This window comes from Salmo salar, chromosome 19, assembly GCF_965601325.2.
Source record: "Salmo salar chromosome 19, fSalSal1, whole genome shotgun sequence".
In the NCBI taxonomy this organism is placed as follows: Eukaryota; Metazoa; Chordata; class Actinopteri; order Salmoniformes; family Salmonidae; genus Salmo; species Salmo salar.
The window spans coordinates 75,772,788-75,844,252 of record NC_138309.1 but is presented as its reverse complement, the minus strand read 5'-3'; the positions used below and the strand labels follow the sequence as shown (position 1 = coordinate 75,844,252).

The window sequence follows — 71,465 nt, the reverse complement described above, 5'->3', positions numbered from 1 at the left end:
CAATCACCGAAACTGCAGACATAAGGGGAAAGGCAGGCGTGACAATCGGGGTGGGAAGGGAGAGAAGAACAATATGCGCCCACAGCCCGATTCAGAGGAGGAAGAAGATGAGGCGTGACTAGATCTAGAGATAAGGCAGAACGTTGTTTGAGTTGGGGTTATATTTTTGCCTACTGGTAAGAATAGGAGAGTTGGTTGTGTGCGCTGGGCTATGTTGGGCTGTAAGGGTGTGAATAAGGAAAAGTTAAGTTTCTGATAATTGTGCTTGGTGAATTTGAGCAGGAAGTTTAATGTATTCTAACATCTGTTTCCATTACGTGGAACAATGTCCGGTCATTACTGAGTGGAGGGGGAGCCTGGACATTTAGAATCTTGAATACAAGACATGCGTCAGTGTATTGCAAAATATTTTTTTTCCAACTCAGGAGCTCATGCTTTCTGAGAATGTAACAGTGATTATAGCTGTTGGGCTTCCTATCAAGCACTTTGAGAGCCTGTCTGCAGACAGACTGAATAGGTTTTAATGTTGTAAAGCAAGCTTGGGGCAAACTAGTCATGTAGTATGTTAAGTGGGGGAGTATCATAGATTTGAAGTACAGTTTGATACCTCTGTAGTCAAACAATTTCATATGTTTTGGAAATTAGCTAGGTTGAATTTGGTTCTTTGAGTTACCTTTTTCATTTGCTTTTTAAAAAGAGAGGTTGGAATCAAGTATGATGCCGTGGTACTTAAATTGGATACCACCTGGAGCTCTTCCCCTGATACATAGACATCTGTCTCAGGGGCATCAGTTGTTTTCTTTGTAGTGATTTCTTGTGTAGCTTGTTGTTTACTATTTGCATGCATTTATCACTGTATCATCTGCATACATTGGAACTTCAGACTCTGTACAGACAGAAGGAAGATCATTAATGTACTAGCTGAAAAGTATTGACCTTTGGGGCATGCAAACATTGTAGCTATGAGTGGAAAAAGAACTTTGGGGTTTCTGAATCGGTGTAGTATAATGAATGCTGACCAAGTGTTTGTGTTTTTTCTCTGGAAAAATGAGTGTTTCATTGTCTCTCTTTGGAATGTTTCCTGGGGCTATAATCTTGGAGAGAGTGAATGAGATAGAGGCCGTGAACTACCAGGTTGAAAGGGCCTGGCAATGTTTTGTTTGTTTTTAACCTAGGGTTTGCAAATACCCACACACAACAAATAGTGGATAACTATTTGTTGATATTTTTAATATACTATGTTTGGATTGGTGTGTTTTATTTCCGTTGGGTTTGAGGAGATTTCCATTTTTCTTAGTGCTACGATATCTTAAAGGGGCACGCACACACCTGGAATTTTAGAAGTTTTATTGTCTGAGTTTTAATTAAACACGTGAATTCTTTTGATAAAGGAATGTTCTGCGAACCTGGGATACAACATGTAGAAAATGTTTGACGGTTTTTCTTTAAATTTGTCTAATATAGTAAGAAACACTTCTTTGAAGGGGTGGTATGACTTATGACCCATATCATGACTTTCCTTTGTGGTTTGATCAGCCTCATTGGAAAGCCATTTGGATAATGAATTTAAGGTCATTTGTAATACTGATTATAAGGTAATTTGTGTAATTGATAATTATGATATAGTTTAAAGTTCTTAGACATATTTGTAATTTAAACCAATGAGAAGAAAGAAAAGGCATAGCCTTAAGGAAGCCTACCTTTAGTCAAAGGCTATCTTCCTATGACCATAAGGGTACAATACATTTTCTTTGTGGAGTGTTTCAGAGTAGTGATTTTGATCAGATTATGTTATTTGAAACTTTGTTTTATCTTTTGACCATTAGTAGTATTTTTATACATTACCTAGCTAAGTTTTATTTTCCCTTAGGTAGTTAGCTGTTGTTCTATATAGATTATATATTTGTGTAAAATTTAACACAAGGCGGTAAAATTGATATTATAGTATTATCTTTTTTTTATTGAATAAGGTTATAAAGTTACCAAGAATAAGTTTAATAATGGTAGACTTATGTTAAGCATTTAGGACATATTCTCAGCCAACAGGACAGGGATATATGACATCTGTGGTGATCCAGGATCATTGATAGTATCGAGATAAACTTAACCTGTTAGGGCTAGGGGGCAGTATTTACACGGCCGGATAAAAAACATACCCGATTTAATCTGGTTATTACTACTGCCCAGAAACTAGAATATGCATGTAATTATTGGCTTTGTGTCACGAGCGGAATGAACAGTTTAAGGAGTGAGTCAAACGCAGGAGACTGAGGTCCGTTGGAACAATCTTAATTTAATAAATCCACGGGTAAGTTTCACATACGGCTGGGAGCATAACAGTCAGAAAAATGGACAAAAAGAAGCTCCGTTCAAAAGGCAGACGGGCGCAGCCCGGCAACCCTAATGCCTAGATAATAAAAGTAACACCACACGTAACAACGAACAATCCCGCACAAAATCCTAGCTAAACACAGACAGACTAAATAACCCCCCCACTAATGACAAAACACAAAACAGGTGCAAAAAAAACCAGACATAACTAATAGACACTGAAACACAGATCGGTGGCAGCTAGTAGGCCGGCGACGACGACCGCCGAGCGCCGCTCGACCGAGGAGAGGCGCCCCCTTCTGTGGATGTTGTGACACTTTGGATAGAAAACACCCTAAAGTTTTTAAAACTGTTTGAATGGTGTCTGTGAGCATAACAGAACTCATATGGCAGGCAAAAACCTGAGAAGATTCTGTACAGGAAGTGCCCTCTCTGACCATTCCTTGGGCTTCTTGACTCTTTTTATTGAAAACTTAGGATCTTTGCTGTAACGTGACACTTCCTACGGCTCCCATAGGCTCTCAGAACCCGGGAAAAAGCTGAATGATGCCGAGGCAGCCCCTGGCTGAAAAACATTAGCGCCTTTGGTAAGTGGTCTATCAGAGGACAATGAGACTGAGGCGCGTGCACGAGGCGACCCCATGTTTTTATTTTCTCTCTCTTTGTACTAAAACACAGATTCCCGGTCGGAATATTATCGCTTTTTTATGAGAAAAATGGCATAAAAATTGATTTTAAACAGCGGTTGACATGCTTCGAAGTATGGTAATAGAATATTTAGAATTTTTTTGTCACGAAACGCATCGGGCGCGTCACCCTTCTTTACACTTCGGATAGTGTCTTGAACGCACGAACAAAACAGAGTATATTTGAACATAACTATGGATTATTTTGAACCAAACCAACATTTGTTATTGAAGTAGAAGTCCTGGGAGTGCATTCTGACAAAGAACAGCAAAGGTAATAACATTTTTCTTATAGTAAATCTGACTTTGGTGAGGGCTAAACTTGGTGGGTGTCTAAATAGCTAGCCCTGTGATGCCGGGCTATCTACTTAGAATATTGCAAAATGTGCTTTCACCGAAAAGCTATTTTAAAATCGGACATAGCGAGTGCATAGAGGAGTTCTGTATCTATAATTCTTAAAATAATTGTTATGTTTTTTGTGAACGTTTATCGTGAGTAATTTAGTAAATTCACCGGAAGTTTGCGGGGGTATGCTAGTTCTGAACGTCACATGCTAATGTAAAAAGCTGGTTTTTGATATAAATATGAACTTGATTGAACAAAACATGCATGTATTGTATAACATAATGTCCTAGGGGTGTCATCTGATGAAGAACATCAAAGGTTAGTGCTGCATTTAGCTGTGGCTTGGGTTTATGTGACATTATATGCTAGCTTGAAAAATGGGTGTCTGATTATTTCTGGCTGTGTACTCTGCTGACATAATCTAATGTTTTGATTTCGTTGTAAAGCCTTTTTGAAATCGGACAGTGTGGTTAGACTAACAAGAGTCTTGTCTTTAAAATGGTGTAAAATAGTCATATGTTTGAGAAATTGAAGTAATAGCATTTCTAAGGTATTTGAATAACGCGCCACAGGATTCCACTGGCTGTTACGTAGGTGGGACGATTTCGTCCCACCTTCCCTAGAGAGGTTAATCAACTATGTAATAATCTCAGAGATTACTACCATAGACCTGTTGATTTTTCTAAAATCCATGAGTGCAAACAGGGTGACAGTGAGACATTTAGTCAATATTTGGAAACATAAACCATATTTGATACTGACTGTTATGAGAAAGAGCAACAGACAGATAGAAGGAAGGGCAGACGGAGAAGTCCTCCCCTGCACTATGCTGAGACCTTGATGGTTTGAGAATAGTAGGAAGAGAGGAGGAGAGCAAGATAGAGAGCAGAAGGTTAGATTCTCATAATAAGCCAGGAGGAGGAGAAGATAGAAGGGACACAGAATGGTTAGATAACAGTTACTGAGTGGAGACCAGCATAGTTAAATTATAGACAGGTTAGAAGCTGTACCCTCCATGTTTTGGTCCCAGGGACCCGTTGAAGTGGACTTAGTTAAAGGGGTTATTTTAGTATAAGGAGTACCGAAGTCAAATTATAGATTTTATTAAAAGTAATATTTAATGAAGTCCGAGGTTATAAAAGGGATTACTCCCATGTTATATATACTCGGCTACTAGAAGGAGTGATTTAGAGTGGGGGCCAGTACGGGTAGTTGAGGATTCTGCCACAGAGGTATGGTAACTACCTCTGGGAAACCTATTACACATGCTCAGTTGATTTTTAATCTATGAGATGCTGTACTTTGGCCAGAAAAGTTAGCTATTTGTAAGTGTGAGGCTTATAATAAAGGAACAGATAGTATCAGCCTACCTAAGTCATTGTTTAGATATGCAGCAATATTGATACATGGGCAGAGCCATGTGTCAACAGGGAGGATGATAGGCAGGTGGTAGAGCAGGTTAGGAAACACAGCAGGTTAGGAAAGACTTAGTGGCCTATAGGATAACTACTTTTAAAAAAAATGGGTAGAATATCCATTCCAACAATTGGAAATGGACTTCATTGAACTATTCCAAAGTGAGGGAAAGAAGGGGTGTTTAACAATAATAGATAAGTAAATTAAATGGGTAGAAGTGTTCCCAACTTACTTGGTGGACACGATTAGGGTAGCTAAAATATTAGGTCCAGATATTATCCCTAGAGTTGGTTTACTAGGATCTATTTCTTTAAACAATGGATTACATTTCAGCTAATCAGGTAGACCATATAGAAATGCCAGAGTTAGGGAGACCAGAACAGGTAGACATAGAAGTTGAGGATATACTAGCAGAACACATAAGAAGACATGTTTGTTAACCAAACCCGTATGTCCAAGATTTTGTGTCCAACAGGTGAATTACAGGAGAAGGTGATTCACTCAATCCAACCAGGAGACTGGGTGTGGATCCAGTCCCTGAGGAGAAAGGACTGGACGCAGCCCCGTTGGGAAGGCCCATACCAGGTTCTGTTAAACCATCGCCTTTGCCATTAGAATAGCTGAGAGAGTCACTTGGGTCCATGTTACCCACTGCAAAAAGGTATGTACACATACAAGCACTGCTGATCACCCACAGAGTTAGGAGAAGAACCGAGTACCAACAGGGTCCGGGGGTTACCTCCTTAATGAAGATTCCCTATCCCGACCGTTCCTCACTGTGGATGCTCCTAGAAGTGTGAGTATGGGGTGGTACCTAGCAGACCGACTAAGGGCAGGAGAGGGTTGGCGGTTTTTGGGAATATTAGGGACTCTGAGCTGCATCATAGTCTTGGTAATCTTTCTGATACATCCTGATCCACCATCTTCCGGTACTAATTATATGACGCCATTATCATTGATAAGAAGTAAAAGACAAACAATATAAAATACTGACCATCGAGGATGAGTGACTTACAGCATAGGAGTCAAAGAAGGTCAAGATGTAGGATTTAAGGTAAACATTAAACATTTCCCTTGGAAAGCAAATAACTTTACAGGGTTTGGGTTGGCCAGATTGGAGTACTCGGCCAACCCACCTCGGTTCACTTTAACTCCTGATGAGTACCAGTGTTATAGATACAAGAAGGGCACCAAGAACTTGGGTGATTTTAATGGCTGTAAGGCAATTGTTAATGTGACTGACTTAGGTTTGGAAGCACAGGAGAAAATTCTTAACCTCACATTACCTATAACTGATGTATGGTATGCTTGTACCAGCAAAGGACGCATACGATAGACACTACCAAAAAGGTAGTTAGGAACTTGTGCGCCGGTGTTATTGGTCCAACCAGCTCGAGTTAGTCATCAGAGGCCAGTTATAGGATGTTAAAGTAGGCACAGGAGGAGTTTTGACCAGGATGGGAGTAGCTTTGTCTAGATGGATGCTATTGGCATCCCCAGGGAAGTTCCAGATGAATTCAAAGCTATGAATCAAATAGGTGAAGGCTTTACCGCTACGTTCTTTTGGTGGTTGACAATAAATAAAAATGTGGATTGGATTAATTACATTACTATAATCAACAGCGATTCATGAATGAAACCGGGGATGCAGTAAAGGGGTTCTCTGACCAATTATCCGCCACCTCCCTCATGACCTGGCAAAATAGGCTGGCTCTCGATATGTTATTGGCAGAAAAGGACGGGGTATGTAGAATGATAGGGGTTCATTGTTGTACATTTATTCCCAATAACACAGCTCCAGATGGATCAGTGACCAAGGCTCTGGCCGGTTTAACCACATTAGCTCATGAGTTAGCATAGAACTCTGGGGTGGACACGTCCCTGACTGGGTGGTTCGATAGTATGTTTGGAAAATGGAAAAATGTTGTTTTTACCGTATTGTGGGCTGCTTTCACCTGTATGAGTGTGTTGGTGTTGTGTGGATGCTGTGTTATCCCATGTGTGAGAGGTTTAATCACCAGGACTCTAGAGAGATCGATTACACAACAAATGATGAGGTATGGACCGGTTTCAAGCGCCGACCAGTGGGATGACAACTTCATGCCTCCAGGCCTAGTAGATGGCTAAGTTTCTTTCAACCACGAGGAGCCCATCTTGGATGAGACTATCTTCAATGTTTAGACAGACTGTTCATTTAATGAAGATTATTATGAAAATCCTAAAAAGAAGAGTTGTAATTGGATATAGGCCTAGAACAGTCAGTGAGGAGTATCTGATATAAATACATGTATTGGTTTTGTTAGCTTTTGTGTAACATTTATGATTCCATATGACGTTTGAAGTATCAGTGTGTAATATTTAGTCATGGGGTGGATTGATAAGGGAATTTATATGTTTAACTTAAGGTTTAAAAAACAATCCACCCTGAAACGTAATTATTAGATTATGTAACTTGTATTATGAATAATTAGAGTGATAAACTTACGTCCAATAAGGTTTGGTCGAGACCAGTAAGGGAGAGAAATGTGTGTGTGTGACTAAGAAAAATACAGAGGACAATTAACCTGTTGGGTCTAGGGGGCAGCATTTGCACGTCTGGATAAAAAAAATGTACCCGATTTAATCTGGTTACTAATCCTACCCAGTAACTAGAATATGCATATACTTATTATATATGGATAGAAAACACTCTAAAGTTTCCAAAACTGTTTGAATGGTGTCTGTGAGTATAACAGAACTCATTTGGCAGGCAAAACCCTGAGACATTTTCTGACAGGAAGTGGATACCTGATGTGTTGTATTGACTTTAAACCTATCCCATTGAAAAACACAGGGGTTTAGGAATATTTTGGCACTTCCTATTGCTTCCACTAGATGTCACCAGCCTTTACAAAGTGTTTTGAGTCTTCTGGAGGGAGATCTGACCGAACAAGAGCCATGGAACGGTGATGTCCCATTAGACACCTGGCGCGCTACTTCATGTTGGGTACCCTCGTTCCAATACGTTATAAAAGGCTATGCATTCGTCCACCTTGAATATTATTCATGTTCTGGTTAAAAAAGGCCCTAATGATTTATGCTATACAACGTTTGACATGTTTGAACGAACGGAAATATATTTTTTCCCCTCGTTCATGACGAGAAGTCCGGCTGGCTTACATCATGTGCTAACGAGACGGAGATTTTTGGACATAAATGATGAGCTTTTTTGAACAAAACTACATTCGTTATGGACCTGTGATACCTGGAAGTGACATCTGATGAAGAGAATCAAAGGTAATGGATTATTTACATAGTATTTTCGATTTTAGATCTCCCCAACATGACGTCTAGTCTGTATCGCAACGCGTATTTTTCTGGGCACAGTGCTCAGATTATTGCAAAGTGTGATTTCCCAGTAAGGTTATTTTTAAATCTGGCAAGTTGATTGCGTTCAAAAGATGTAAATCTATAATTCTTTAAATGACAATATAATATTTTACCAATGTTTTCTAATTTTAATTATTTAATTTGTGACGCTGACTTGACTGCCGGTTATTGGAGGGAAACGATTTCCTCAACATCAATGCCATAGTAAAACGCTGTTTTTGTATATAAATATGAACTTGATAGAACTAAAAATGCATGCATTGTCTAACATAATGTCCTAGGAGTGTCATCTGATGGAGATTGTAAAAGGTTAGTGTATCATTTTAGCTGGTTTTATGGTTTTGGTGACCCTGTCTTTGACTTGACAAAACATTACACACAACTCTTGTAAATGTACTGTCCTAACATACTCTAAATTTATGCTTTCGCCGTAAAACCTTTTTGAAATCGTAAAACGTGGTTAGATTAAGGAGATGTTTATCTTTCAAATGGTGTAACATAGTTGTATTTTTGAAAAATTTGAATTTTGACATTTATTTGGATTCAAATTTGCCGCTCTTGAAATGCACCTGCTGTTGATGGAGTGCACCACAGGTGGCACGCTAGCGTCCCACCTAGCCCCAAGAGGTTAAACTATTCATGACCTGACCTGGTTGGAACTTTAAGAAACTTACGACAGGAAAGGGAGCCCCGTCAAGGTTTCTCTAATCTCAGGAGGATAGAACTGCCAGCTTGGTAGTGATAAATGAGGACTGTGGGGAAAGATACATCCCACCTACTGTTTGTGTGTGTGCGTGGAAAAAGGTGGGGGTGAGAGTTATAGGTGGGGGTGAGAGTTATAAAATGACATGTCCTTGCATTCTTGTCTTCAGAACGTTCTTTGAATAAACTGTATTTACATTTTGCATAAGCTGAGTCTTCACCTAATTATTATTAAACCCAGGGTCTTACAAACCTCGGGGATTGGTCAAAGCTTAAATAATTGTTAGTTATCATCATTGGGATTGAAAATTCTCGTGAAGTGAAATTAATACTTTAGCATGTTCTATGTTTTTGCACCTCCTGAATGAATAATGCAAGGCTCTGTCACATAGACCGGATGAGAATACTAAAGGTTCTGTTTATTACTCACTGGCTCCTATTACAAACTCATTTTGAAGGCCAAGAAAACACTGTTTTCATGGAAGAATCTATGTAATTGCTCAGGAACTGCTGGTGTGACATTGTGCCTTAACAGTGTGTCAAAGCCACTAAACACGAGGCCTCACAAGACTCATCTGAAGGTCCCAGGTACCAGTTGAAAAAATGAATGGAAGTATATATGGAGACTGTTTTAATGCCAGAAATATGGGGTAAAATAAATAGATAAATTCCTGATCTTATCTCTCAGATATAGGAAAAACAATTAAGAACAATATGTTTAAAAAATACACTGCTCAAAAAAATAAAGGGAACACTTAAACAACACAATGTAACTCCAAGTCAATCACACTTCTGTGAAATCAAACTGTCCACTTAGGAAGCAACACTAATTGACAATTAATTTCACATGCTGTTGTGCAAATGGAATAGACAACAGGTGGAAATTATAGGCAATTAGCAAGACACCCCCAATAAAGGAGTGGTTCTGCAGGTGGGGGCCACAGACCACTTCTCAGTTCCTATGCTTCCTGGCAGATGTTTTGGTCACTTTTGAATGCTGGCGGTGCTTTCACTCTAGTGGTAGCATGAGATGCAGTCTACAACTCACACAAGTGGCTCAGGTAGTGCAGCTCATCCAGGATGGCACATCAATGCGAGCTGTGGCAAGAAGGTTTGCTGTGTCTGTCAGTGTAGTGTCCAGAGCATGGAAGTGCTACCAGGAGACAGGCCAGTACATCAGGAGACGTGGAGGAGGCCGTAGGAGGGCAACAACCCAGCAGCAGGACCGCTACCTCCGCCTTTGTGCAAGGAGGAGCATGAGGAGCTGGAGGAGCACTGCCAGAGCCCTGCAAAATGACCTCCAGCAGGCCACAAATGTGCATGTGTCTGCTCAAACGGTCAGAAACAGACTCCATGAGGGTGGTATGAGGGCCCGACGTCCACAGGTGGGGGTTGTGCTTACAGCCCAACACCGTGCAGGACGTTTGACATTTGCCAGAGAACACCAAGATTGGCAAATTCGCCACTGGCGCCCTGTGCTCTTCACAGATGAAAGCAGGTTCACACTGAGCACGTGACAGACGTGACAGAGTCTGGAGACGCCGTGGAGAACGTTCTGCTGCCTGCAACATCCTCCAGCATGACCGGTTTGGCGGTGGGTCAGTCATGGTGTGGGGTGGCATTTCTTTGGGGGGCCGCACAGCCCTCCATGTGCTCGCCAGAGGTAGCCTGACTGCCATTAGGTACCGAGATGAGATCCTCAGACCCCTTGTGAGACCATATGCTTGTGCGGTTGGCCCTGGGTTCCTCCTAATGCAAGACAATGCTAGACCTCATGTGGCTGGAGTGTGTCAGCAGTTCCTGCAAGAAGAAGGCATTGATGCTATGGACTGGCCTGACCGTTCCCCAGACCTGAATCCAATTGAGCACATCTGGGACATCATGTCTCGCTCCATCCACCAATGCCACGTTGCACCACAGACTGTCCAGGAGTTGGCGGATGCTTTAGTCCAGGTCTGGGAGGAGATCCCTCGGGAGACCATCCACCACCTCATCAGGAGCATGCCCAGGCATTGTAGGGAGGTCATACGGGCACGTGGAGGCCACACACACTACTGAGCCTCATTTTGACTTGTTTTAAGGACATTACATCAAAGTTGGATCAGCCTGTAGTGTGGTTTTCCACTTTAATTTTGAGTGTGACTCCAAATCCAGACCTCCATGGGTTGATAAATTGGATTTCCATTGATTATTTTTGTGTGATTTTGTTGTCAGTACATTCAACTATGTAAAGAAAAAAGTATTTCATAAGATTATTTCTTTCATTCAGATCTAGGATGTGTTGTTTAAGTGTTCCCTTTATTTTTTTGAGCAGTATAGTTTGATTGCATATTTTCTTTACATATTTTATTAATTTATTTGCCAAGTAGCATACATATTATTTATTCGATGAAATCTAAAAATGTATTGTGAGAGCCTATAACATAACTTACCTCCAAAATGCATAGTTTTGGAGCGAAATGCAATAAAAAAAAGTCAAGATAGCAGAGAGTAGGCTCTTTCGACAATGAGACCCACGTTGAGGAAGGTGTTTTTTTTATTGCACTGTTGGGCTGGGAACAACCCCGGTGAAAGCGCAGGTCTGTGTGGGTCCAGAGATGGTTGAAGTCCCGAAAGCATGCAGGGGAGTTCCACCATCTCATCTAAGAGCTTCGACTATTTTGAGAGGAATTTCGACGTTTATTTAATCTGGACCGAAGCGAGTTGGATCACCTGCTCCAGATAGTTGGAGCCAGGATCGCCCGGATGGGTACCAACTGACGGGAGTCCATTAGCTCAGTTGAACGCCTGGCGATTTGTCTCCGGTAAGCTAAATTCTAGTGAATTATTAAAGCCTTTGATTCCGTAATTGATTGATTTTAGATATATTTTATGTGCAACCTAGCTAGCAAAAGGGCTCTCTAGTTAATAGCCCCTATGTGACATATGCACTTTTACAGAATGTTCATTAGGACTATAACTTTTCCCAAAGTTGGTTTAAAATCCCATTTTAATGAAGCAATGTTACCAAATGAAAAGAACGTCGGGGTGCCTTCTGCTCTGATGAAGGTGGGCAAGTCTTCTCCAGGACCCATTGTTGTTCAAGACAGTCAGTCATTCATTAAATTCTTATTGTAATCACTTACACTCTTAGAAAAAAAGTTTCCAAAAGTGTTTTCCTGCTCCTGCTTTCCCCATAGATAGCCCTTTTTGGTTCCAGGTAGAACCCTTTGGGGAAAAGGTTATACTTGGAACCATAAAGGGTACTACTACCTAGAACCAAAAATGGTTCTTCAAAGGGTTCTCCTATGGGGACAGCTGGAGAACCCTTTTACGTTCTAGATAGAAAAAAGTGCTAAGAGTAGAGTTAGGCTGGGCTACAGTTTATTGATAGTCATAGACGGAGTTGTTTTTTTAAACATTTTATTTCACCTTTATTTAACCAGGTAGGCTAGTTGAGAACAAGTTCTCATTTGCAACTGTGACCTGGCCAAGATAAAGCATAGCAGTTCGACACATACAACAACATAGAGTTACACATGGAATAAACAAAACATACAGTCAATAATACAGTAGAACAAAAGAAAACAAAAAGTCTATATAGAGTGAGTGCAAATGAGGTAAGTTAAGGCAATAAATAGGCCATGGTGGTGAAGTAATTACATATAGCAATTAAACACTGGAATGGTAGATGTGCAGAAGATGAATGTGCAAGTAGAGATACTGGGGTGCAAAGGAGCAAGATAAATAAATAAATACAGTATGGGGATGAGGTAGGTAGATAGATGGGCTGTTTACAGATGGGCTATGTACAGGTGCAGTGATCTGTGAGCTGCTCTGACAGCTGGTGCTTAACCTCTCTGGGCCAGTGGGACGTTTGCGTCCCACCCTAGTCAACAGCCAGTGGAATCGCGTGGCGCGAAATACAAATACCTCAAAAATGCTATAACTTCAATTTCTCAAACATATGACTATTTTACACCATTTGAAAGATAAGACTCTCGTTAATCCAACCACGTTGTCCGATTTCAAAAAGGTTTTACAGCGAAAGCAAAACATTAGATTATGTCAGGAGACTACCCTGCCAAAAATAATCACACAGCCATTTTCAAAGCAAGCATATATGTCACAAAAACCAAAACCACAGCTAAATGCAGCACTAACCTTTGATGATCTTCATCAGATGACACTCCTAGGACATTATGTTATACAATACATGCATGTTTTGTTCAATCAAGTTCATATTTATATCAAAAACCAGCTTTTTACATTAGCATGTGATGTTCAGAACTAGCATACCCACCGAAAACTTCCGGTGAATTTACTAAATTACTCATGATAAACGTTGACAAAATACATAACAATTATTTTAAGAATTATAGATACAGAACTCCTTTATGCAAACGCTATGTCAGATTTTAAAATAGCTTTTCGGCAAAAGCACATTTTGCAATATTCTGAGTTCATAGCTCGGCCATCACAGGCTAGCTAATTTGACACCCACCAAGTTTGGGGCAACCTAAACTCAGAATTACTATTAGAAAAATTGGATTACCTTTGCTGTTCTTCGTCAGAATGCACTCCCAGGACTTCTACTTCAACAACAAATGTTGTTTTGGTTCCAACTAATCCATAGTTATATCCAAATACCTCCGTTTTGTTCGTGCGTTCAGGTCACGATCCGAAGGGTAACGCGCGAGCGCATTTCGTGACAAAAAAATCCGAAATATTCCATTACCGTACTTAGAAGCATGTCAAACGCTGTTTAAAATAAATTTTGATGCAATTTTTCTCGTAAAATAGCGCTAATATTCCAACCGGACAACGTTGTATTCATTCAAAGACTGAAAGAAAAAATGGAGAAGTCTCGTGAACGCGCATCTCAGTCTCACTGTCCCCAGGCAGGCCACTTACAAACTCTGCTTCTGTACTTTGCCCAGAGACAGGAGACACGTCATTCCGCTTTCTGAACGCTTTAGAGAGCCAATGGAAGCCTTAGAAAGTGTCACGTAACAGCACAGATGCTGTAATGTCGATAGAGATGCAACAGAAGGACAACAAATTGTCAGACAGGGCACTTCCTGCATGGAATCTTCTCAGGTTTTGGCCTGCCATATGAGTTCTGTTATACTCACAGACACCATTCAAACAGTTTTAGAAACTTTAGAGTGTTTTCTATCCAAATCTACTAATTATATGCATATTCTCGTTTCTGGGCAAGAGTAGTAACCAGTTTAAATCGGGTACGTTTTTAATCCGGCCGTGAAAATACTGCCCCCTAGCCCCAACAGGTTAAAGCTAGTGAGGGAGATATGAGTCTCCAGCTTCAGAGATTTTTGCAGTTCGTTCCAGTCATTGGCAGCAGAGAACTGGAAGGAAAGACGACCAAAGGAGGAATTGGCTTTGGGGGTGACCAGTGAGATATACATGCTGGAGCGCGTGCTACGAGTGGGTGCTGCTATAGTGACCAGTGAGCTGAGATAAGGCGGGGCTTTACCTAGCAGAGACTTGTAGATAACCTGTAGCCAGTGGGTTTGGCGACGAGTATGAAGCGAGGGCCAATCAACGAGAGCGTACAGGTCGCAATGGTGGGTAGTGTATGGGGCTTTGGTGACAAAACAGATAGCACTGTGATAGACTGCATCCAGTTTGTTGAGTAGAGTGTGTTGGAGGCTATTTTATAGATGACATCACCGAAGTCGAGGATCGGTAGGATGGTCAGTTTTACGAGGGTATGTTTGGCAGAATGAGTGAAGGATGCTTTGTTGCGATATAGGAAGCCGATTCTAGATTTAATTTTGGATTGGAGATGCTTAATGTGAGTCTGGAAGGAGAGTTTACAGCCTAACCAGACACCCAGGTATTTGTAGTTGTCCATGTATTCTAAGTTAGAGCCGTCCAGAGTAGTGATGCTGGACGGGCAAGCAGGTGCGGGCAGTGATCGATTGAATAGCAGGCATTTAGTTTTACTTGCGTTTTGAAGCTTGTCTGGGGGTTAGTTAACACAGTGTCCAAAGAGGGGCCAGAAGTATACAGAATGGTGTCATCTGCATAGAGGTGGATCAGAGAATCACCAGCAGCAAGAGCAACATCATTGATCTATACAGAGAAGAGAGTCGTCCCGAGAATTGAACCCTGTGGCACACCCATAGAGACTGCCAGAGGTCCGGACAACAGGCCCTCCGATTTGACACACTGAACTCTATCAGAGAAGTAGTTGGTAAACCAGGCGAGGTGTGGTGATTGATAGAGTCGAAAGCCTTGGCCAGGTCGATGAATACGGCTGCACAGTAATGTCTCTTATCGATGGCGGTTATGATGTCGTTTAGGACCTTGAGCGTGGCTGAGGTGCACCCATGACCAGCTCTGAAACCAGATTGCATAGCGGAGAAGGTACGGTGGGATTCGAAATGGTCGGTAATCTGTTTGTTAACTTGGCTTTCAAAGACCTTAGAAAGACAGGGTAGGATAGATATTGGTCAGTAGCAGTTTGGGTCTAGAGTGTCACCCCCTTTAAAGAGGGGGATGACCGCGGCAGCTTTCCAATCTTTGGGAATCTCAGACGATACGAAAGAGAGGTTGAACAGGCTAGCAATAGGGGTTTCAACAATTTCGGCAGATCATTTTAGAAAGAGAGGGTCCAGATTGTCTAGCCCGGCTGATTTGTATGGGTCCAGATTTTGCAGCTCTTTCAGAACATCAGCTATCTGGATTTGGGTGAAGGAGAAATGGTGGGGGCTTTGGCGGGTTGCTGTGGAGGCTGCCGGGCAGTTGACTGGGGTAGGGGTAGCCAGGTGAAAACCATGACCAGCCGTAGAGAAATGCTTATTGAAATTCTCAATTATAGTGGATTTATCGGTGGTAACGGTGTTTCCTAGCCTCAGAGCAGTGGGCAGCTGGGAGGAGGTGCTCTTATTCTCCATGGATTTTACAGTGTCCCAGAACTTTTTTGAGTTAGTACTACAGGATGCAAATTTCTGTTTGAAAAAGCTAGCCTTAGCTTTTCTAACTGCCTGTGTATATTTGTTCCTAACTTCCCTGAAAAGTTGCATATCACGGGGGCTATTCGATGCTAATGCAGAACGCCACAGGATATTGTTGTGCTGGTCAAGGGCATACAGGTCTGGAGTGAACCAAGGACTACATCTATTCCTAGTTCTACATATTTTGAGTGGGGCATGCTTATTTAAGATGGTGAGGAAGGCACATCATCTACTGACGGGATGAGGACAATGTCATTCCAGGATACCCCGGCCAGGTCGATTAGAAAGGCCTGCTCGCAGAAGTGTTTTAGGGAGCGTTTGACAGTGATGAGGGGTGGTCGTTTGGTCGCTGAGATCTTGATTGAAAACAGCAGAGGTGTATTTGGAGGGCGAGTTAGTTAGGATGACATCTATGAGGGTGCCCGTGTTTACGGATTTGGGGTTGTACCTGGTAGGTTCATTGATAATTTATGTGAGATTGAGGGCATCAAGCTTAGATTGTAGGATGGCCGGGGTGTTAAGCATGTCCCAGTTTAGGTCACCTAGTAGCACGAGCTCAGAAGATAGATGGGGGGCAATCAATTCACATATGGTATCGAGGGCACAGCTGGGGGAAGAGGGAGGTCTATAGCAAGTGGCAACAGTGAGAGACTTGTTTCTGGAAAGGTGAATTTTTAGAAGTAGAAGCTCCAATTGTTTGGGTGCAGACTTGGATAGTAATTCAGAACTCTGCAGGCTATCTTTGCAGTAGATTGCAACACCGCCCCCTTTGGCAGTCCTATCTTGGCGGAAAATGTTATAGTTAGCGATGGAGATTTCAGGGTTTTTGGTGGTTTTCCTAAGCCAGGATTCAGACACGGCTAAGACATCCGGGCTGGCAGAGTGTGCTAAAGCAGTGAGTAAAACAAACTTAGGATACTCTTTCAAGGCATTGTTAATGATGGTTGATGAGTATTACAATATAATTAGTAGAGCATAATAAACTAATGTGGTAGAATATGTGGGCGTAATTTCATGTTACACATACTATTGATAATTATTTTTTATTATATTTCAGATTCTTGGCGACAGGGGACTCCTACAGGACCATGGGATTCAGCTTTGGAGTTGGATGGCCCACAGTAGCAGGCATTGTCCCCTCTGTGGCACAAACCATTTGGGACTGTCTGGTTGGTGAATACATGCCTGTCCCCAAGGAGAAAGACTGGAGGGCCATTGCTGCTGAGTTCCTGGAGAGGTGGAATTTCCCCAACTGTCTTGGCTCCATTGCCGGGAAACATGTAGTAATCCAGGCTTCACCGTGCTCGGGTTCGCAATTCTACAACTACAAGGGTACATATTCAGTTGTACTCTTGTCTGTTGTAGATGCCTTCTACGTGTCGTCGATGTTGGTGCTTACGGTAAGGGAAGTGATGGCGGGACCCTCCGGGACTCTGCCTTCGGGCATGCACTTCAGGATGGCACCCTGGAGATTCCACCACCTGCATCACTCCCTGGGGCTGAAGACCTGGGACCTGTTCCCACCTGCACCACTCCCTGGGGCTGAAGATCTGGGACCTGTTCCCACCTGCATCACTCCCTGGGGCTGAAGACCTGGGACCTGTTCCCACCTGCATCACTCCCTGGGGCTGAAGACCTGGGACCTGTTCCCACCTGCATCACTCCCTGGGGCTGAAGACCTGGGACCTGTTCCCACCTGCATCACTCCCTGGGGCTGAAGACCTGGGACCTGTTCCCACCTGCATCACTCTCTGGGGCTGAAGACCTGGGACCTGTTCCCCACGTCTTCGTCGATGACGAGGCCTTCCCTTTGAGACCCAAACTCATGATGCCCTACGCTGGACGCCAGCTGCCATTGCCAAAGCCTGTAAGGATCTTTAACAAATGACTATCCAGGGCAAGGTTAGTTGTTGAATGCGCCTTTGGGATTCTGGCAGCCCGGTGGAGAATGTATTGGAGAGTGCTTGGTCTCAGCCCCTCAAATGTCGATGCCTGCGTGAAGGCCACATGTGTTCTCCACAACTACCTGTGGAGGTCATTCCAGGAGCTGCTCCGGATGGAGACGGGCACGCCAAATGGTTACCTACCTGATGTAGGTAACCATTTGGGTCCGAGTATAAAGCTTCAATATACGATGCGCCAAAAAAGCGGTTTCTAAATATGTATAGAACCCAAATACCGCCCGCAACTGCGCTGAAAGATCAAGTGATGATGCCTAATGGACAGCAATGGGGTTATCTGTTTCATTACCCGGCCTGTAGAGTGAAACTCTATACCATAGCCGAAGGAGAAGAAAATACAGACCAGACTTTAGGAGTGGCCTACGGGCTTGAAGACTGACAGGTTTTTCGCAAGGTGGTGTGTCCATGTGGGTGTGTGGAGTTCTATATCAACAACGAGGAAATCTGCAACCAAAACATTCGTGATGGTGGCCTGACTGGGGATTTTAGGTTGCGCATGCTTATTCCTTTTAAAAGTTGGGATCTAATGGAATTGAAAATGTTAGAGTTGTTGGACACTCTTTTTATACAGAGCCAACAATGGCAGAGCATTGTTTGGCTAAGGAAGTGCATAATATATACGAATCCTGAGGATTATGATTCAAAAAAGATTATGACGGGGAGCTTATAGAGGGTTCCTTTTATGAGAAGGAACTACAGAAGGTACAGCTGGGAAAAGACAAAGTCTTTCACATGGAGGAGAAAAGGGTAAAAAATGTTGGTCCGTTGGAGGCGTTGGGGGTTAACTTAAACCCTCATGCATGATAAATACAACATAATTTGCGTGTACACAGGAGTGCATAATGAAACACAATGGCTTCTACCTAACTCTCCCCAGTAATGCGTCTGCACATATATATAGTTTGCCCACTGACAAAGAAATGATCAGTCTATAATTTTAATGGTAGGTTTATTTGAACAGTGAGAGACAGAATAACAACAAAAAAATCCAGAAAAACGCATGTCAAAAATTTTATAAAATTATTTGCATTTTAATGAGGGAAATAAGTATTTGACCCCTCTGCAAAACATGACTTAGTACTTGGTGGCAAAACCCTTGTTGGCAATCACAGAGGTCAGACGTTTCTTGTAGTTGGCCACCAGGTTTGCATACATCTCAGGAGGGATCTTCTCCAAGTCATTAAGGTTTCGAGGCTGACGTTTGGCAACTCGAACCTTCAGCTCCCTCCACAGATTTTCTATGGGATTAAGGTCTGGAGACTGGCTAGGCCACTCCAGGACCTTAATGTGCTTCTTCTTGAGCTACTCTTTTGTTGCCTTGGCCGTGTATTTTGGGTCATTGTCATGCTGGAATACCCTTCCACGACCCATTTTCAATGCCCTGGCTGAGGGAAGGAGGTTCTCACCCAAGATTTGACGGTACATGGCCCCGTCAAATGATGCGGTGAGGTTGTCCTGTCCCCTTAGCAGAAAAACACCCCCAAAGCACAATGTTTCCACCTCCATGTTTGACGGTAGCGATGGTGTTCTTGGGGTCATAGGCAGCATTCCTCCTCCTCCAAACACGGCGAGTTGAGTTGATGCCAAAGAGCTCCATTTTGGTCTCATCTGACCACAACACTTTCACCAGTTGTCCTCTGAATCATTCAGATGTTAATTGGCAAACTTCAGATGGGCATGTATATGTGCTTTCTTGAGCAGGGGGACTTTGCGGGCGCTGCAGGATTTCAGTCCTTCACGGCATAGTGTGTTACCAATTGTTTTCTTGGTGACAATGGTCCCAGCTGCCTTGAGATCATTGACAAGATCCTCCAGTGTAGTTCTGGGCTGATTCCTCACCGCTCTCATGATCATTGCAACCCCACGAGGTGAGATCTTGCATGGAGTCCCAGGCCTAGGGATATTGACAGTTCTTTTGTGTTTCTTCCATTTGCGAATAATTGCACCAACTGTTGTCACCTTCTCACCGAGCTGCTTGGCGATGGTCTTGTAGCCCATTCCAGCCTTGTGTAGGTCTACAATCTTGTCCCTGACATCCTTGGAGAGCTCTTTGGTCTTGGCCATGGTGGAGAGTTTGGAATCTGATTAATTGTGTTAATTTTGATTGCTTCTGTGGACATGTGTCTTTTTTACAGGTAACAAGCTGCGGTTAGGAGCACTCCCTTTAAGAGTGTGCTCCTAATCTCAGCTCGTTACCTGTATAAAAGACACCTGGGAGCGAGAAATCTTTCTGATTGAGAGGGGTCAAATACTTATTTCCCTCATTAAAATGCAAATCAATTTATAACATTTTTGACATGCGTTTTTCTGGATATTTTTGTTGTTATTCTGTCTCTCACTGTTGAAATAAACCTGCCATTAAAATTATAGACTGATCCTTTCTTTATCAGTGGGAAAACATACAAAATCAGCAGGGGATCAAATACTTTTTCCCCCCACTGTAGATCCAGAGGTGCTTCCTCCATTTCATCATCTTCCATGGCTGCACCGGTGGTGGTCATACTTGTGGATGATGTAGACGTTGTAGAGGGTTTCGCTGCACCGGTGGAGGCGTGGGTCTCACTTGTAAATGACGTAGAGGGTCTCGCTGCCCCGGTGGTGATCATACTTGTGGATGATGTAGACGTTGTAGAGGGTTTCGCTGCACCGGTGGAGGCGTGGGTCTCACTTGTAAATGACGTAGAGGGTCTTGATGCACCGGTGGATGACGTAAAGGGTCTGGCTGTAAAATTGCCACTCGTTGCCCTAGGCACAATAAATGGATCCAGAAAAGAAAGAATGTGGCTGAAGCGCCAAGGCTGCTGGCCTGAAGCTGCTGAACCAGACCTCTTCTCTTTCTCTGCCCTTCTCTCTCTCTGATACCTGTCCCTGAGTCTTCTCCACTTCCTCCTACAGTCTTCTTCTACATAGACATGAACATGATAAGCCAAACCATTACCTAGCATAGCTATAGTTTTTAGAAAGCTATCATGGACATTTTACCTACTGTACACACAGACACACACACACATACACGTGCTTATCTGACCAAATTATTAGGAGTACAGTACTATCTACCATTTCTATTACTATTTATCTGACATTCACACTCTTTAAAACATGATTATTTGGGCAAGTTATCAGGGGTAGTAACTAGCATAATTTATATTACTATTTATTTCACACACACACCTCATTGGCTAGGTTAGCAAGCTAGCTAACTAGCCACATCTAGCACAAGCTCACTACTAAACTGACCTGATAATCCTACTATCATGGACACTTATCTCCAAGCAGAATTTGTTTGTGTTTATGTCCCTGTAGCTGTCAGCTGTTGTGTAAAAAATATATGGTTTTGAGGATACTGCGAACATGATTCTCTCCTCCATGTGTCCAACCGCATGCGACCGTCTGCAAAAGATACCTGCCTCAGTATATCTGCACAAAATGTTATGCAGCATTGATGCAATGACGCAGTGGGTGTGTTCGAAGAGTAAGGAACAGGACAGCATCATTGCGTTTTGGGACACCAGAATAACATTAATTTCCAATGAAAAGCTGCGTTTGCCTTGCAGCATTGTATTGCAGAGGCAGTTGCAGTGCGTTTGGTGTGCTGCAATGTGCATACTTTGGATTTATCGAAGGTATGCATCAAACTATGCTTAGACGGCTTGACAGAAATGGTAACAGAAGGTGAATATTGACATTTTGTTGCATACATATCCAGATGATGCTGCGTACTATTTTGCGCCATAACGCTGTCAGTGTGTTCGAAGCGTTAGACTCTGATGGGGTTGAGGCTTCCAAGCATCATTCTGCATTATGCAAAATAATAAGCAGAATCATCTGGATATGTATGCAAGAAAAGTTCAACATTCACCTTCTGCTACCATTTCTGTCAAGTCATTTACGCATACAGTTTGACGCATATGTCCGATAAATCCAATTTATGCTTTGCACCACACCTAACGCACTGCAACTTCCCCTACAACTCAATGCTGCAAGGCAAACGCAGCGTTTCATTGGAAATTCATGTTATTCTGGTGTACCAAAATGCAATAACGCTGTCGGTGTGTTCGAAACATAAGTGGGTCAGATCTGCTAGTTTGGTGCCCTGCAGCCAGGCTTGCCAAATTTCTAGCCTGATGACCTCTCAAAACCATCTACAAGGTCTGGAATCTAGCCCAACATGTTTTGGGGCAGCAAGAGAGGAGTTGCCACATTTATCCAATAAACCCTTTTCCCATAACGTTATCGAGTGAATAAAGAAGGAATATCGACATAATTTGTAATGACGTAGGCTAAGAAGCAAAATGTGGTTTTCCATCAAAAGTTTAAGAATATGTCCCAAGAGAAAATATAAATTGCCTTTTAACTCGCCAGATCATTTTCCATCAATGGATGTCGATTTAACTTGTTTGACTGCTATGATTAAGCAATAAGGCCCGAGGAGGTGTGGTATGCTATAGGACCAATATACCATGGCTAAGGGCTGTTCTTAGGACATAGTCCTTAGTTGTAGTATATTGTAAGAACAGTCCTTAGCCGTGGTATATTGGCCATATACAACAAATCCCCAAGGTGCCTTATTGCTTAATTATAAACTGGGTGGTTTGAGCCCTGAATTCTGATTGGCTGAAAGCTGTGGTATATCAGACCGTATACCACTGGTATGACAAAACGTTTATTTTTACTGCTGTAATTATGTTAGTAACCAGTTTATAATAGCAATAAGGCACCTCAGGGTTTGTGATATATGGCCAATATACCATGGCTGAGGGTTGTGTCCATGCACTCTGCATTGCGTCGTGCATAAGAACAGCCCTTGGCCATGGTATATTGGCCATATACCACACCTCCTTGGGCCTTATTGCTTAAATAAATCTGCATGCGCATAACTACAGATAAATCTGACAGGAGAGTTTGAGTGATGAGAGTTGGACAGAGGATCTCGAAATCTCTGTGCAAGAAACACTTGGCCGAAATTCAAAAAACTCATGTTAGGCTATTTTCTGGCAACTGTGCCGTTATTATGTGCCAGATGTTAAGACTACAAACTGTTATAAATGGCCTATTTGCAAGATTGACTTGTTATTTCAATAGGCATAGGCTACTGACTAAAATCTGGTGTATAATTGCAATGTAATGTTGCTATTGTTTGCTGAGCTACATGCAGGTAGCCCACAATAGCCTCTGATAGACCAACATCTAATTTCAGGGAAAAGTCCACAATGACTGATACATTTGTGATAGAGCTGTGACCATGATCGCAATTGATAACTTCCAATTTAATTGACTAAACATGGGCATTAATAATTGCATAATAACACCAGGCTAAAACAACAATAAACTGAAGTTATAGGCAAGTTATTCAATCCAGCTCCAATCCAGCTCCAGAGTGGCACAAAACTCCAGAGATTGTAATTTCAAGATATGTATTGTATCAAATGGTATGCTACTAGTTGCCTACAATGGCATATAAATGAATTGACAAAAGTTGCAAATGTATCATTCTCCACATTTAATGTCAGTTTCATTGTGGGCTTTTTCCCCATAAGAGAAGCATGCAAGGGAGTTCCATAACTTCCATTTCAAATTTGAACTTGCGCAGTGCTCGAGAGCCAAGAACTAAGCATGCATAAAACCCTTTGCTTCATACATTTTTCCATAAACATCGACATTAGAATGCAGTTTACTTTAAACTTCCTCTGAGCGAATGTATCAAATGCGATCTAGTGCCCTAAAGTCATTTTACAGTGCTTTGTCGCTGCTATATCAGTTCTAGCGCGTTACTATGTTTTATGGCAAAAAAGTTTGTCATTATCTAGACACCTATTTCTATCTAAATGGCCTACCTACAACTGGTAAAACAGTTGTCACAACATGCCAGCGTGATGCTCTGACTCAGTTGCCTGCTGTAGCACCTACAAGCTATGTGCAGCGCTCTCTCAACACACACACACCTCCGGGCCTCCACACCACTCACTCAGTAACAGCCTGCTAACTGCCAGATAGGCAGCTACAGCAGATCACAGTGAAATCGTTTTTGTTGTTGTTGAGAAATGCCATGGCGGCCACGGTGAAATTTAGAAGTAGCCCAAAAACCGGCAACCAATACATTTTCACCCACAACATAATTTTCAAAGGTGCCCAATTTCTGAGAAAGCCATGGGGAAAATAACGGACTTGGCAACTTTGCCTGCAGCTCGAGAACACACGGAGATGGCTACCCTGCCTGCAGCTTGTGAACATCTCCTACAGAGCCTGAAAGCACTCCGCAAGAGAAGATTCTGCAAATGGAAAAGCTTAATTGGAAGAAGATTAAAAACCATGTCCCTGGTGATTATGCTAGGTTGAGAGGAGCCATCACTGTGGTCCCGATATCTATGTCCACAGATGATATTAAAGAAAATGTGAAGGGAGGAAGAGTGATTGAGGCCAAAAGGTTGATTAGTAGGAAACGGTTAAAAAAGTGAAAGCTTATCCATGCTGCTGAGGTTTGAGAAGGTTTTGCCTGGAAAAGTACTTTCAATGTCAGAGACTTTGTCCCATCCCCATTGAGGTGTTTTAAATCCCAAAGAATGGGACATGTTCAATGTAAAGAAAGAAAAATATGTGCAAAGTGTGGAGGGGTTAAAAAAACGTAGATAAAAAATATAAAAATAAAAACATGAGCTGGCGCACACCCAGAATAATAGTTTGTGTGGAGGTGCTGACTAACGGCGAATAAACTAGAAACTGTCAAAATAAAGAAAGTCGCACACTCCATGTGTAATCTCCCAGCAATGTAATGGGTATTTACCAACGTTTCGGCATCGCTGTGCCTTCTTCAGGGTGCAGCACAGTGATGCGAAACATTGGTAAATACCCATTAAATTGCTGGGAGATTACACATGGAGTGTGCGACTTTCTTTATTTTGATAGTTCCAAGTGTGGAGGGGAACATGATTACGGTAAATGTGGGAGCAATGTCAAGGTTAAGTGTTGTAATTGTGTGGGGGAACATAGTGCAGCATTTGGTGGATGCCAGGTGCAGAGAGCGGCTAGAGAGGTTCAGAGATATAAAATGAGTCACGATGTATCGTATGCATAGGCTGTAAGGCAGATTGGTGGAATACAGTGTGGCATGATGGAGCTTCCACGGCTGCTCCTCAACTAAGTGAACCTAATGTCGGGGCTGGTGTTTTTGCTGGTCCTGGCGTGGTTTCGAGGCCTGTTCAGAAATCTTGCGCCCATGAACGTGCGGTGTCAAAGGACACTTTGATAATGAATAAAGTTGACTTCATAGGTTTTATTGGTAAGGCTATCAATATGACTCGGGTCGTGGAAAGCACAGAAATAACAGGTTGAAGGTTATTGTGGAGACTGGGGGTAACATGTGTTACAGTAGATATGGTTGTTGACATGCTGAACAATCTGAAGGGTGGAATCTTTCAGCATGAAATATGTCAAGTTTAATGGGGTAGGGGGGTACATTTTATTTTAATGGTAGTACAGAATTGGGAAGATCATAATTGATCGTACATTCCAGCACAGTAGGTGGCGTCATGCACATAGCCTAAACGTTTGTTTGCAGACCGCCATGTCGAAGAAGAAGAGCCGAAGGCAAGGGGGTGGAGTGTAGTCTTTAGTAAATTAGAAACCGTACTGACTTTGGCAACCAGAGCAGAGATCTCCAGCATTGAGATAAGAGTGAGAGTGAGGAAGGAGAACGGCAAAGGACGATAGACGACTGGCAAGGATTTGCGACACATCGGATCATCAGTGATAAACCCAGAGCAAGAAGACTCGTAAGTAGCCTAAAGATCGGAAAATTATCCACTCAACTTTTGAAAACTGACCGAGAAAAATGTATTAAAGCCATGCCAACCTACCACTACACCGGCAGTACAAAGTGGTCGCTCGTGGATCAGTGACTTATGAACGACCTACATAAATGGGGTAATCCGTCATTTATGACCAAAGCAATTAGGATAATAATATAATAATTGCTGTATTGATTTAGTCGAATGTATTGCTCATGAGAGTTTGCTGTATGAATAGAATAGTGCACAATATTGCCGATTGATAAAGACTGCATGCCTTCGATACAAACTGCATCCGTCCTCACCAGACTGTTCTCTAGTTAGCGCTTCCTCGGCGTAGTCTAGTCTACTATGTGTTTACATAGGGGGCTATAATATAGTAATGCATATATAATATAGTGCAAAACCACTTGAGTGCACTTATGTCTTCAAATCTTCTGGTAGCATATGGTATGTGTTTGCCGTGGCACATGCAGTAGTGGAACCACTGAAGACATCAAAACCATGAAATAACACACGTGGAATCATGTAGTAACCAAAAAAGTGTTAAACATATTTTAGATTTTAGATTCTTCAAAGTAGCCACCCGTTGCCTTGATAACAGCTTTGCACACTCTTGGCATTCTCTCAACCAGCTTCACTTGGAATGCTTTTCCAACTGTCTTGAAGGAGTAACCACATGCTGAGCACTTGTAGGCTGCTTTTCCTTCACTCTGTGGTCCCACTCTTCCCAAACCATCTCAATTGGGTTGAGGTCTGGTGATTGTGGAGGCCAGGTCATCTGATGCAGCACTCCATCACTCTCCTTCTTGGTCAAATAGCCCTTACACAGCCTGGAGGAGTGTTTTGGGTGATTGTCCTGTCGAAAACAAAATGCGCAAACCAGATGGGATGGCGTATCACTGCAGAATGCTGTGGTAGCCATTCTGGTTAAGTGTGCCATGAATTCTAAATAAATCCCAGACAGTGTCACCAGCAAAGCACCATCACACCTCCTCCTCCATGCTTCACAGTGGGAACCACACATGCAGAAATCATCCGTTCACCTACTCTGCATCTCACAAAGACACGGCGGTTGGAACCAAAAATCAAAACATTTGGACTCATCAGACCAAAGCACAGATTCCCACCGGTCTAATGTCCATTGCTCGTATTTCTTGGCCCAAGCAAGTCTCTTCTTCTTATTGGTGTCCTTTAGAATTTGACCATGAAGGTCTGATTCACACAGTCTCCTCTGAACAGTTGATGTTGAGATGTCTTACTTGAACTCTGTGAAGCATTTATTTGGGCTGCAATCTGAGGTGCAGTTAACTCTAATGAACTTATCTTCTGCAGCAGAGGTAACTCTGTCTTCATTTCCTGTGGCAGTCCTCATGAGAGCCAGTTTCATCATAGCACTTGATGGTTTTTGCGACTACACTTGAAACTTTCAAAGTTCTTGAAATGTTCCGCATTGACTGACCTTCATGTCTTAAAGTAATGATGAACTGTCGTTTCTCTTTGCTTATTTGAGCTGTTCTTGCCATGATATGAACTTGGTCTTTTACCAAATAGGGCTATCTTCTGTATACCACCCCTACCTTGTCACGACACAACTGATTGGCTCAAACGCATTAAGAAGGAAAAAAATTCCACAAATTAACTTTTTAACAAGGCACACTTGTTAATTTAAATTAATTCCAGGTGACTACCTCATGAAGCTGGTTGAGAGAATACCAAGAGTGTGAAAAGCTGTCATCAAGGCAAAGGGTGGCTACTTTGAAGAATCTAACATATAAAATAGATTTTGATTTAACACTTTTTTTTAACTACATGATTCCACATGTGTTATTTCATAGTTTTGATGTCTTCACTATTATTCTACAATGTAGAAAATAGTAAAAAAAAAAATTGAATGTGTAGGTGTGTCCAAACTTTTGACTGGTACTGTAAATATCTCTATCTCTCCAGAATCCAGATTACTGCATCTTGAGTGAGTAGTTTTGTCCAGGATTTCAGGAGCAGCAGTTCTCTGTCCGTCCTTCATTTCTTCAGGATGACAGAGACTGAAGGGAAGTTTGACTTTGCCATCGACCGCGGTGGCACTTTCACCGACGTCTTTGCCCGATTACCTGACGGCCGGGAGAGGGTCCTGAAACTGCTGTCCCACGACCCCCAGAACTACAAAGACGCTCCAACTGAGGGGATCCGCAGGGTTCTGGAGGAGGTGAGATGGAACTCTGGAGAGACGGGGAGAGGAATAAAAGGACTAAGGAATAGACAGATGAGAGAGGTAGTTTATGGAGAAATGAAGAGAGCAGGAAGAGTAGTTTTAGTTAAAGCTTGTGACAAGCTGAGATCAGACATGACGTCAGCAGACCCAGAGGTTAACCAGTGCTTAATGTGTGATCCTCTCTAACCCCCCCCCCTGCTACATCCTGCTATGTTCACAGGAGACTGGGCAGGCCTTTCCCAGGGAACAGCCTGTGGAGACATCCCTGATTGGCTGGATCAGGATGGGCACCACAGTGGCGACCAATGCCCTGCTGGAGAGGCAAGGAGAGCGGATTGCCCTCCTGGTCACAAAGGGGTTCAAGGATCTGCTGCATATTGGCACCCAGGCCCGGCCAAAGCTCTTCGATTTGGTTAGTGCTTCTCTATGGAATGGAGACTGGGTTGATGCTACAGCACAATAGTTTTCTCTGTGAGGGCCCTTTGTTTGGGGTGGTGAGGTGGGGGGTCACGTCCTGCCTTGTCGGAGACTGACACTAATGTATTGATGAATGAATTAATGCTCACTTGAACAATACCATACCGGCCGTGCTACTGGTACGGTTAACTGAGCGCTGATTATACTATACGCACGTGGCAGTCAGCACTTTTCCACTATGTTGCTTGGTAATGGAATAATGCACTCTTATCATTGAAGCGTTTCAAATGATTCAGTAATGTTTAGGTAGACTCTTTCACGACAAGTTTATACTAAGCCTGCAAAGTTAGTAAGTGATACTTTAAATTAGGATCTAATAGTGCTTCAGATAAAGTCCCCAATTTATTGCATCAAGGGTTTGAGAGGCAGAGCTCACAAATGTCTCTGTTTCTTCATGGGAGTGTACATCTGGAGTGCATCACTGCTCCTCAGTAGGTCTGTGTGAGACCTGTTGGAACTACAGCTGCACCCTCCCATCTCCTGCTGGGCTCACAGTAAAGACATGATCTACATTCTGTTACCAGGGACAGGTGGGCCTGTCAGGGAGCGCTATGGGGTTGGGAGGGACACAACAGGGACTGAATGAATACACCGTGTGCTTACTGGAAGATGTGTGGCAGCATAGAATGAAAAACACACACAGATGCATGTGCATACATAAACACTCAGTGCAGACACGGAACATGCAGCTGTCTCAGAAAAACTGTTGCATGGGCAGTTAATGGGAGGGTAGGCTATATACTGTACACGCATAGGGGTTGGTCTTGGAGTTTGTCCCCAGACCTGTGTTCTACTGTTGGTCCGAGTGAACTTTGACTGTCGTAAAGGTCACTGTGGTGACATACTGACCTAGCATATATCCAATGATATTTCAACAGCTTTGTGCTGTCCGCTGCACCTTTGGGACCAGACCCTGCCCTCTGATCATTTTTAGTTGGAGGTCCTAAGATTTATATGTAAGTGATGACTAATACCATTTCCCAACTTTTCCTGTTCCAGGCCAGCTAGGGCAGCCAGCTCTTACCCAATATCAACTACCATCATGGATAGTCAATACTGAGTTGTTTTATTAAAATTATAAAGTTGGGAGTCTTGTAGATTATTTGCAAGTTAGAGTAACTTAACGCTCTGTGTGTGTGTGACAGGAGGTGGCTGTTCCAGATGTGCTGTATGAAGAGGTCATTGAGGTTGATGAGAGGGTTGTCCTTAGACAAGATGGCTGCCAGCTACCCAGGAAAGAACCCAAGCGTATTGTCACAGGTAACAGCACTACACAGGACTAACTCAATAACCTGCAGGCCTTCAGCTACACAGACTCTACTGTACAGTGCATTCAAAAAGTATTCAGATCCCTTGACTTTTTCCACATTTTGTTACGTTACAGCCTTATTCTAAAGTTCACTAAATAATATTTCCCCCTCAATGACAAAGTGAAAACAGGTTTTTAGAAGTTTTTGCAAATTTATAAAAAATACAAAACATACCTTATTTGCATAATTATTCAGACCCTTTGCTATGAGACTTGAAATTGAGCTCAGGTGCATCCTGTTTCCATTGATCATCCTTGAGATGTTTCTAAAACGTGATTGGAGTCCACCTGTTGTAAATTCAATTGATTGGACATGATTTGGAAATGCACACACCTGTCTAAGGTCCCACAGTTGACAGTGCATATCAGAGCAAAATCCAAGCCATGAGGTTGAAGGAATTGTCCGTAGAGCTCCGAGACAGGATTGTGTCAAGGCACCGATCTGGGGAAGGGGACCAAAAAATGTCTGCAGCATTGAAGGTCCCCAAGAACACAGTGGCCTCCATCATTCTTAAATGGAATACGTTTGGAACCACCCAGACTCTTCCTAGAGCTGGCCGCCCGGCCACACTGAGCAATCGGCGGAGAAGGGCCTTGGTGAGGGAGGTGACCAAGAACCCAATAGTCACTCTGACCAAGCTCCAGAGTTCCTCTTTGGAGATGGGAGAACCTTCCAGAAGGACAACCATCTCTGCAGCACTCCACCAATCAGGCCTTTATGGTAGAGTGGCCAGATGGAAGCCACTCCTCAGTAAAAGGCACATGACAGCTCGCTTGGAGTTTGCCAAAAGGCACCTAAGGGATTCTCAGACCATGAGAAACAAGATTCTCTGGTCTGATGAAACCAAGATTGAACTCATTGGCCTGAATGCTCATCACCTGGTCAATACCATCCCTACAGTGAAGCGTGGTTGCAGCATCATGCTGTGGGGATGTTTTTCAGCAGCAGGGACTGGGAGACTAGTCAGGATCGAGGGGGAAAATGAACGGAGCAAAGTACACAGAGATCCTTGATGAAAACCTGCTCCAGAGTGCTCAGGACCTCAGACTGGGGCAAAGGTTCACCTTCCAACAGGACAATGACCCTAAGCACTCAGCCAAGACAACGCAGGAGTGGCTTCGGGACAAGTCTCTGAATGTCCTTGAGAGGCCCAGCCAGAGCCCGGACTTGAACCCGATTGAACATCTCTGGAGACCTGAAAATAGCTGTGCAGCGACACTCCCCATCTAACCTGGAAGAGCTTGAGAGGATCTGCAGAGAAGAATGGGAGAAACTCCCCAAATACAGGTGTGCCAAGCTTGTAGCGTGATACCCAAGAAGACTCAAGGTTGTAATCGCTGCCAAAGTTGCTTCAACAAAGTACTGAAAAGGGTCTGAATACTTACAGTACCAGTCAAAAGTTTGGACACACCTACTCATTCAAGTGTTTTTATTTATTTTTACTGTTTTCTACATTGTAGAATAATAGCGAAGACATCAAAACTATGAAATAACACATGTAGAAAATAATAAAAATAAACCCTTGTGAATGAGCAGGTGTCAACTTTTGACTGGTACTGTATGTAAATGTGATATTTTCTGGTTTTTATTTTAAATAAATTAGCTAAAAATTGTGAACTTGATTTTCCTTTGTCATTATGGGGTATTGTGTGGAGAAAAACAAATTATTTAACTGTTTTAGAATAAGGCTGTACTGTAACAAAATGTGGAAAAAGTCAAGGGGTCTGAATACTTTCCCAATGCACTGTATGAATATTTCCACACTATGAGGTTGGAATTATACTGTGAAAAGGAAGATAATGCCCTTTTAGTGTAAGAGCTGTTTGAAAAGACCGCCTGAAATGTTTGGGTGGGATGGAATTGTGGCCTGCCTGGTGACATCACCTCTCTGCCAATAACAGCACATTTTCAGTTTTTCCCTCCCCACTCAAACCACTCCCAGATAGTCCTAGTAAAATTCTTGCTTGAGTAATTGTTCTATGCTCAGAAGCTATTTTTGTTTATTTTTGACCATTTTAATTTAAAACAGTCACAATAAGGTCCTTAATTATTACCCAGAAATGATTTGATATTGAGATAAAAACAGCTGCATTGGGCCTTTTCCCATTTAATTTATTACAATACCCATTTTACAATAAAGTAATTATTGCACAAATTTAAACAGAGTGCAGTATTCTTGACCATATCCTGTAAGATATGGAAATGATATGGATACGTTTCCTGCTCCTACTGAGGCACAGGCAATGACTGACAAGGAGAGCTTTTTTAACATATACAGTTTTCAGATGCAAATTCCCCACAGGACTATTACCTCTTTTTTTGTCAAGTTTATGACAGGCTTGAGTGGTAACTGCTTGGGTTAATAATTTGCATCCACACACACACATATAACTGTCCCTTACCTCTGCCCTGTGTCTCTGTCCTCCAGGCAGTACAGGGGACTCCCTGGAGGTGTGGCGTGAGCTGGACATGCAGCGTGTGGAGGACGATCTGAGAGGAGTCCTGTCCCGGGGGATCCACAGCCTGGCTGTTCTGCTGCTACACTCCTACACGTCAGTATACTGCCAACCCAGACAGCAAGACTTTCTCCCAGTTTACTATCTTTAAAGATTGTTGTTGTGTGTGCCTGGTGTCAGATTACCTGTTTTTCTTGGTGTGGGATCACTGTGGTAGATGTGGAAGGTCATGAACAGTCAGTCTGAGAAGGGTAGAGGAAGAGTTTCTGTTATATCCATTCTGGGAGTTCTCGTTTATTGACTTACAGGGTTCTTTCTACTCCGTTTCAAACTGTAAAGTAATTTAAAGTCGCTAGATGTAAGTATGTTGTAAAGGCACCTTCAGAACTGTCTGGCTTAATGCCAGGTCTGATAACCACAGAACACACAACCTTTCAACAGGAGGGAGAGCACTGGAAGGCTTTTCAAGAAAACACTACTGAGTCAACTTTGCAGTTTGCCTAATAGTACTAAACTCATCAAAAACAGAAATGTCCACTCACTGTCAACTGCGTTTATTTTAAGCAAACTTAACATGTGTAAATGTTTGTATGAACAAAACAAGATTCAACAACTGAGACATAAACTGAACATGTTCCACAGACATGTGACTAACAGAAATGGAATAATGTATCCCTGAACAAAGGTGGGGTCAAAATCAAAAGTAACAGTCAGTATCTGGTGTGGCCACCAGCTGCATTAAGTACTGCAGTACATCTCCTCCTCATGGACTGCACCAGATTTGCCAGTTCTTGCTGAGAGATGTTACTCCACTCTTCCACCAAGGCACCTGCAAGTTCCCGGACATTTCTGTTGGGAATGGCCCTAGCCCTCACCCTACGATCCAACAGGTCCCAGACGTGCTCAATGGGATTGAGATCCGGGCTCTTCGCTGGCCATGGCAGAACACTGACATTCCTGTCTTTCAGGAAGTCACGCACAGAACGAGCAGTATGGCTGGTGGCATTGTCATCCTGGAGGGTCATGTCAGGATGAGCATGCAGGAAGGGTACCACATGAGGGAGGAGGATGTCTTCCCTGTAACGCACAGCGTTGAGATTGCCTGCAATGACAACACGCTCAGTCCGATGATGCTGTGACACACCGCCCCAGACCATGACGGACCCTCCACCTCCAAATCGATCCCGTTCCAGAGTACAGGCCTCGGTGTAACGCTCATTCCTTTGACGATAAACGCGAATCCGACCATCACCCCTGGTGAGACAAAACCGCGACTCGTCAGTGAAGAGCACTTTTTGCCAGTCCTGTCTGGTCCAGCGATGGTGGGTTTGTGCCCATAGGCGACGTTGTTGCCGGTGATGTCTGGTGAGGACCTGCCTTAGAACAGGCCTACTAGCCCTCAGTCCAGCCTCTCTCAGCCTATTGTGGACAGTCTGAGCACTGATGGAGGGATTGTGCGTTCCTGGTGTAACTCGGGCAGTTGTTGTTGCTATCCTGTACCTGTCCCGCAGGTGTGATGTTTGGATGTACCAATACTGTGCAGGGGTTTTTACACGTGGTCTGCCACTGCGAGGACGATCAGCTGTCTGTCCTGTCTCCCTGTAGCGCTGTCTCACAGTACGGACATTGCAATTTATTTCCCTGGCCACATCTGCAGTCCTTAAGCCTCCTTGCAGCATGCCTAAGGCACATTCACACAGATGAGCAGGGACCCTGGGCATCTTTCTTTTGGTGTTTTTCAGAGTCAGTAGAAAGGCCTCTTTAGTGTCCTAAGTTTTCATAACTGTGACCTTAATTGCCTACCGTCTGTAGGCTGTTCCACAGGTGCATGTTCATTAATTGTTTATGGTTCATTGAACAAGCATGGGAAACAGTGTTTAAACCCTTTATAATGAGATCTGTGAAGTTATTTGGATATCTACGAATGATCTTTGAAAGACATGGTCCTGAAAAAGGGATGTTTCTTATTTGCTGAGTTTATATGTTGGACAGGAACATAATGGAATGAATCTGATCTGAGAACTACTCTCTCTCTCTGTATGTCAGGTGGTCTGCCCATGAGAAGGCTGTTGGGTCATTGGCGCGCAGGCTGGGTTTCACCCAGGTGTCCCTGTCCAGTGAGGTCATGCCCATGGTGAGGGCAGTGCCACGCGGGTACACCGTATGCGCCGATGCCTACCTCACACCGAAAATCCGCCAGTACTTGAAAGGCTTCACCTCTGGCTTCAGAGGTGGACTGGAGGTTAGTCAGTGTTTTTGTAAATAAATATGTGTTTTATATTATTAACATAATGTTGTGTAGCTGTATTTACTGAGCACTCATAAGTGTGCAGAGCGATCATACTCTTACAGGTCACATTCTGTATAGCTACACATCTTGAAATGGCTGCCTCTCTCAACCTCCTGTACTCCCTCCGCTTCTCTCAACCTCCTGTACTACCGCCGCCTCTCTCTCAACCTCCTGTACTCCCTCCGCGCCTCTCTCTCAACCTCCTGTACTCCCTCCGCGCCTCTCTCTCAACCTCCTGTACTCCCTCCGCGCCTCTCTCTCAACCTCCTGTACTCCCTCCGCGCCTCTCTCTCAACCTCCTGTACTCCCTCCGCGCCTCTCTCTCAACCTCCTGTACTCCCTCCGCGCCTCTCTCTCAACCTCCTGTACTCCCTCCGCGCCTCTCTCTCAACCTCCTGTACTCCCTCCGCGCCTCTCTCTCAACCTCCTGTACTCCCTCCGCGCCTCTCTCTCAACCTCCTGTACTCCCTCCGCGCCTCTCTCTCAACCTCCTGTACTCCCTCCGCGCCTCTCTCTCTCAACCTCCTGTACTCCCTCCTCGCCTCTCTCTCTCAACCTCCTGTACTCCCTCTGCCTCTCTCTCTCAACCTCCTGTACTCCCTCTGCCTCTCTCTCTCAACCTCCTGTACTCCCTCCGCGCCTCTCTCTCTCTACCTCCTGTACTCTCTCCGCCTCTCTCTCTACTGTAGGGTAGGAGCGTTCTCTTCATGCAGTCTGATGGAGGTCTCACCCCCATGGACCAGTTCTGTGGGTCCCGGGCAGTGCTCTCTGGGCCCGCGGGGGGTGTGGTGGGCTACGCCATCACCTCCTACAGCCAGATAGAGAACAAGCCCGTCATTGGGTTCGACATGGGGGGTGAGGAGGAGCACAGGATGTAGGGGGGGGGGCACAATGGAGAAGAAGGAAACAGCTACAGGAGGGGAGGGGCCATATGCAGCCTATATAGCATGAGGACAGGGGAAGAGGGTAAAGGCGTCAGCATGCTTCTGTTCAGTTGGCGGCTAGCTGAAGTCTAGATGAACTGAACGAGTATACTCGCATAATCCCTTAAAAGACCTTCGCATGAAAAATTTGAAAAAAGCACAAATACTATTGTTTGTCCATTTTGAGACTCCGTAGCCAGTATACAATTCCTCCAAAGAGTCAGAATTAATCGAAGATGACTCCCGAAGTCTGTGATTAATTTTGACGTTTTTGCCGTAATATACGCATTTTACATCTAAGATGTTTGTTGCAGTATTTCTCAATGAAAACGTTTCCATGAAAATGAGTTGAATGACAACAAAGACTTTATTGAAGAATCCCTACTGTTGACCTATCACCGACGAATAGACTTTGACTACCGACTTCAGCTTGTCTCCCGGAAAAAAATGGTGTTCCTGAACAGCCGAAAAAACCCTTACCGAAGTCCAAACGAACGAAAACATCACAAAATGTTGTCATAATTTATGCACAATCTCTTCCAAACTGTTTCGGCTGGGAAGCATGCGGACGCTTTAAGGGGTTGCTGACTTTGAGAGAGAGAGAGGTGTGAACTAAAGGGTTTAAAAGGAAAGAATCATAGCAGGAAGCAGGAATTGTACTGATGGATGTTAGACAAAGGCTTCTTTGAAGCCCTTGATGACTAAATCTCACATTATTCGATAATACTGGGCTGATGAAGTCCTAGCATTCCATCATTTAGGGAAACTTGAGCTCTTTTACACTTCATGCCCCTAACAGCTACTCTGGGCCACTCTGTGCCCCCTTTTAGGCACGTCTACAGATGTGAGTCGCTACGCGGGTCACTATGAGCACGTGTTTGAGGCCACCACGGCCGGCGTCACCCTGCAGGCCCCACAGCTAGACATCAACACCGTAGCAGCAGGCGGTGGCTCCCGCCTCTTCTTCAGGTCAGTCAGGACAACAGGTTCACACACAGTATGAATATGGACTTTCAGCATACTGTATGTTTACATAGACTTCACTGTACACAGTCTGTTGCTTGGAGGTCTGGGAAGTATAATATCTATTTTCTCGTGTTTGTGATTTATGCTCAGACTGTTCTGCCATAGCTAAACCATTAACCCACAGTTACTACCTATGAACCTATTAGACAAACATTGGATGGCAATGTATAACTTCCACAGGGAATGACTGTGTATGTGGTGGAAGTCAATCTAGTCCAGTCAGTCTACAGGGAGGGAAATGTGACATTATAGTCGTGACCCCACAAATCTCCCCTCTTTGTTCCCAGGTCAGGGATGTTTGTTGTGGGGCCAGAGTCGGCTGGTGCCCATCCAGGACCCTCCTGCTACAGAAAGGGTAGGAATACTGCCCCCCCACCCCATCCCTCTCTCTGTCCCCCTCTCTCTCACACACATGCTCCTCTTCTTTCCACTCCTTTTCTCTGTTGAATAGAGCCGTTACCCTTTTTCTCCCTGGTACAGATTTCTATCCTTAATCCGGTCCACTCAGTTAAATTAAAATGTAACAAACATTTTAACATCTGTACGGCCAAAGCTTTTCCCTCTCTGGTGCCTTTTCCCTACCCCATCTCTAGGAAGATGGTGTGGCCGAGGGGGAAGGCTTAAAAAAGTTGGAATAACTCCCAAATTCCAACAGAAACGCGAGATTATGTAACAGCTCTGGATACAGCTCAAGTGAAGTACTGTAGTAACCTATTAGTTTTCTCCTGCTACTGTTGGTATGGTATGACTCCTGATGTGGAAGTGTGCTATTTATAGTATTGCCTATATTCTGAACACTTATGGTTTGGTAATACTACACAGAAGACATCAATCTGTGAGTTGTAGTGTGGTCAAAGGCCTGGTGTAATGTCCAGGTATTCCTATATGATCTTCATAGGTGGTCCTCTGACGGTGACGGATGCCAACCTGGCTCTGGGCCGCCTGCTCCCCTCCTTCTTCCCCAGGATCTTTGGTCCGGGAGAGGACGAGCCTCTGTCCAGCGAGGAAACCATGGAGCACTTCCAACAGCTCACCCGCGAGATCAACCACTTCCTCTCCACCAACCAATCCCAGAGCAGTGCCAACGGAAGCGCCCATTCAAACAACAGCAGGGTCATGAGTGGCAAATCAGAGATGAGCATGGAGGAGGTTGCTATGGGTTTTATCAGAGTGGCCAACGAGGCCATGTGTCGTCCAATCAGAGCACTGACACAGGTATTGATGGGAGGGATTATATTGATGTGTTTGTTTTGTGTAGTCTGGTGTTTCACTAGAGACATTAGTTGAAATACTTGAATTAGTCCCATTTTCACATTGAAAATGAGCAGCGGAGTTTGTTGTTAGACTACAGCAGCGGAGTTTGTTGTTAGACTACAGCAGCGGAGTTTGTTGTTAGACTACAGCAGCGGAGTTTGTTGTTAGACTACAGCAGCGGAGTTTGTTGTTGATAATTCCACCATTCCATGTTGAACAGAAGTTTCTGCTGCCTTTTCCAAAGACTCTCTCTCCCCCTGTCGCTCGCCCTCTCTGTCTCTCTGTGTAGGCTAAGGGACATGACACCTCTCAGCATGTGTTGGCATGTTTCGGTGGAGCAGGTGGGCAACACGCTTGTGCCATCGCACAAGCTTTAGGTATGAAGACCGTCTTCATTCACAAGTGAGTCCTGTTTCCTGTCTACACATGTCTGAGTAGAGAGTCCTGTTTCCTGTCTACACATGTCTGAGTAGAGAGTCCTGTTTCCTGTCTACACATGTCTGAGTAGAGAGTCCTGTTTCCTGTCTACACATGTCTGAGTAGGGAGTCCTGTTTCCTGTCTACACATGTCTGAGTAGGGAGTCCTGTTTCCTGTCTACACATGTCTGAGTAGGGAGTCCTGTTTCCTGTCTACACATGTCTGAGTAGGGAGTGAGTTTAGTACACAGGTGGTTGTGTATTCCAAGGAGGGACAGGTGGAGAAGGAGAAAGCGAGGGTGAGCGAGAGAGGCTGGCATGAAAATGCTAGGTTTGTGTTTGGCCAGGGCAAACAGGTGCCTAGGAGGTTGTTCGTTCCTTTTGCAATGTCATTTCACAGTTTGATCCATTACTGTACATTTTACATTTACATTTTAGTCATTTAGCAGACGTTCTTATCCAGAGAGACTTACATTTAGGGCATTCAGCTAGGTGGGACAACCTCAGTCATAATAAGTACATTTTCTTCAATAAAGTAGCTAACTACAGTCAGTGCTAGTAAGGGGAAAAGTCAAGTGCGAGTGAATGTTATTCACAGCTGTAATGGCTGCCGAAGGTGCTTTCACCTAGTGTTAGCTCTGGGCTGTGAAGACCTACACAATCAAGACATCTTTGTTTCTTTATTCTTTGTTATCTCTAACTTTCTTTCACTTTGTAAATGTGGAGTAGGTTGTGTATATCTCTCTAGAAAAAAAAACATGTAAATGAATCCCTTTTTAGATAAGGCAGCAAAATGTGAAGACTGCAAGGAGTGTGTAGACTTTCACTAGACGCTGTGTATTATAGTGTATAAGTTAGCGTTAGGTACATTTTCCTTCTCACCTTTAGATGAAAACGAGTGCTGAGAGATTAGTGCTTTTTAAAGTCGGTTCGAAGAAAAAACATCACTTTTCGACTTCGGTTTCAATAAAACATTAAAAAAAATATCTTGTGAATGATTTGATTTCTCTCTAGAGAAGCGGCATGTTGGGCTCACAAAAACCCCAAACTAAATTGAATTCAAGTAACTGAAACGACGTCGGTCAGTTAGTTGTTTAATAACAAAAAAGAAATGAATTGGTTAATCGCTCAGCACTAGATGAAATAAAACTCAATCAATGTTCCTCCTCTTTAGGTGTTACACAAGTTTATTGAAAAATAAAAGAGTACATTTCTCCATATAACCCTCTGTGTCTCTCCCTCCCAGGTACAGTGGTGTGTTGTCGGCCTACGGCCTGGCGCTGGCTGACGTGGTGGAGGAGGTCCAAGAGCCGTGCTCTCTGCAGTACAACCCTCGCTCCTTCTCTGAGCTGGACCACAGGGTGGAGCAGCTGACCCAGCGCTGTACAGAGACCCTGAGAGACCGCGGCTTCAGCAGGTCAGACACATGAGCACTCACACACACACACACACACACACACACTCTTTTCCTTCGTCTGGGTTCTATAATTAAGAAATATTGCCCAAGGAGGTGTGGTATATGGCCAGTATACCACGGTCTTATGCACAACGCTATGCAGAGTGCCTTGATACAGCCTTTAGCCGTGGTATATTGGCCATATACCACAAACCCCTGAGATGCCTTATTGCTATTATAAACTGGTTACCAACATAATTAAAACAGTAAAAAGTCATTTTGGGTCATAATGGTGGTATATGGTCTGATATACCACAGCTTTCAGCCAATCAGCATTCAGGGCTCAAACCACCCGTTTTATAATTAAGAATGAACCAATGCTTTCTTGTCTCTCTTTCTCTCTCAGCTCTCAGATAACCACTGAGGTTTTCCTCCACCTGCGTTACGAGAAAACAGACTGTGCTCTCATGGTGACAGCCACAGGTTACCCCGGCAACTCTCGGTCTTGTAAGTCAGGGGACTTCCGTAGTGCCTTCACTAAGCGGTGAGCACATGAACCTTTCCCCTCACTTCTTTATGTTCCTTCATAATAACAACCAATGATCTTACGTCTACAACCATCGCACGGAGCCCTCATGTTCCCGCTGTACCCCTCCCTCGCTCTCTCCCTCTCTCTCCTTCCCAGCTACCTGCAGGAGTTTGGCTTCACCATCCCAGACCGGCCAATCATGGTAGATGACATCAGAGTCAGGGGCTCTGGGAAGTCCGGAATCAAATCTGTGACCAACACCAAGATGGGATCTGGAATTCTCAAAGCCACTACGGTAAAGAGATTAGTATTTTGAGAGTCACAAATCATCACAAGCACGGATTCCTTACTCTACATCTCAAAGTAATGTCACTTTTTTCACCTGTGTTTACTGTGAATACAGTCTCCTTTTATATGAGTAACAAGTAGTATTACAGTATATTTAATGTATGGCTCCATCCTGGGATCCTCACAATGAACTCAATGTCAAATATATGCTCTTTTCCATCCCTAAGATAACCAAGTGTTACTTTGAGGACGGTTACCTGGATACCAATGTTTACCTGTGGGAGGAGTTGCCATGTGACCACAATATCCCCGGTCCAGCCATCATCATAGACAAGAACAGGTGTATATTTGTCATGCTGTATCACTTAAGTGTCAGGAAGGGACAAGGCTACCTTGGATTATTTACAAATAATTATATTGTAAATACTAAATTCAGATTAGTTTTCAAGCCTAAAATAGCCACTGAATTACATCCGTTGGGATCGATTATGCTGGCATTCTATAGACCGGTGGTTCTCAATCCTGGTCCTGGGGACCTAAAGGGGTGACCATTTTTGTTTTTGCCCTGGGCACTACACACCTGATTCAAATCATCAACTCTTCATCAGGCTTTGATGATTTGAATCAGGTTTGTAGTGCTAGGGCAAAAACCAAACAATGTCACCCCTTTGGGTCCCCAGGACCAGGACTGAGAACCGCTGCTATAGACCAGTGTAATGTCCTCTGTAAGTACTGTTTTAGACGGTGTCATTGGGTTGTTTCCTCCCAGCACCATCCTGGTGGAGCCCAGCTGTGTGGCCCATCTGACAGAAGGGGGTGATGTGTGCATCGCCGTGGGCTCCGACCCCCACTGCCTCTTGGGAACTGAACTCAACACTGTGCAGCTCTCCATCTTCTCCCATCGCTTCATGAGCATCGCAGGTCCGTTAATACCCAGGGAGGAGGGACCGAGGGAGGGGGATGGGAAAGAGAAGGAGGGTGGGGAGGATAGTGTGAAAACGGATAGAGGATAACCGGTGGATAGCTGAGATGGAAATGGATGGGAGTCGAGGATGCAGAAGATTGAGGGATAGGGAGTGTCAAACTTATCACGGAGAAAATCATTGCCATCTACAGTTGAAGTCAGAAGTTTATACACCTTAGCCAAATACATTTAAACTCAGTTTGTCACAATTCCTGACATTTAATCCAAGTAAAAATTCCCTGTCTTAGGTCAGTTAGGATCACCACTTTATTTTAAGAATGTGAAATGTCAGAATAATAGTAGAGAGAATGATTTATTTCTTACATCACATTCCCAGTGGGTCAGAAGTTTACATATATTCAATTAGTATTTGGTAGCATTGCCTTAAACAATTGAAACTTGGGTCAAACGTTTCGGGTAGCCTTCCACAAGCTTCCCACAATAAGTTGGGTGAATTTTGGCCCATTCCTCCTGACAGCTGGTGTAACTGAGTCAGTTTTTAGGCCTACTTGCTCGCACATGCGTTTTCAGTTCTGCCCACAAATTTTCTATAGGATTGAGGTCAGGGCTTTGTGATGGCCACTCCAATACCTTGACTTTGTTGTCCTTAAGCCATTTTGCCACAACTTTGGAAGTATGCTTGGGGTCATTGTCCATTTGGAAGACCCACTAAGCTTTAACTTCCTGACTGATGTCTTGAGATGTTGCTTCAATATATCCACATAATTTTTCTGCCTCGTGATGCCATCTATTTTGTGAAGTGCACCAGTCCCTCCTGCAGCAAAGCACCCCCACACATGATGCTGCCACCCCCGTGCTTCACGGCTGGGATGGTGTTCTTCGGCTTGCAAGCTTCCCCCTTTTTCCTCCAAACATAAAGTTGGTCACTATGGTCAAACAGTTCTATTTTTGTTTCCTCAGACCAGAGGACATTTCTCCAAAAAGTATTTGTCCTCATGTGCAGTTGCAAACCGTAGTCTTTTGCCTTATGGCAAGGTGCTCCATCATGCTGGAAAAGGCATTGTTCGTCACCAAACTGTTCCTGGATGGTTGGGAGAAGTTGCTCTCGGAGGATGTGTTGATACCATTCTTTATTCATGGCTGTGTTCTTAGGCAAAATTGTGAGTGAGCCCACTCCCTTGGCTGAGAAGCAACCCCACACATGAATGGTCTCAGGATGCTTTACTGTTGGCATGACACAGGACTGATGGTAGTGCTCACCTTGTCTTCTCCGGACAAGCTTTTTTCCCGGATGCCCAAACAATTCGGAAAGGGGATTCATCAGAGAAAATTACTTTACCCCAGTCCTCAGCAGTCCAATCCCTTTACCTTTTGCAGAATATCAGTCTGTCCCTGATGGTTTTCCTGGAGAGAAGTGGCTTCTTTGCTGCCCTTCTTGACACCAGGCCATCCTTCAAAAGTCTTTGCCTCACTGTGCGTGCAGATGCACTCACACCTGCCAGCTGCCATTCCTGAGCAAGGTCTGTACTGGAGGTGCCCCAATCCCACAGCTGAATCAACTTTAGGAGACGGTCCTGGTGCTTGCTGGACTTTCTTGGGCGCCCTGAAGCCTTCTTCACAACAATTGAACCGCTCTCTTTGAAGTTCTTGATGATCCGATAAGTGGTTGATTTAGGTGCAATCTTACTGGCAATAATATCCTTGCCTGTGAAGCCCTTTCTGTGCAAAGCAATGATGACGACACATGTTTCCTTGCAGGTAACCATGGTTGACAGAGGAAGAACAATGATTCCAAGCACCACCCTCCTTTTGAAGCTTCCAGTCTGTTATTCGAACTCAATCAGCATGACAGAGTGATCTCCAGCCTTGTCCTCGTCAACACTCACACCTGTGTTAACGAGAGAATCACTGACATGATGTCAGCTGGTCCTTTTGTGGCAGGGCTGAAATGCAGTGGAAATGTTTTTGGGGGATTCAGTTCATTTGCATGGCAAAGAGGGACTTTGCAATTAATTGCAATTCATCTGATCACTCTTCATAACGTTCTGGAGTATATGCAAATTGCCATCATACAAACTGAGGCAGCAGACTTTGTGAAAATTAATATTTGTGTCATTCTCAAAACTTTTGGCCACAACTCTACAGATAAACGTGGTACCTTCAGGCATTTGGAAATTGCTCCCAAGGATGAACCAGACTTGTGGAGGTCTACAATTTCTTTTCTGAGGTATTGGCTGATTTCTTTTGATTTTCCCATGATGTCAAGCAAAGAGGCATTGAGTTTGAAGGTAGGCCTTGAAATACATCCACAGGTACACCTCCAATTGACTCAAATTATGTCAATTAGCCTATCAGAAGCTTCTAAATCCATGACATTTTCTGTAATTTTCCAAGCTGTTTAAAGGCACAGTCAACTTAGTGTATGTAAACTTCTGACCCACTGGAATTGTGATACAGTGAATTATAAGTGAAATAATCTGTCTGTAAACAATTGTTGGAAAAATGACTTGTGTCATGCACAAAGTAGAAATCCTAACCGACTTGCAAAAACTATAGTTTGATAACAAGAAATTTGTGGAGTGGTTGAAAAACGGGTTTTAATGACTCCAACCTAAGTGTATGTAAACTTCCTACTTCAACTGTACCATTGCCATTTAAGTAACAGAAAGGTAACTAACTGAAAACGAGCAAACCACCACTGTAAGTTTCCCCTGAAGTCTCCATTAAATGCCCCATGGTCTCATGCATCTACAGAACAGATGGGCAGAGTGCTCCAGAGAACCTCCATCTCCACCAACATCAAGGAGCGTCTGGACTTCTCCTGCGCTTTGTTTGGTCCTGACGGAGGCCTGGTGTCCAACGCACCACACATCCCTGTTCACCTGGGAGCCATGCAGGAGACAGTCCAATACCAGGTCTGGACTATCACTGCAAGCATGACAATTCACTGCTTTAACAACCTATTCAAAGTCTGCAAATCATACTAAGCAAGTATTTGGGGAAGTGGAGACATTGTTACACTAAGCCAGGAAGAGTATATTGTCATGTCTCTCTGTCCCGCTTTCCTTATTTCTATCCTTGTCATCTACAGATCAAATCCATAGGGAGCACCATTAAAGAGGGTGATGTGATTCTGAGTAACCATCCATGTGCAGGAGGCAGTCACCTCCCTGACCTCACTGTCATCACTCCGGTGAGTTTCACTTATAATAGTCCCTAGAAACATGAGGTGGAGTCGGGGGCCTGGAGCCCGGGGTGGGGGGGCCTGGAGCCCGGGGTGGGGGGGCCTGGGGCCCCTTATCAATATATTTTGCGCTCTCTGTCCCTCTCAGGTGTTCAGGAGAGGCGTGAGTGGGCCAGTGTTCTTTGTGGCCAGTAGGGGGCACCATGCAGACATCGGGGGAATTACCCCGGGCTCCATGCCCCCCCACTCCACCTCCCTGCAGCAGGAGGGTGCTGTCTTCACCTCCTTCAAACTGGTCACTGCTGGAGTATTCCAGGAGGAGGGTGAGGAAATGCTACGGAGAGCAACCCTTATGAAAGGGAGAGCCAATATGTTGTAATATCTGCTTGGCACTAGCGGTCATTGAGATGGTGTGTTGTTATCAGTTGGCTGTATAATATGTTGTAGCCAGGAGATGTTGGTAGCAGTGACTTTCAGTGTAAAGCTATAGTCCCAATAGGATATGTTGAGCTTCACTAAACACACCATGAGACTTGTCTGACTGGCTTAAATCCTAGGAATTCAAAGCACTCCAGGAATCTGTTTTGAAATAACGTTTCCATGGCATTGTACTGATCTTTCTCTCTCTCTTTCTTTCTCCTCCTTTGTCAGCTGTAACTGAAGCCCTCATGGCTCCGGCTCAGTACCCAGACTGCTCTGGGACTCGCAATCTCCATGACAACCTATCAGACCTGCGAGCTCAGGTGGCAGCCAATCAGCGAGGGAGCACGCTGGTGGGGGAGTTGATTGACAGCTATGGGCTGGCTGTGGTGCAGGCCTACATGGGGTACATCCAGGTGAGGAGGACGTCACTGTGAGATGCTTCTTTCAGTTGGGCTGTATTGTATTAGCTTTATTTGGATTCTTAGGTCATATCACATTATAAATGGAGTGGTCAGCATTCCTGTCCAGGTGTTTGTCTTTGTAATCTGACGTGTGTGTGTGTGATTCCAGACTAATGCAGAGCTGGCGGTGAGAGACATGTTGAAAGAGTTTGCCCGTTGCCGGCGGCAACAGACAGGCTCCCTGGAGGTGGAGGCAGAGGACTTCATGGACGATGGAACACCAATCAGATTGCGGGTCCAGATTAATAAGAACGAGGTGGGTGGAGATCTAACACTACCCATCTAGCATGGCTGGGGCGCCAGATCTGTTTGTACTGGAGCAAACTCCTCTTGCTCTTTCGTGTTTGGCAGGCCTACAAACACGAGAGAAGTGTTGGTTAAAATAGACAGATCTGGCAACCAGGGTGCTACCCACCATCAAGACTGGGCAACAACTACTGCTAATAATGTTAATCAACGTTACTGCTCCTTTCTCGTTCCCTCTATCTCTCGTTCTCTCTCTCTTTATCCCTCGTTCCCTCTATATCTCTTTATATCTCGTTCTCTCTATCCCTGTATCTCGCTATCGTCCCTCCCAGGGCAGTGCAGTGTTTGACTTCACAGGGACGGGGACAGAGGTGTGGGGGAACTGCAACGCCCCTCGTGCCATCACCTTCTCTGCCCTCATCTACTGCCTGCGCTGCATGGTGGGCCAAGACATCCCCCTCAACCAGGTCAGACACCGTTCCCATTCTCAATCCACCACAGAACAAAGTCAGTAATGGGAAACCTATGCTAGGACCTCTGGTGGGAGATCATGGATACTGCAACGTTGAAGTTTGGGCTCAGTATACCAACAGCTGTAGGTTTCTATTGTATGGAAGAGTTGTCCTTTAGGTGATATGATCACTTCTAATGACATAATATTATGAATAGTTATATTATTATGATATGTGAAGCAGTGTCTCTATATGGAGAATGTATTAATTAAACCACTGTCTCTCAGGGCTGTCTCACTCCAATCAAGGTCATCATTCCCAGCGGCTCCATTCTCCAGCCTTCCCAGAATGCCGCTGTGGTGGGGGGGAATGTGCTGACGTCACAGCGGGTGGTTGATGTCATCTTCCGCGCCTTCGAGGTCTGCGCTGCCTCACAGGTAGGAGAGAGAGCTGCTACTGGAAAGTTCTGCTACAGTTCCATATGGAGCAATAGTCTTGATGTTTGAGTGTTACCAGCCCTCACTCTCTCGTTTCTTCTCTCTCGCTCACACTCAGGGCTGCATGAACAATGTGACTTTCGGCAACGAGGGGAGCGGTTACTACGAGACGGTTGCCGGGGGAGCAGGGGCGGGTCCAGGCTGGACTGGGCGGAGCGGTGTCCACAGTCACATGACTAACACACGCATCACCGACCCAGAGATTCTGGAGAAAAGGTGGGTGGAGGATTTATAGAGGTTTTAACCTTCTACAATGTGAAAGGCAATGACTTAACATTCAGTTCCATAGTGTCTTTAACCTAGTTGGCTAGCAATAATTTCTTCTGTCCTGTTGATCTGATTCTCAGGTACCCTGTGGTTCTGGAGCACTTCTCCCTGCGGCCCGGCTCGGGGGGTGCAGGGGAGTACCGTGGGGGCGATGGGGTGATCCGGAAGCTCCTGTTCAGGAATAAGGTGGTCCTGTCAGTTCTGACAGAGAGGCGCTCCACCCGACCCTATGGTCTCCATGGTAATCTCTCACATATGACCTCTCCAATGACCTTGATTAGTATGATAATGTCTGTGTAGTTTTGATTGAGTAGCTGTCTGTTTTGTACCGCCATGTCTTCTAGTCATAACATCTATGGTTTGTTGTTCACTGTATTCTGTTCTCTCTCTTAGGGGGTGGCTGTGGGGCATCAGGCTTGAACCAGCTCCACAGAGCAGATGGAAGGGTTCTCAACCTGGGGGCCAAGACCACTGTGAGCCTGGAGCCTGGGGTGAGACTAGACTACTGTCATGGCTGTCAGTTTGTCTGTGTGGCACATCTGCATGGGCCTGTTGGTGTGGTGTACTGCCCACTATGGGCCTGTTAGTGTTCCTGCATTGTACTCATGTTCATGCTTGTCTTTTGATTACCCTACTGACCATCTGTGTGTTTCTGTGTTGCAGGATATGTTTTGCCTGTACACACCTGGCGGAGGTGGATATGGTGAGGACAAGCAAACAGCTGGGGATGGAAGACTCCTTAAAAAGCGCAGGCGCTTGAATGACAACTTCTCTGAGAGGGGCAGTGTGTTTGAGTATCGCATGGCACAGGAGGGTGTGTGAGCGACAGGCTAGGGCTGTAGGGGAAAGAGACCTAGAAACACAGTTCCACTAAGAAGAGTGCGAGGTGTGCTGGAGAGAGCATTTAAAATGCATTCATGTCCTGGTTTTTTTTAGGCCTTGAACAATGCTTTTTTTCCATGTCTATAGTCAACAACCCATTCCACTAGTCAAACCACAGTGTTTAAAAGGATGCTAGTGGTATGTCCTTTATAGTACTTTTGAGTTTGCACAGAGACAAACATGGAAATTGTTTCACTGGAAGGGGAGTTAATGAAACAAGTTTAATCTTCTGAAGACAGACCTTTAGGCCTAGATTCAGTCAGGTCAAGGGTTAACCTGACCTGTGTCAACAGTAGCGTTTGTTGTATTTTCCTTCAAGCTTAGGCAACAGTGTATTAAAGCAATCTCTAGACATCTAGTCTGCTGCCTCTCACCACAACTGATTAGAAACAGGATGTAAAAGCAACACTAGATTATACAGTTGTATGGCTTCAAGGGTGCTAACTAACTAGACTTAACTCTTCAAATCTGTTGAGGTGTAACGAAGACTAGCCGACCTTTGGATCAGATGTATACAGTAAATCACGGCATTGGATTTGTTCTGTGTGGAACTTTGACTTTCATTATTATACAACTAGTTTGGAGATGTATCACAACTGCATGTATCCCAATTGAATACATTTGAAAGCTTGCCATTTATTTATTGAAAAATTACACCATTTAAAACATGAGGTTTTACAGTAGCAGTGTGAGCACAGCCCTGACAACAGGGAGCATCTCAATTGCATACTCTCCTTCTCAAAACTCATTGCTCATCCAATGGGTTGAGGCGTATGCAATTGAGTCTCCCAGAGAACCAAGGAAAGTAGTTATCAAAATTCACCCACACCAAGCCAAAATGACGGTTTGCTGTTCTTGCACTGCCACCCTGTGTTCAGAGCACCACATGGCACAGAAATGTTACAAAATAGCCTGTGTCATGAAGGGTCTGAGCTATGGGAATGAGTACAATGATTGCAGTCACAACACTTAACCCCTGCATGGTGCCTAGGTTTACAGTATCCCCTCAAACTAAAGGCCAGACCCCAATATGAATTCCAGGGTGTTCTGGGAGATAAGGAGACACAGCAGGAGGGTTTGGGTGCGGTGGGGCTGAGAGGTCCTGGGGGGGGGGGGGGGGGGTGAAGAGTTCAGGGGAAGGGGTACAGGCTCTGGGCAGGCATACATGGAGACTAGATTGAGAGATAGTGAGCATTGCTGTTGCAGCAGGAGGTTGGTTGGAGTGGCGTGGGACTGCGGATCAAAGACAGGAAAATCCCAATTCCTGTGGTAAAAATGTTGGTCACACCCAAAGAGCAAGTCTGCCTCTCCTTGTCACCACTGAGCACTCACCCACCCTGTATTGACTGATACGGTGGCTACGGCCCTGACGTGACAGAGGGTGGTGGCTACGGCCCTGACGTGACAGAGGGTGGTGGCTACGGCCCTGACGTGACAGAGGGTGGTGGCTACGGCCCTGACTGACAGAGGGTGGTGGCTACGGCCCTGACTGACAGAGGGTGGTGGCTACGGCCCTGACTGACAGAGGGTGGTGGCTACGGCCCTGACGTGACAGAGGGTGGTGGCTACGGCCCTGACGTGACAGAGGGTGGTGGCTACGGCCCTGACGTGACAGAGGGTGGTGGCTACGGCCCTGACTGACAGAGGCAGATATCCTACGCATCAGGAAAGACTACTCAATAAATCGCCTGTTTTGTATACCGTTAACCTTTTTAATGGCTCTTTTAAAAATGGGTGAAATAGATCAAATTGTAGACATGACTCCAGTCTAGAAGTTATCTGTCACAGTATACAAATAAGCCCATTAGAGCTGACTGGGGGATTGAAGCTCAACTTTTGTCAACTGCAGATCAAATTGTCTTGTAACACTGGCACAGCTCTAAAGGACAAAGAATACAAGGTATTTGACAGTGAACTTTGACAAGGAAGTTAACGCTGAACCCATTAACACTGACAACTTTACTGAAGTCAGGAACAAACACTTAATTTGGGTTGCACCATCTGAACAAACAACGTCACTGGAGGAAAAGGGGGGGGGGGGGTGATCCACTGGTCTAAAGCAATGAGACAAGATGACCAACACACCACGCACACACAAAGACAAACAGCTCGCTCTCCACTTTGAGGTTTAGAGAACCTCACTTTGTTTTCCTACTTGAGGCTCTTGGCACTGAACTAGCACAATGTTGAACAGCACCCTGCCTCTTCCTACATTGACACTCAAAAGAGTGGGGGAAAAAGTCATACCCTGTAAAAGACAAGTAAACGTTTTCAATAATGCCCTTTCCATAACCTGGCTTTATGTGCAGTTTTACAATTAATATTAAAAATACAAACAAAGACAGGAGAAAAAAAATGAAATTTTCCACTGAAAAACTTTGAATAGTTGAGGTAGGTAACAAAGAATTCTTAAAAGAAAATGAATATACAATAGTGAAAACAAATCCCTGTATTAAGACGGAGGTAAACAGTGGTTGAGGTAAATATTAGTGGTTGTATGGTCGAGTTAGATATAAGTAGCACATTTGAATGTACAATTGTCTTCTGTAAACATTTAATACTATGACCTGTCAATTAGAAGTGACATTGATAGGGTGGACACATTTCTAGCCATGATTTAAGCTTGTACGAATAGGTCAGTAGTATCCTTGCATTGCACTTACAATATATTTGGTGCTGGTTTGATTTGACAGTCAGTCAATAATGGGGATGACGCCTGAGAGGGGGCCCACTCTGTAGGGTATACTGACCAGCAGGCTGGTGAGACGACTGATTGGGCAGACCCAGCGCATCAAACACACTCTTATTGGGCGGTACTGACTGGAGCATAGCGTCCAAGTCCATAATGAGGGGAGGGCGCCCGCTGGGTAAGAGGGGCCAGTAGGCATGACCTACAAAATGGCTGGATGTGACAGGAGACCCCCCATAGCCATACAGAGGCATCCCTAGTGGAATCAGAGGGCCCCCATTAAAACGCATGCTGGGCGGGGCCACAGCGTTGGGCGGTGTGTACTTGGCATACGAGGTGGGCAGCTCCCAGGGAGGGGCGGAGACTCTACGGGCAGACTTGTGTGGAGGGAGTCTGCAGTCCTCGTACCCATCTGATCCCGCCTCTCCCTCAGGAACCCGCTTCCCTCCCTGCGACACGCCCCTCCAGTCCTCATCGGAGGAGGAGGAGGCGGGGCTGGCGGAGCTGGCTGAGGCGCTGCGGGCAGTGGAGGAGTAGCGAGGGTGTGGACGAGTGTGGGGCTCCACCCCCCAGCAGTCCCTGCCAGGCTCTCCTGCAGCGCTGGCCGGCCTCAGGCTGTGGAGGAGGGAGTCAATGGCAAAGGACGAGTCCAGCTTGGGCCGGTACAGCGCCTCCTGAAGGGGGGAGTGTTGTCTGGTGGAAAAGGGGGGTAGAGCAGTGAGAGGTGGGCCTGGGGGTAGAACAGTGACTGGTGGGGCCGGGGGCTCTGTGTCTGGCTTATGTTGGTGCCCATGCAGGATGTAAGGGGCGAGGTCCTGGGCGAAGATGGTCTCATCCTGGCGCGACACGGCAGTGTTCTGTCTCTTGAGGAGCTCCAGAGGCACCCGGCTCTCCTCCACAGCCCAGAAGTTGCCCTTCCCCTGGGGCTTACCAGGATCCTTCAATACCTACAGGGACCGGGAGTAACAGACAGCAGTGAGATCAAGTGTATAGTACAACCTGAAAACCAGTCAGACAGGATTGCCCCAGTCTCACAAAACTCTGAATTAGCTAGAATGATTTACTTGATCTAAAGTTTCATGAAGCACTGCAGTGGCCCTTGGTAGGCTACAAATAAAATGTTCTGTATTTATTTGGACAGTGAAGCGCAAACTTAATTTAGCTCAATACTCCAGCATTTGGGATTTGAGATCAATTGTTTTATATACAGTATGAGGCGACAGAGCGCCACCTTTTATTTGAGGGTATTTTAAAATATAGTTGACTGTTTAGAAATAAAAAGCACTTTTTGTATCGAGTCCCCCCATTTGAAGGGTACTTGGACAAATAGTCAAAAGTTTAGTATTTGGTCCCATATTCCAAGCACGCAATGACTACATCAAGCTTGTGACTCTACACACTTGTTGGCTGCATTTGCAGTTTGTTTTGGTTGTGTTTTTTGAATAGGTTTTGCCCAATAGAAATTAATAGTAAATAATCTATTGTGTGCACAAAGATCATGCCCCCAAAACATGCTAACCTCTCACCATTGTCAATAACAGGGGATGTTAGCATTTTATATCATACCCCCATAGACTAAATGCTTTCATTTCTAAACAGCAAAACAGGTAGTACCCTCAAAAAAGGTGACATTCTGTACTGTCGCCTTATATAAAACATTTGATCTCATAAAAAATGCTGGAGTATAGAGCTGAATTAAGTTTTTGATTCATTGTCTGAAGAAATACAGATGGGAGAGTATACTTGCTTGTAGGTTGTTCAGATTTTAGAATCAAAAAGTGCCTTTTTGAGCCCACTGATTGACATACCAATAAAGACCCCTAATAAGACACACCTTAACAAAGCAGTCATAGGAAGAGAGGTTGTGTCTCACTGAGTCCCGCCAGCCCTTGTAGTTCCCTTCGAAAAAAGGGAAAAGTGTACTAATCTCCTTTAGAATCTGGGGAGAGAGAAGGGAGTCAATTTACTTCAATTGGTGTCTGCATTAAAACAGACAAATTAACAGACTATATGAAGAGATATACTATTTAACACGCCACATGATTGTAGGCATACATTTAACTAATTTATATTAATTCACTGTCATCATGCAGCATTTTCATAGGCCTAGAATAAATAATGTAAGATGCACTGTATTACTGCACAGAGAGCAGTCCTTGACTACACTTCTTATCACCTCAACCCACTGCAGCTGATACAGCTCAGTGTCTGCTTTCACTGTATGCTGCTATCCTTAACAAAACAAACCCAGAAAAGCATGGCAGTGTTACTATTCTGTTAAGCATCAAATGATTGTCCTGCTGGTTAAATGCTGGTTAAATGCAGTTGAACTGCATAACCCTACCCCAACAAAGACAGTTTTTTTTTTACTTATCATAAGAGAACATCTCCGATTAGAAATTAAGTTTTAAAATAATTAAAACCCATATAACCTTTTTTCGGACCATGAAACGGACACATAACCATGCATAATTTGGCCAAAATTGACACAACCGTTCGTAATTTGGCCCAAATGTACCATTCTAAACTCGCATGTCCACACACAAACTCACTTTACCTCAGACAAAGTAATCTTCTTCTCTGGAGAGTTTTGGATGACCATGGCAATCATTGCGAGGTAGGAGTAGGGTGGTTTGGGGTAGCGCTGATAGTTTTTTTTCTTTCCACTTTTCGCATTTTTCTCCTCGTCCCAAGATTCCTCCTGGTCTAGCGGTGTCGCTTTATCCATGGGCGCTGAGGCCAGGCTGAATTGGTCAGGGGCAGGCTTCTCGAGCCGTGGAGGCTGTCGGACTGGCGCCTGGATAGGGCAGTAGGGCCAGTGTTGGGCTGGAGAGCTCCGCGCTGTGTTGCTCAGAGGATGGATCTGGAAGTCAAGTTGATGATCGTGATTGCCTCCCAGGCTAGGAGAGCGCAGGTAGAGAGCGGGTGGTGCCAGCATGCTCTGACCCCCCCAGTGCTTTGTCATGCTGATCAACCTGGGGGCAGATCGGGCTGCACGGTCGGACAGGAGAGGGAGGGAGTCGGCCCTTAACCCCTGGCAGACTGCTGGCTCCAGGCCGCTGGCTGGCTGCCTAGTTGAAGAGCAAACAATTAACAGTTTCATGTAAATCCCGCTGTGTAATCGATGAGAGAATGGCGCGCTATCTGCGGGCAGAATGACTGATTGCCCCGGGCGGCTAGGGAGGGTCTGTGTGAGAAAGAGACAGTAAACCTGTAAATAACCCCTCGGACAAACAACATGCCACTTACCACACAGCGTTAATTTTGGTAATCCGCTCCAAAACTTTTACGCATCAAGTGCGCACAGGAGTGAGCTTCTTATATCCGCAGAGAGAAACATCCAAATGTTTTTATTTATATATCAGTCCACTGGAATGAATTGAATCATTAGCCCCCCTTACACAAGTTGTTGGGGATCATAGTGAGAAAGGTAACCCCCAACCTCCATCTCATCCCCTTCATTTTTAAAACGTGCTTACAGTAAACGCAGATTGTGATGTTCCAATGCCACCACATCAGTCGCCAACGTGCCCCATATAAAGGGGAGAAGTCGAACGAGAGGGTCCCACAAAGCAGATTGAAAAATAAACCAAGAGGTATTTTTAGTGAGGCTTTCATTTCATTCAATAGGACCGCTAATATACAAACATTGAGGGATTAACGCCCTGGCCCACTAAAACACATACTGACGGAAGACAACATTTCAACTGAAAGATTACCTCATTAATTGTGTTGCTGATTTGTTCATTGTTATAAATTGTCAACACCGGACAAAATCTAATCGATCACATTAGTCAATAGTAACTGCCCGATTAAGGTCCTGTATACCATATTTTTTAGAATGATAATATTATAATCCAATTATGTAAATATGGTAGATATTGCATAGTCTGAGAAAAACAGTAGGCAGACTAGGCACTGGTATAGCCTGCGTGGTGTCAGCAGAATTAGGATCGATGTTCGTATTCAAGAGCAAATACAAACTTTTGAGAGTTCTCAAAACCCCAGGGACCGTGCAGGAGCGCACCGGGTTTAGGGTGTGTTGCGCACAGTAGGAAGTCCCTTGAGAATATGCAGTGCACGTCCAAAGAGATTAGTTTCGGTAATGTATTTATCTTTTGTGTAAATTAATGTAGTGCTAATGCATAGCCCTTACTTCTCAGCAAAACAAGTTGGATTAGCCAGATTGACCCCGTCTCGTTCCTGGGATTGCCTACTATTCAGCATGTGAGGAAGACACAATGGAAGATTGAACACCATCCATGGTCGCCAAGTGATGGGGACATTCGCACCTTGTAAATACGAGCTATTGTCCGATTTATGCACAAGTTCAATTTAAATATAGGCTATGCAGAAGCCGTTACATGACACATTATTATCAAGGCTGTCTAACCAAGGGAACATTTTAATGAATTAACTCTGACAGTTAGGCAGACCAATATGGGGAGAAATTTGCACTTTCAAACAAAACTGAAAAATGTGCAAGTAATAAATACATGTTGCCTACAATATGTGAAAGTGGCTAAACGCGTTTTAGCCTGTTGAGTGTCTCAGGTAACCTAGGCCTGACTTTATGTCTACCATTATCTCTTCGATCTTACCGTGTAGAAATGAGCAGTCAAATGTTTCAGATCATATATTGGAGTGAAGATGATATCGAAAAGGTACAGGAGACCATTGTGCATTCATGCTGTCCTCACCTGGCTAGCAATCGGCTGGTACACGGTTTAATTGCTCCAATGTGACCTCTCGTTTCCAATTAGTTGTAATCAACCAACTCTTCCTGCTTCCTATTATGAATTGTGTTTTGACAGGCATTCCATGCTAAACACAATTTCATAGTACTATGAAACTAAATATGCTTGGTTATTTGGGTATTTGTAGAAGAACAATGTGATATTGTTTATAAAGACCAACTAATATTTTATTGACTGCTGTTCAGAAACTTGTTAGGACATGTATGTACATCTGAGTAGACATGTTCAGGCCAAAATAAATACTTCAGTATTGCTCCCTGATGACTATTAAAATGAGAAAATTAAGGATAATAGATTATACAGTGCCCTACCTAATTAATGGGACAGTGAAGCATTTTTTTTCTTATTTTGGCGCTATACTCCAAAAGTTTGGATTTGAAATGACTATGAGGTTAAAGTGCATACTGTCAGCTTTAATTTGATGGTATTTTCATCCATATCAGGTGAACCGTTTAGAAATCACAGCACTTTTTGTACATAGTCCCACCAATTTAGGGGACCAAAAGTATTGGGGCAAATTCACTTGTACTTATATTAAAGTAGTAAAAAGGTAAGTATTTGGTACCATATTCATAGCACGCAATGACTACATCCAGCTTGTAACTCTACAAATTTGTTGGATTCACCTTCTTTGGTTGTGTTTGAGATGATTTGATGCCCAATAGAAATGAATGGTAAATAGTGTATTGTGTCATTTTGGAGTCAGTTAAGAACAAATTCTTATTTACAATGATGGCCTACACCGGCCAAACCGGACGATGCTGGGCCAATTGTGCGCTGCCCTATGGGACTCCCAATCAAGGCCGGTTGTGATACAGCCTGGATTCGAACCAGGGTGTCTGTAGTGACGCCTCAAGCACTGAGATGCAGTGCCTTAAACCGCTGCTTTCACTCTGGAGAACAAGCATCCTGTTTGCAACAACACACTAAAATAATACTGCAAAAAAATGTGTCAAAGCAATTCATTTTTTGTCCTGAATACAAAGTGTTATGTTTGGGGAAAATAAATGGATTGGAGCTATGCACAGGCTAAATCCTAGAGGAAACCTGCTTCAGTCCGCTTTTCACCAGACACTGGGAGATTAATTCACCTTTCAGCAGGACAATAACTTAAAATACAAGAACAAATCTGAACTGGAGTTGCTTACCAAGAAGACAGTGAATGTTCCTGAGTGGCCAGTTTTGACTTAAATCTGCTTGAAAATCTATGGCAAGACCTGAAAATGGTTGTCTAGCAATGATCAACAACCAATTTGACAGAGCTTGAAGAATAATGGGCAAATGTTGCACAATCCAGGTGTGGAAAGCTCTTAGAGACTTACCCAGAAAGACTTACAGCTCTTATCGCTGCCAAAGGTTATTCTAACATGTATTGACTCAGGGGGTAATGGAATTGAATTTATTAAATCAAGATATATTATTGTTGTATTTTTCATACATTTTTTACAAATGTTTTAGTTTTTCTTCCACTTTGACATTACAGAGTATTTTGTGTAGATCATTGACAAAAAATTTAAAAAATGTAAAAAAAATGACAATTAAATCCATTTTAATCCCACTTTGTAACACAACAAAATGGGGGAAAAGTCAAGGGGTGTGAATACTTTCTGAAGCCACTGTAATCCTTTTAAGCTTCTCTGAGATACTCCCCGATACTGAGATGGACTAAAGAGAGTAGGTTTAGTCCTGCTGGGAGAGAGGAGTCACTGTCTTTGTCCCCCTGAAGCTTTCCAATAAGGGACAAATTCCATGTCTGAATCATCTACAGACCTTTCAAATACATTCTCAGTCAGGATGCACAATCCTCTGGTTTGGATAAGACTAAGACAAAATCTTTAGTTTGAGAAACAGAAATGGAGGGCACTGCACAGCATGGATGATCCACATGAACAATAACCATGCAATCCCAACATCCTATTTAAGTTATCTTGAATCGGTACACATCATGAGATAATGGCAAACCTTTCTTTTCCAAAGCCTCCTCTAGACAATGTTGCTTCAACAAGCACAGTCAATAAAATATAATTTCCCCACCGATCACAGAACAATTGAGAAAACACATAATTCAGGATGCATCATTCCTAAAGTGAAAAACAAGAGAAGCATCCCATTCTCTGTGCTTGCTACCATGTTGTGTTGCTTAAAAAAAACATGTTGCTACCATGTTGTTGTCATGTTGTGCTGCTACCATGCTGTGTCTTCATGTGTTGCTGCCTTGCTATGTTGTTGTCTTAGGTCTGTCTCTCTTTATGTAGTGTTGTCTCTCTTGTCGTGATGTGTGTTTTGTCCTATAAAAAAATAAAAATTATATATATATATATATATATATATATATATATATATATATATAATTTTTATTTTTTTATCCCAGCCCCTGTCCCCGCAGGAGGCCTTTTGCCTTTTGCTAGGCCGTCATTGTAAATAAGAATTTGTTCTTAACTGACTTGCCTAGTTAAATAAAGGTTGAATAAAATAAAATTAAAAATCTGTGTCCAAACCTCTGCAGAATGTTACTCCAGTGTTGACCAGGGAGGTCAGCAGAGGTCAACAGATTACTGAGTCATCATTGTCTGTGGGTCTCAGCAGCAGATTGTCTTGGCCTGGGAGTTTTCCCAGGATTATCTATCAGTCCAACCAACCCCGAGCTGTCAGTGGACTCGTCACATAAACAGAATAGGCCTACTACATTTTAAACAAATTTCAGGTCAAATCTAGCACATGTTAGCTAGATCTCTTCAGGTGTTATCTTCATTCTCTGATAGATACAATACCCTCCCCTTTCACTATTGTAAAATATAACACACCTATATATTTTTTCTAGTGGTTAGAGCCTTGGGCCAGTAATTGAGAGGTTGCTGGATCGAATCCCCAAGCTGACAAGGTAAAAATCTGTCGTTCTGCCCCTGAGCAAGGCAGTTAACCCACTGTTCCCCGCACCGAAGACGTGGATTCAGAGTGGTTGGGTTAAATGCGGAAGACACATTTCAGTTGAATGCATTCAGTTGTACAACTGACTAGGTATCCCTCTTTCCCCTTTCTATGAAGCATGAGAAGGGGTGGACTACAGTATTTTTCATACAGCTGTTCTTTTGACTGATTTTAAAGGGAAATGTCAGAAAATGTGAGACTAAGTTTAGGTAGCCAGGATTTTGTTGTCAAATAGTTTGGTGAAGGTCATTTTACTGTACAGTTACAGTTGATATGCACTGTATGTCACATAATAAATATTGCACCAGGCTCACAGTATTTTAATTCATAGGGTTTGCTCTGAGCAATGTCGTCCTCTTGTGGCACCTTTCAATGACAACAGCCGATGTTATGTTTGAATCAGATGGCGTGTCAAGTGGAGATGAGAGTGGGAATAAGTGGATTACAGTGGAAAATGTAAAAGGAAATAAGAAAAGTAAATTGCTAGTGGACTCTAGTAAATCCAAGTGTAGTTATGACAATTCTTAGGTTGGAGTAAAGGTTTTGGATCGATGTTGTTACCTGGGAGATCCGATTGAGGTCTATAGAAATTGTGGTTTGAGGTGGCGTCGATGAGAGTAACGAGTGGTGTGCACTTTTTGTTGTTGTGTGTATCTTTGGAACAGAAGGAGCGTGCTCTGCGCCTCAGGAAGATATCGGATTGGAATGTGACGTGTGTGGCTCTTCGAAGCAGAGCGCATATCAAGGGTGTTATCTCTGGGGCGGCACTAGAAGGGAAATCAATGGATATATGTGAAGAATTGGATCAAGTGGTTGGTGCACACCGACTGACCCGCGAAGTAGATGGCGCGAAGAAGCCCACTCCATCCATTCTATAGTTTAAAAATATATATAGTCTCTTCTCCCTTCACCTGTGTATTTTGATTTTATGAGATACCCTGTAAAAGCCTTCATGCCCAAACCCACGCAGTGTGATAAATGCAAAATATTTGGTCACGTGTATGTAGATGGGTTGCCTACCCCGGCCAAACCCTAACACACTGGGCCAATTGTGCGCCACACTATGGGACTCCCAATTACGGCCAGTTGGGATACAGCCTGGAATCAAACTAGGGACTGTAGTGACGCCTCTAGCACTGCGATGCATTGCCTTAGGCCACTCGGGAGGCTTCTGCTGTAATTGCGTTGGTGAACATGCACCCGAATTTCTTAAGTGACCTGTTAGGGTGAATGAGACTGAGGCGGTAAGAATATGGACTGTCCAGCATGTCCTATCCAGAGGCGGTGAGAAGAGTGGAAGAAAGGAGTGAAGTTGAAGAAATAATGGTAATAGGAGTAGACACCAGATAAATTAATTGTCAGAGGGATCCTGACATGTTGCATGTTAAGAAGGTGGACTTTAGCGTTAATTGCATTGGTTATCATCTGCACAGGGCAAACAGAGGACATCTTAGAAAATAGGTATTGTGAGTGCGGCTGAGCATTTTGTTGGGACTGTGGGATTATTATGATTATTTTGTTTACAGCAGAGGCATTACAAGGAAGGCTGTCGATGAATGCTCCATCTTCACATGCACCCGAGCCTGTTTATGGATGGGATTTGAACTGTGACTGAAGGAGTGAGATGTTTTTTTATTTTGCATAACGTCGTGTTCCCACCCCATCCCTCAATGAAATATATTTTGTTTCAATACCCGGTGGAGTAGATGGCGGCAATAGACCTGCACCAATAGGTGTATTCTGCCAAACAACTTTAAAAAGAAGAAGAAAAATATGACCGCTCAGCGGTTGTTATGGAGAAGCATTTCCCCTGAGGGCTGGAGAAACATTGGAGCGCTGGCGTTGGGGACAGAAAGCAGCTGATCGGTTTCAGACGGGCTGAGAACACGAGCTCGCCCTTCTGTCAGACTGAATGAACTCCATAGGTAAGCAACATGCGTTGTTTTTCATCGCCAATACATTTGAAAGTCGACATTTGAGCTACGCAAAGCAAACTTTTACCGCGACTGAATGAGGTCAGGTAAGTGAGTTGTGTTAGCAGCCTAGCGATAGCTTGGCTTCCTAATTAATTTGCATGGCAGGCATTACAAAATGGCAATGACGCACAGGTTGGCCACGGAGAGCGGTATGTTTGTAGCAGGTCGTTTAGGATAAGCGATGTAGAAACGTTTGTTGTTGACCAAATTTAACTTAATACTTCAGCTAATTAGTTGCATAGTTTTATGTTACTGGAGTATTAGATTTAGACTATTTTGGCTGAACCAGAAAGCAACTTACTGCGTCTAGTGTAACCTGGCACCTAGCATGCTAAACTAGTCTCTTACCTGTAGCGTGCTAATTAAATCTGCTAACATCTACACACAGTGAAACAGATTTTTCATAATGATTCTGCTTGCTTACTATTCAAAGTTTAATGTATTGGTCAGTCATCAGACATTTACTGTTATTTTAGGTGGATAACTTGTTACATGATTGTAGACAGTTGTTAATATGTTCAATTCATGCAACAAGTTACTTGTATTTTTCAGTAGGCTAGTACTGCAAGACTTTTGCCAGGTACCATGTAAAGAAGCACAGATAGATGTATACATTTTAATGACTTACTTTAGAATAGAAATTCAAGTCTATTGCATTGATGGATTGTGTCCGTGTGTTGTTTTCCAGGTCTGACTATATGAAATATATGACGTGTTAGTGTATTATATTTGTGTGTGTCAAGGACCAACAGGATTTCAGGCCTAGAATTGACGTTATAAGAATGACACTGCCTTGTAAATGACAAACACACCTTATGTCGGCTGTCCCTACACGTAATGTCCGTGCTGCAAACATTTATGATACTGGTCATAGTGGTTCCTATTTCCCGGGCTTTGCATAAATTAGCATTTGATTTTGTTTTCATGAAGAAACAGTCTATTGAAAGAGAGGAAGCAGGTCACATTTCTTACTGTACTTTAGAGAGATCTGGTAGAGGTTACACCTACTGCATGAACTTGAGTAGTACACTGCTGCACTCACATGTGTACACTATCTAAGATTCTGGAGATTAATGCAATAGCTTAGGCCACATTGCAACATGGCACACACACTGGCCTATGTAAACTCTGCTCTGTGGCTGACTAGTGTGTTTAAATCTTGCTGACTCTTTTGAAAGAGGGTCTTGCCACTCTAAGGTCGTTATGTTGTCTGAACAGTACAGTTTTCATACAGCAAGGAGAGAGAACCATACCTAACCAAACGTCTTATCCAACCATAGGATAAACAGTACTAGCTCTGCTTTTCTCTGCCTATCAATGTAGGTCTAACTACTGAGGACAATGTTCAGTTTTCAGAGGAGCCATATAGTGTAGCCTTCACAAACCTTGCTGTCACTTATCCATGTCTAACTACTGTATAGCCTAATGATAAGACAGTAAGGCGGTTGGGCTGATAAGCCTTGAAGGAGTTTATAACTACTGCACCCTGACTTTGACATTTCCTCTTCATTTTTTGCCACCTACTGAACGGAACCCATTAAAATGGTGCCTTTGGGTCTGTCTCCCTCCTGCCTTCCATTCCTCTTTATCTCCATCACTGTCTTTCCTCCACATGCCATACTTTCCCTCTGCTCTCCCCTCCCCCTCCCGTCTGTCTTCCTCCGTCTGCCTTCCCCTGTAGCCTCAGATGGCTGAGTGATTGTGGCTAACATGGATAAAGGTCACTCCAGTCCACACAAGACGGGATTTCTGAAACGTCATGTGTTAATTGCTCATTAAACCATTTTAAAGCTGGGGATGGGGGGGGAAAAGGCCTTTAGGAATATTGAACAGGAGATTAGACAACTGGGCAGTGGTTCAGGTGGCAGGATCATTCCAGAACACCATTGATTTTTTTTAAATCTATTTTTTTCTTTTACCTTTATTTAACTAGGCTAGTCAGTTAAGAACAAATTCTTATTTTCAATGACAGCCTAGGAACAGTGGGTTAACTGCCTGTTCAGGTGCAGAACGACAGATTTGTACCTTGTCAGCTCGGGGATTTGAACTTGCAACCTTTCGGTTAGTAGTCCAACGCTCTAACCACTAGGCTACCCTGCCGCCCTGATTCAGCATTGTTAGCCTATATAAAAGCCAGGGACACAATGTACATGGGGTTGGTCCTTCCTGTCCTCTGATGGAACAGGAATGCAATTTAGGCCCAAGCTAAATCTAGCCAACATGTATGGTCAACTACCACTACCAATTTATATGTTGCTGGATTTATCATAATCACCTATAAGGCTGCTTTAATCAGATTTCAAACCCATTTTTAGATTACATTTGTCTCCCTAACCAATACTTAGACCTGTTTGTTACTAAGCCTAGGCCTATGTGGAACACAGGTTCACAGTAATCCCTGTTTCTGGTCTATAAAGTCCATTTGAATACCTTACTCTATAGACCTTACTCTAACTAATTTATGCACAAATGTGTAAGTCGTTTGCTTTTTCTCTTGGGGACTAAACCACACCAAACAAATATTTTTGTGAGTATTCATAGTGAGGGCCAGTCACTGAGTGATTTGTTCCACAGAAACACCGGCCCTCCCTGTCCAGGCTGAGTCATTGACACGGTGGCTCTTGTTAAAGGTTCCAAGCGTTCACCGACCAATCTCAAAGTACACTGATGATACATGAAGAATGCAGATGAGCAAACTAGGCCACCCAGAAGCCTATAAGCTGGTAGTGTGCATTACTGTGGTAGAGACGAGATTCAGCAACACTTGGAGGACAATGGAATCAAATAAAAAGCTTCTTTATTTCAGAAAGTAGAACCAACGCATTTTGACTTTTGGCCTCCAGGGTTTTTTTCCACTCCTGCCGGTGATGCCCAACCTGACGCATTCCTATACAGACTTGAATACTTACTTGGTAGGGTTAGGGAGTGACATGTCAAACGTTCAGTCGGCCTACCTAGTGGCACCCATTTTTAAAAGGTGTGCTAAACGCATCTGCTTGCTGCCAGAAGACAGTAAAACAAACTATCAGGAAGTATGCCTGGTTGCATACATGAACTGAGATACAGGAGAGAGCGTCCCTCACAGTAAATTATCCTTGATTTAATCTTCCCTATGCTATTGACTCTATTAAAGGCCCAGTGCAGTCTAAATCTACTTGTTCCTGTGTGTTGTATCATATTGTACAACAGCTGATGAAACTAAAAGTGAAGAAATTATTTCTTTAAGTTATTTCTTGATAGTTGCTGGTTGAAAACACAATCTACACAGGAACTTCAAATCAGCAGGTTTCCATGGTGACCTCACCATATGTTAAATTGGCTAATAGACCAATAACAAGGAGTTCCAAACATCTCTGCCAGTAACAACTTGTTTTCAGTTTTCCCCTCCCCACTCAGACCACTCCCAGACGGTCCTGGCAAAGTAGTTGCTTGAGGAATATTTTTTTGCTAAAAAGCAATTTATGCCCATTTTAATGGGAATCTATTGCAGTAAAGTACTTAATTGTTACCCAGAAATAATTTGATGTTGATATAAAATGGCTGCATGGGGCCTTTTAATAGCCACTCATCCCTCAGACACACTCTTTCTTGCAGGTAGTAATTTCTGTGGAGGAGGGCTGGGGTGGAGTTGACTTGTGGATAGGCCAGTCTTCGGCAAGAACAAGCTGTGAGGTTCAGTTTAAGGGGTGTGAGGTTCTGGGTGGAGTAGAGAGAGTAGTGAGTTCTCATTGCTTTTTTTTAATGTTCTCTGAGTTTAGAAGACACAGTGGCTGTTATTGAACTGTATCTCCTGTGGGCCTGTCTGCTCGGCTAAAGTACATATACTGTTCTGTCTCTGTTCCAGACTTGCTCGCTGTTCGATTGACTGGCTGCGACTTGGTTTGTTTTATTTGTCGCATTTGAACTACAACAGACAAGCAATGATGTCCTTCCGTCCTAAAAGCTCACTCTGCAACTAACTCTATAAAGGACTGTGTGTACACACAGGGTCAAAGTTCAGCGATAGGTGCCTACATGTTTCCTGTCCCCGGGAGAAGCCTGAGATCATATCTATGGTTGGTTATGTAATTCAACTATCACTTTCAAAATGACTTATGAGCCACCAGGTGGTTATATTCACAGAAATATGAGCATGCTCTCTGCCTATCCTTGTCAGATTTGATTTGATCAGTTGATATCTAGGACTATTCTACTGGCTATCCAGGGTGGAATTAGACGCTTTGTGTAGGTTTCATGGAAATTGAACAAGTGTGATTATATAGGCTAAGCTTCATGGTCACTTACGGTCTCGATGAAGTATAATGATAAGAGGTGAAGGGGTTTATCTCCATGGTGATTGACAGCATTACTGGGAGAACTGTCAGCCAAAAACCGTGAGATTAGGCAGGAAGGGGAAGTTAGCGGTTTTGTGATTTAGGCCAGCATAAGGTGCGAAGACGTAGACATGCACTTCTGTCAGGCTCACACAGATCAGTGTTCACTCTGCAACTGAACAGGCTCGTGACTTTCAGCAGTACAGAGGGGCACAAAGATGGGCGATGACACGCATGCATAGAAAGTTATTAAATCCCTGATTCACATGGTGTGTGTTCTTAGTGAGGACAGCAAACACAGTAAACCGGTTTTATGAACAGGGATGTGGGATGGAGGACAAACACATGAAGACCAGTAGTTCTCCTCACGTCTACATCACTGTTTTCAATATTTGAAATACAGGCATACTGGTGTGGTGTTGTATTTTGTAAACCCTGATTGCAGTTTTATTTCGGTGGCATTGTGGTTTGTTTTTAAATTGTTTACAGCGCTTTCTTCTGATCCTGAAGTAAAGTCCCTAAAGGGATTGTGGGGGACACGGCCTCTCTCAAATTCCTCTTCCAAATCTCCTTAAGCGTCTGTAAATGCTGAGTCTTCTCTCTCTGTGTTCACTGTGGTGGAAAGTAGGCCTTGAAGGGTTACGCTACCTATGCTCACTGATTACAAACTGTTATGTGGTGTGTGGACACTAGACCTCCACAGCCACAGTTGACTGGTTTCCCATGGTGATTTAACCTATAGCCTATAGCCTGTTAGCCAATGCGTCATCAGCAGCTGTTTCTGTGTGTATATATGGCTGCTTAGTCATTCTGTAGGTGCTGTTGAAGGAAGAACAGGTAGATGGGAAGCAGTTCACTTCTCTGTGATGGGGGGTCAAGCGAGATGTGGCCCTGGCCTGTATGCTGCAGTAAATATATTTGAATAGGAATACCAGTATGCTGTGTGTTTCATGTGCCCTGACAGGGACACTTTAGTAGTGTGTGAGGGTGAGTAAACATTCTGAATCCAAGGAAATCCATACACTGTGGTCTGGGTGCTGACAATGGACAGGTCATCCTAAATATAGTTTGAAGCCACAGTGAAGTGTCTTGCCATCTGCAGAGGAGGGTGTCAGGAACAGCTTGTCTTCATACTGCCAGATCATTGATGTCTTCGTCCACCGCTCAGGTAGGCCTCCGTTTGGAGTTGTCTCCCTAGTGTGTCTAGTTGACCTTCCTCTCAGCGACTCACAGGCCAGGCTAAATAATGGATGAGGTGCCTGGAAAGAGCGGCTGGTGTGTAGGTCCGGGACGATACCAGTATCGCGATACGAGTTAGTATCGTGAACAGCCCTAATGTTGGGAACAAACATCATTATGTTGTCATCCAGAGTAAAAAGGAATTAATTTTGTAAACTATAGCACAATATGTTACATACAGCAGGTTATTGAAGGAACAAAGAGTGAGGTCTGCTTCATGTTTACATTTTTGCCACTGAAAAATATTGTGATACTGGTATCATCACATCTCTACTACTTCATTCATTTCATCTGTTATACTGTGTGTGAAATGAGTTACGGTTCAGTTTCGAGGCAATTATCAGGGTGATTATCAACTGGGCAGGGCACCTTCACTGTCGGGAGGAGGATGGGAGCAGGGCCTACCTGTCGGGGCATGAGCAGGGCCTACCTGTCGGGGCGGGAGCAGGGCCTACCTGTCGGGGCGGGAGCAGGGCCTACCTGTCGGGGCGGGCGGGGCGGGAGCAGGGCCTACCTGTCGGGGCGGGAGCAGGGCCTACCTGTCGGGGCGGGAGCAGGGCCTACCTGTCGGGGCGGGAGCAGGGCCTACCTGTCGGGGCGGGAGCAGGGCCTACCTGTCGGGGCGGGAGCAGGGCCTACCTGTCGGGGCGGGAGCAGGGCCTACCTGTCGGGGCGGGAGCAGGGCCTACCTGTCGGGGCGGGAGCAGGGCCTACCTGTCCGGGCGGGAGCAGGGCCTACCTGTCGGGGCGGGAGCAGGCCCTACCTGTCGGGAGGGGGGATGAGAGCAGGCCCTACCTGTCGGGAGGGGGGATGAGAGCAGGCCCTACCTGTCGGGAGGGGGGATGAGAGCAGGCCCTACCTGTCGGGAGGGGGGATGAGAGCAGGCCCTACCTGTCGGGAGGGGGGATGAGAGCAGGCCCTACCTGTCGGGAGGGGGGATGAGAGCAGGCCTACCTGTCGGGGGGGCAGGCCCTACCTGTCGGGGGGAGGGGGAGCAGGTCCTACCTGTCGGGGGGAGGGGGAGCAGGTCCTACCTGTCGGGGGGGAGGGGGAGCAGGTCCTACCTGTCGGGGGGGGGGGGAGGAGCAGGCCCTACCTGTCGGGAGGAGGATGGGAGCAGGCCCTACCTGTCGGGAGGAGGATGGGAGCAGGCCCTACCTGTCGGGAGGAGGATGGGAGCAGGCCCTACCTGTCGGGAGGAGGATGGGAACAGGTCCTACCTGTCGGGGGGGGAACCATTCAAAAAATGCCATGTCCTCCTAATACAGACAATATTGCGATACTGGTGTGAGATGCTACATACCTAGATAAACAGGGAGGACAGCCAGAAGGGCCACTGCTAGCCTAGCACTTAGCACCCAAACAAGTGTCAAGTACAACAACCCAACTAATAACCACCCTACAACATCCCTCCCTGATCCGTCCTCTCACACTAACCAACCACAGAGTGTGCTGTGCTGAAGCCGTGGTGGTGCTGCGCAGGCCAGGCAGGGTGTGTCAATCATTAATGAAGGGCGTCCCATCTCTGGTTTCCTCAGGGAGGGGGACTGGCTCAAGATTGTGTACATTACGGTAACAGGGAACTCTCTCTGTCTCTCCGTCTCCAGGTGTCAGGGGAGGGAAGTAGAATGTTATGTATTCTCAGCAGCACAATGGATCCTTGAGACGCCTTGATGCTGGACTCTTCCTGGTTCCTGAAGCACCACCTGCACTGGCCTATTACAGGACTAGAAGACTGACAAGTGGTCCAATCCCATGCAGCCCCCACCTCTGACCAACCTCTGCCCTTCCATTCTCTCGTACTATTGCACTCTGAATTAAGGTTCTGTGCCGTATTAGTCCAAATGTCTTTACTTTTGATTTCTTTTTTTTACCTCATTGATAACGGGTTATTTATACTTTTTTTACAGGGACCTCACGATACGATACTTAGGCGCCAATATGTATTGTGTTTCTCATGATTCTATAGTTAGTGATTCGATACTGTGATTTTATTGCAATTTGATGTTCCAAACATATTGCTCACCACATGTCAGCTGCAGAGAGTCAAGAGAAAGCATGAGAAAATGAGTTTTGGTCAGTCATGGAAATAAGTGCTGAAAACATGTTGGCTCACTATTTAAGAAGAAGGAGAACAAGCTATAGGATGACTAGTACAAGCTAACACTTCCTAGCAAGAAAAATAAATGACAAATCGAAAGTAGCGATTTATAATGGGACTATATTGATTTATTATATTTTTTTAGCAGTGATATGGATTTAAGGACTGAAATATGGTTCAAAGTTATTTTTGTTCGCTTTCTACTGCTAAAACCCAGAACCAGATCAGACCAGTGAAACAGGACAGGGGAGGGGGGTGGGCATTGGCGTGGCATGGCGGAGCACGGCGAGCTGCTCGGTGAGATGGCCACGATTGGGCGTCTGAGCGCCACGGAGCGCTTGAAGCATGCCCAGAAGCGGCGTGCCCAGCAGCTAAAGGGCTGGGCCCAGATGGACAAGGACATGGCCCGCGGTGAGGGTAAGGCCGGCCAGAAAAGCAACAAGAAGGGGCGCACGCGCAGGGTGGTCTTCCCCGACAACATCACTCTGCTGGAGGCTGCAGCCCGCAATGACCTGGCGGAGGGTGAGTCAGTCAGCACACCACTGTGGGACAGTTTCAGAAACCGATTGAGCCTAGTCTTGGGTTAAAAAAGCATGCTCAATGAAGAATCTCTTCATTAAAAGTGCTTTTAAATCCAGGATTAGGTTTAGGCTAATCCATGTCTGGGAAACGGGCCATAGAGGTTTTATTCTACCAAAGGAATTCCCACTACCCCTTAGAAAAGCCTGTAGATAACACTCACTGTTGTTTTCATGGCTGCTGTTCTTCAAAGTAACATGAATACTGGCAGGGCAGTTGCACGACCGCTCTATAAACACAAGTTACACAGGAAATCATTCATGCGTATTTTATGTGAGACGCATCATACATTTAGGCTTATCAGAACAGACATTTGGTTTCAATGGTGCTATTGTTAGCACACCCGATTATGGCTAATTATAGCGGTAACTTTTGTTTGCATTGCAAGAGCAGAGGTTATCTGAAATTTATACAACAGGTGGGTCAAATCCTGCATTCTGATTGGTTAAAAACACATTCCAGACGATTTCTATTTGACAAGTTACCACCGGCCAAAGCTATGACTTTGTAATGCATTAGTGTTCCATTTCACTGTGAAATCCACCGTCTCATCATCATCATCAGCCCAGTCAGACAGGCAATTCCTAAAAGTTGACCTCCACTGTAAAAGTCATCTAGACATTATTTCCTCTTTTTTTTAAGACATGCATATTGTTGTTAGATGTTACTGCACTGTTGGCGCTAAGAGCACAAGCATTTCGCTACACCTGCAATAACATCTGCTAAATATGTGTATGTGACCAATAAAATTTGATTTGAAGACTAGTATTTGGTTTCCAACAGCAGAGATTTGCATAAACCTTGCTGTCTCTCTCGACTCGGGCCTAACAACATCGTTCCAATATATCCTCCAAACACCGGCTTGTCGGGCATTATCACTTAACTAAGATTCATAGTATGACTTACTGGAGTTGTAGTGAATAATGACCATGTGTTTCTCTGCAGTGAGGGAGCTGCTGAACGGTGGAGTCAGTCCAGATCTGTACAACGAGGACGGACTCACTGCCCTTCACCAGGTACACACGCGCTCGCGCACACACAGTCCGACGTCTGCCCGCTTGGTCACCACTGTGTGTGTGTGTGTGTGTGTATTTTATGTTTAGTGTGGTTCTCAACACTGTAAGTACTGTCTGTCTGTGGGGTGTCTATCTAAAATCACAGTTTATGTAAACACTGTAGAATGTTTTCTCATTGCTTCTAGAACTAGACATGTAACTGCTGCTCTACTCTGGACTGGCTCTTACATTCCTAGACCGTTGGGAAGGATAGATTTAGTGACCCCCCCCCCCCCCCCATAGCATTACTGTGTTGTTTGGAAACGTCTACCAACACACCACCAAGAAAATACACTGCTCTCTTTAGAAATAAAACACACCCTACATGTACATGTTAGCACACACGCACACACACTGTAAATGCGTAAGAGTGGCACTAGAGAGCACAGTGCTGTCTTTATAGTCATGAAGTATTTCTTCCCTCCAGAAAAAAATGTAATGTGTTTACTTAGTAAAAGGCTGGAGGCCTGGACCTGTGCAAATTCAGTTTACTCTGCAGTTGACAGTAAACCCATGGATGTGCTGAAGAGCTGTGTGTGTGGTGTGTGTGTGTGTTATTATGCCCGTTGTGTGTCTGTCTGCATTCCCCCTGCAGTGCTGCATTGATGACTTTGTGGAGCTGGTACAGTGTCTTTTGGATGCCGGGGCCAGTGTGAACGCCTGTGACAGTGAGCTGTGGACGCCGCTTCACGCTGCTGCCACCTGTGGACACACAGGCCTGGTGCAGCTCCTCGTGCAGTCGTGAGTCACATTATAAACACCTCAACACGACACACAAATGTACACAGTTACAATGTACTGTTCAGGATGCAGAGGACTTTAAAATGTACAAATAGTTTTGACTCATTCCTCTGGGTGAACTTCCACAACTTCTTAGCCTTTCTTCAGACACTGTTGAACAGTTCAAGGACATCCTTATAATTTCCAAGTAGGCTGTGATAACGATGTGTGTGCTTCTGGTGTAACGTTCTCCTTGTCTGTGTCCAGTGGAGCAGAGCTGCTGGCTGTCAACGCTGATGGCAACATGCCCTATGACCTTTGTGAGGATGAGGCCACTCTGGAGCTGCTAGAGATGGTCATGGCAGAGCAGGGTCAGTAGGGAGACTAAAAACCAACCTGATTTCCCCCCCCCCCCCCCCCCCCCCCCCCCCCCCAACTTATCCTCTCTTTACATTTCTGACCATTCACTCACCCTCTCACCATGGCTATAGCCCGTAGTCGCAGCCCTGTAATCATAGCTACCGTTGAAGTCAGAAGTTTACATACAACGTTTTTCACAATTCCTGACATTTAATCCTAGTAAAAATTACATGTTTTAGGTCAGTTAGGATCACCACTTTATTTTAAGAACGTGAAATGTCAGAATAATAGTAGAGAGAGATTTATTTCAGCTTTTATTTCTTTCATCACATTCCGAGTGGGACAGAAGTTTACATACACTCAATTAGTATTTGGTAGCATTGCCTTTAAATTGTTTAACTTGGGTCAAACGTTTCGGGTAGCCTTCCACAAGCTTCCCACAATAAGTTGGTTGAATTTTGGCCCATTCCTCCTGACAGAGCTGGTGTAACTGAGTCAGGTTTGTAGGCCTCCTTGATCACACACGCTTTTTCAGTTCTGCCCACAAATTTTCTATAGGATTGAGGTCAGGGCTTTGTGATGGCCTCGACTTTGTTGTCCTTAAGCCATTTTGCCACAACTTTGGAAGTATGCTTGGGGTCATTGTCCATTTGGAAGACCCATTTGCGACCAAGCTTTAACCTCCTGACTGATGTCTTGAGATGTTGCTTCAATATATCCACATTGTTTTCAATCCTCATGATGCCATTGATTTTTGTGAAGTGCAGCAATCCCTCCTGCAGCAAAGCACCCCCACAACATGATGCTGCCACCCCTGTGCTTCACGGTTGGGATGGTGTTCTTCGGCTTGCAAGCCTCCCCCTTTTTCCTTCAAACATAACAATGGTTATTATGGCCAAACAGTTATATTTTTGTTTCATCAGACCAGAGGACATTTCTCCAAAAAGTACGATCTTTGCCCCATGTGCAGTTGCAAACCGTAGTCTGGATTTTTTATGGTGGTTTTGGAGCAGCGGCTTCTTCCTTGCTGAGCGGCCTTTCAGGTTATGTCGATATAGGACTTGTTTTACTGTGGATATAGATACTTTTGTACCTGTTTCCTCCAGCATCTTCACAAGGTCCTTTGCTGTTGTTCTGGGATTGATTTGCACCAAAGTACGTTCATCTCTAGGAGACAGAATGCGTCTCCTTCCTGAGCGGTATGACTGCTGCGTGGTCCCATGGTGTTTTATACTTGCGTACTGTTGTTTGTACAGATGAACATGGAACCTTCAG

At 44.2% G+C, this 71,465-nt stretch overlaps 3 protein-coding genes across 5 annotated transcripts in view; 2 read left to right on the top strand and 1 right to left on the bottom strand.

The window, feature by feature from the left end:
• Positions 1 to 25,394: 25,394 nt before the first annotated feature.
• oplah (5-oxoprolinase, ATP-hydrolysing) lies at positions 25,395 to 48,103 on the top strand. 2 transcript variants are annotated; one of them, XM_045702696.2, is made up of 27 exons: positions 25,395 to 25,542; positions 27,508 to 27,763; positions 27,990 to 28,181; positions 29,392 to 29,506; positions 31,985 to 32,108; positions 34,059 to 34,254; positions 34,992 to 35,157; positions 36,056 to 36,194; positions 36,539 to 36,606; positions 37,150 to 37,466; positions 37,795 to 37,907; positions 39,169 to 39,339; positions 39,725 to 39,862; positions 40,004 to 40,142; positions 40,363 to 40,475; positions 40,905 to 41,056; positions 43,815 to 43,975; positions 44,152 to 44,253; positions 44,393 to 44,567; positions 44,896 to 45,080; positions 45,238 to 45,384; positions 45,707 to 45,841; positions 46,114 to 46,263; positions 46,382 to 46,539; positions 46,671 to 46,831; positions 46,984 to 47,081; positions 47,254 to 48,103. In XM_045702696.2, the coding sequence occupies exons 2-27, from the start codon at positions 27,593 to 27,595 to the stop codon at positions 47,410 to 47,412; spliced, it is 3,945 nt and encodes a 1,314-aa protein (XP_045558652.1). In that variant the 5' UTR covers positions 25,395 to 25,542; positions 27,508 to 27,592; the 3' UTR covers positions 47,413 to 48,103. The 2 variants fall into 2 exon arrangements, with proteins under 2 accessions (XP_045558652.1, XP_045558651.1); XM_045702695.2 differs by having other exon boundaries at positions 25,403 to 25,693.
• Positions 48,104 to 50,169: 2,066 nt separating this feature from the next.
• Positions 50,170 to 53,116, bottom strand: foxh1 (forkhead box H1). The gene is made up of 3 exons (XM_045702697.2): positions 52,719 to 53,116; positions 51,996 to 52,100; positions 50,170 to 51,108 (listed from the first exon to the last, which is right to left on the bottom strand). Exons 1-3 carry the CDS (start codon positions 53,097 to 53,099, stop codon positions 50,170 to 50,172), a joined length of 1,425 nt encoding a protein of 474 aa, XP_045558653.2. The 5' UTR covers positions 53,100 to 53,116.
• Positions 53,117 to 58,961: 5,845 nt separating this feature from the next.
• The window catches only part of LOC106579551 (protein phosphatase 1 regulatory subunit 16A), a 19,364-nt gene continuing 6,860 nt past the window's right edge, over positions 58,962 to 71,465 (top strand). Inside the window, exons 1-6 of one of the 2 annotated variants that reach the window (XM_014159567.3) lie at positions 58,962 to 59,771; positions 66,983 to 67,197; positions 67,286 to 67,998; positions 69,001 to 69,071; positions 69,706 to 69,851; positions 70,098 to 70,201. In XM_014159567.3, the coding sequence (XP_014015042.1) occupies positions 67,749 to 67,998; positions 69,001 to 69,071; positions 69,706 to 69,851; positions 70,098 to 70,201 (571 nt within the window). In that variant the 5' untranslated portion in view covers positions 58,962 to 59,771; positions 66,983 to 67,197; positions 67,286 to 67,748. Of the gene's footprint in view, positions 59,772 to 66,982; positions 67,999 to 69,000; positions 69,072 to 69,705; positions 69,852 to 70,097; positions 70,202 to 71,465 lie in introns of both variants that reach the window. The other variant, XM_014159565.3, reaches the window with a different exon arrangement.

What these genes read in the sequence shown, in the direction of transcription:
- foxh1 (XM_045702697.2), bottom strand. Translation starts at nt 53,099, where the DNA reads ATGCTGGCACCACCCGCTCTCTACCTGCGCTCTCCTAGCCTGGGAGGC. An exon ending in AGAAGATTACTTTGTCTGAG is followed by an intron (nt 52,101 to 52,718) that starts GTAAAGTGAGTT and finishes CTCTCTCCCCAG; the next exon opens with ATTCTAAAGGAGATTAGTAC. An exon ending in CCTATGACTGCTTTGTTAAG is followed by an intron (nt 51,109 to 51,995) that starts GTGTGTCTTATT and finishes CGGTCCCTGTAG; the next exon opens with GTATTGAAGGATCCTGGTAA.
- oplah (XM_045702696.2), top strand. Translation starts at nt 27,593, where the DNA reads ATGACAGAGACTGAAGGGAAGTTTGACTTTGCCATCGACCGCGGTGGC. An exon ending in TCGCTTCATGAGCATCGCAG is followed by an intron (nt 41,057 to 43,814) that starts GTCCGTTAATAC and finishes ATGCATCTACAG; the next exon opens with AACAGATGGGCAGAGTGCTC. An exon ending in TGGAGTATTCCAGGAGGAGG is followed by an intron (nt 44,568 to 44,895) that starts GTGAGGAAATGC and finishes CTCCTTTGTCAG; the next exon opens with CTGTAACTGAAGCCCTCATG.